This window comes from Heterodontus francisci, unplaced genomic scaffold (assembly GCF_036365525.1).
Source record: "Heterodontus francisci isolate sHetFra1 unplaced genomic scaffold, sHetFra1.hap1 HAP1_SCAFFOLD_88, whole genome shotgun sequence".
Classification (NCBI taxonomy): domain Eukaryota; kingdom Metazoa; phylum Chordata; class Chondrichthyes; order Heterodontiformes; family Heterodontidae; genus Heterodontus; species Heterodontus francisci.
Genome location: NW_027142063.1, coordinates 1,325,547 through 1,393,444, shown reverse-complemented (window position 1 = coordinate 1,393,444; position 67,898 = coordinate 1,325,547). Strand labels below are relative to the sequence as shown.

The window sequence follows — 67,898 nt, the reverse complement described above, 5'->3', positions numbered from 1 at the left end:
AAAGGAATACACGATTAAGAGGAAAATGCTGAGAGGTGTAGAGAAAGTGAGGTACCTTGGAGTAAATGTCCACAGATCCCTGAAGGTAGCAGGACAGGTCGATAAGGTGGTAAGAAGACAATATGGAATCCTTTCCTTTATTAGCTGAGGTATAGAATATAAGAGCAGGGAGGTTATGCTGGAACTGTATAAATCATTAGTCAGGCCACAACTTGAGTACTGTGTGCAGTTCTGATCACCTCATTACAGAAAGGATGTAATTGCACTAGAGAGGGTACAGAGGAGATTTACGAGGATGTTGCCGGGACTGGAAAAATGCAGCTTTGAGGAAAGATTGGATAGGCTGGGGCTATTCTCCTTGGCACAGAGAAGGCTGAGGGGAGATCTGACTGGCATGTACAAAATTTGTGGAGTCTGGATAGAATTGAAGTGAAGGGCCTGTTTACCTTAGCAAAGAGATCAGTGACTAGGGGAATAGATTCAAAGTGATTGGCAGAAAGATCACAGGGGAGATGAGGAAAATACTTTTTAGCCAGAGGGTGGTGGGGGTCTGGTGGAATTGATACTGTATTTTAGTTTGATATTGCATCACTTTTTAGAATCGTATGTAATGTTTATATCAATCTACACTGATGGAATTGATTCTGTCTCTTTCAATTTCACAGTGTGGGCGAGGTCTGAACTGGTATTTAATTTGTGTCTCAGCTTACAATATCTTTCAGCACCTTTGAAACATTCACTGCAATGAATGTTGGACTTGTATGTAACTTGTACCTCAGGGTACACCTTGGGGATGTTTAAACATCCTTTGTAATGAATGGGTGTGAGCTTTGGGTATGATATTTAATTTAAATCTCAGGGTACATCACTAGGTTAGATTCTGTGCCATTCAATCAGTAGCTTGTGCCAATTCTATCTGATATTTAATTGCTAGCTCAGTCTGCATTATATTTGACAGGCAGAGAGATCTGGGCGTACAGGTCCACAGGTCACTGAAAGTGGCAACGCAGGTGGATAAGGTAGTCAAGCACGCATATGGCATGCTTTCCTTCATCGGTCGGGGCATAGAGTATAAAAATAGGCAAGTCATGCTGCAGCTGTACAGAATTTTAGTTCGGCCACACTTAGAATATTGCATGCAATTCTGGTCGCGACACAACCAGAAGGACGTGCAGGCTTTGGAGAGGGTACAGAAGAGGTTTACCAGGATGTTGCCTGGTCTGGAGGGCATTAGCTATGAGGAGAGGTTGGATAAACTCGGATTGCTTTCACTGGAACGACGGAGGTGGAGGGCCGACATGATAGAGGTTGACAAAGTTATGAGCGGCATGGACAGAGTGGATAGTCAGAATATTTCTCCCTGGGTGGAAGAGTCAGTTACTAGGGGACATAGGTTTAAAGTGCGAGGGGCAAAGTTTAGAGGGATGTGCGAGGCAAGTTCTTTACACAGAGGGTGGTGAGTGCCTGGAACTTGCAGCCGGGGGAAGTGGTGGAAGCAGGTACGATCGCGACGATTAAGAGGCATCTTGACAAATACATGAATAGGATGGGAATAGAGGGATACGGACCCCGGAAGTGCAGAAAGTTTTAGTTTAGGCAGGCATCAAGATCGGCGCAGGCTTGGAGGGCCGAATGGCCTATTCCTGTGCTGTACTGTTCTTTGTTCTTTGTTAGATTGACACATTGCATTTCAATCTGCTAGTGGGTGTGATTTTGACGTGGGATTGAAGTATCTGACTGTCAGTGGGACTCAATCGGGGTGAAATGGAAAAAACTTCTTTCTCTCCTGCTTTGTTTGGTTGTTGGATTGAAAATGTGTCTCTGGAACTTGGGATCAATGTGCGCCTGACTATTTCTGCAGTCTGAGACCAGGGAACTGATGAACTATCTGTACTCTGAGTGATAATGTACCTACTGTGTGTGAGTGGAGCTGGCTGCACTGTTCCTTGTGCCTCGAGTACAGCAACCATCACATTCATCACAATATCTTCAAGTATTTGCCTGTATGAAGAAAAAAATACATCTGATAACTCAAGAACAGATGCGGTGCATCAAAGAGGTCAATTTAATTTCTCAATCAATAATCATTAAGAACATCCACAAATGAAAACCGGTGTCATTATCTGCCTCCACTGAAGTACTGAAGCTCCCAGCTCCTGCATCGCAAGTGTTCTGGGCAGATCCATCCAGACAAAACATTGCACTGGGATCGTCCCAACTGCTCTCTGCTCGACATATATTTCCAGCCATCCTGCTTCATATGCAAAAAAATTTTTTAAATGAAGCTCGATATGTATATCCCTCGATTCCTTTCTCCACATACAATTGTTCATTTGTTCCACCTCCCCTTCAGTGCATCGATACTATTCACCCCAACCTCTCCCTGTGATAACAAATTCCAGATTCGAAGCATTCACTGCGTAAATACATTTTTCATGAATTCCTCATTGGTTTTATGAATGACGATTTTATATTTGGGCTCTTGTTTCAGACGCCACCACAAGTGGAAGCATGTCTCCATGTATTCTAAAAAAGCCCTTCACTATTTCCTCACTTTTTTCATTTGTTTGTGGAATGTAGGCATTAGTGGCTATGCTAGCATTTATTGCCCAATCCAAATTGCCCTTGACAAAGTGGTGGTGAGCTGCCTTCTTGAGCCGCTGCAGTTCTTGAGATGTCGGAACACCAACAGTGCTGTTTGGAAGGGAGTTCCAGGATTTTTACCCAGCGACAATGAAGGAATGGCGATATAGTTCCAAGTCAGGATGTTGTGTGGCTTGGAGGGGAATTTGCAAGTGGTAGTGTTCCCTTGCAACTGCTGCCCTTGTCCTCCTCAGTAGTAGAAGTTCCAGGTTTGGAAGGTCCTGTCAAAGGAGCTATTGTGTGTTGCTGCAGTGCACCTTGTAGATGGTACGCACTGCTGCCACTGTGCATCAGTGGTGAATGGGGTGATTGTTGAAGGTGGTGCTTGGGGGCAATCAAGCAAGCTACTTGAGTGTTGTTGGAGCTGCACTCATCCAGGCAAGTGGAGAGTATTCCATCATACTCCTGACTTGTGTCTTGTGAATGGTGGATAGGTCTGGGGAGACAGGAGGTAAGTTACTCACCACAGAGTTCCTAGCCTCTGACCTGCTCTTGTAGCCACGGCATTTATGTGGCTGGTCCAGTTCAGTTTATGGTCAATGGTAAACCCCCCCCCCCCCACCAATGTTGATGGTGGGGGATTCAGTGATGGTAATGCCATTGAACATCAAGAGGAGATGATTAGATTCTCTCTTGTTTGAGATGGTCATTGCCTGGCACTTATCTGACGCGAATGTTACTTGCCACTTAGCAGCCCAAGCCTGGATGTTGTCCAGGTCTTGCTGCATCTGGGCACGGGCTGCTTCAGTAGCTGAAGAGTCATGAATGGTGCTGAACATTGCACAATCATCAGTGAACATCCCCACTTTCGGCCTTGTGATGGAGGGAAGGTCATTGATGAAGCAGCTGAAGATGGTTGGGCCTAGAACACGAGCCTAAGGAATTCCAGCTGTAATGTCCTGAGACTGAGATGATTGACCTGAACAACCACAGCCATCTTCCTTAGTGCGAGGTATGACTCCAACCAGCAGAGAGTTTTGCCATGATTCCCATTTACACTAGTTTTGCTCGGGCTCCTTGGTGCCATTAATGGTCAAAGGTTGCCTTGATGCCAAGGGCAGTCACTCTCACCTCACAATGCAATGTTTCTTTAACTCTAAAATAAAAGCAAAATTCTGCAGATTCTGGAAATATGAAATTTTAAAAAACAAAAATGCTCAAAATACTCAACAGTTCAGGCAGCGTATGTGGAGAGAGAAACAGAATTAACATTTCAGGTCTGTGTCCTTTCATCTTACAATATGTTTTATGTCCTGGTATGTAATGGTCAGGTTCATTCAGTTTGCAGTAATGGAATGAATACTGTGTCTTCCACTCTGACTATGAGTGAGATTTGTGGAGTGGTGTGTAACATGGAGCTCAGTCTGCAGTCTGGGTACATTATTGAGATTAATTCTGTATTTTACAATCAGGTACGGTTTGTCTGTTCCATCTGACATTGAATTTGTAGTTCAGGCTGCTGTCTTGTGAGAGTGACACAGTGCCTTGCAATCTGATAGTGGGTGTGATTTTGGACTGGGATTGATGTATCTACCTGTCAGTGGGACTGAGTTGTGGTGAAATGGAAACAAGTTCAATCTTTCCTGCTCTGTGTGACTGTTGCATTGACTGTTGGTCTCTGGAACTTGGGATCAGTGCCAGTCTGACTACTTCTGCTGGCGGTGATTGTGGAATTGATGTCTCTGCTCTCTGTGAGTGATACTGTACTTACTGTGTGTGAGGAGCTGGCTGCACTTCCTCTTGTGTCGAGGAATCACGACATTTATTCTGCTTCCATCAAGTATTTGCCTGTAGAAAGGAAATGTATTTATTATAATTCAGGAAGAGATGTGGTAGAAGATACAAAAGTGACCAAAACAATTTTTCAATTAATAATCATTATGAACAATCACAAAGGAAACCCAGCAATACAAACAGAGTCAGTGTCTGATTCCACTGCAGTCCTGCAGCCCCCAGCTACTGCATACCAGGGGCTTTGGCCATTTTACAACAATTAAATGACATCCAGAAACAATCCACTGGGCCATGAATGGGACTGACCGACGGAACAGGGACTTTTACACAGGTCAGATTTCCAGTTCCCGCTCCCATGGTCTAACCGTTCAAGCGAAACCAAACAGCCACTGCTTAAAATGTGTCCTTCACACTTCTCACCTGGTGCCTATAATAGATTCTCTTTGTGTAAATCCCCACATCCTGACTGTCCGCTTCTGTTTCCACACTTCACTGTCCAATAACAACAAACTGTGGGATGAGGCTGAATCGCTCTCTTTGCGCTGGCACGGACATGATGGGCCGAATGGCCTCATTCTGTGTCGGAAATTTTCCATGTTTCTGTTTGCAGAATTGTTGCAGAAATCTGCGCCTGCGCTCCCCTCCCCCAGCACTGCCTGTGAGCGGAAGGAGATGGTTTAAAACAGCCGCGAATGGAGAGATCCCAGTCCCGGTGGAAGGGAGCAAACAGCAGCCTCCTTCCAGCAGCACATCGCTTTGGGAGCGTGTCCGCAGATGGACTCAGAGATCAGCATCGAGTCCGGGGCAAGTTCAGGGGCAGGCGGGGGCTGTTTGTAAGAGGCGGAGTGGAGCGGGAACTGGTCCCGGAACATGGAGTGAGTGGGGGAAGGGAGAGGCCATTCTCGGGTTGTGTGTGGACAAAGGGATGGAGACAGAATGGGAAGAACCTGTTACTGCAGTGCAGTCAAACAATGATCATATTTGTATGGCTGGGCTTCCTTTGTGGGCGTTTATAATTATTATGAGAGATTAAACTCATTAAAATCCTGTATCTTCTACCTCACCAGTTTTTGAATTATAAACATTCTTTTGTTCAAACAGGCAAATAATTGAATGAACCAAAATAAATATGATGTTTCCTCCACCAAGTTACATGGAAGAGTGTCACCAGCTCCTTCTCACACACAGTCTGTACATTATCACTCACAGAGCACAGAGACACAGAGAGGTCATCAGTTCCACAGTCTCAGACAGCAGAAACAGATCCAGAGACACATTTTCAATCCATCAATCAAATGGAGCAGGAGAGACGCACGCTGTTTTCATGTCACCCCAACTCAGTACCACTGCCAGGTAGATACACAAATCCCAGTCCAAATTCTCACCCACTATCAAATTATCAGTGTGTCAATCTCACAATAGAGCAACCTCAGCTACAAATTAAATACACATAGAACTGACACATGGTTGCTGTTTCAAAGTTACAGAAATAATCTCAATGAAGTGCTCCGAGATTCAAGTTAAATACCAGCCTAATATTTACACGGGTTTTGACTTTATTATCAGTATTAATTCCCATAATGTGTCCAGACATATACATTAGATACAAATCTCAAGTGCATAATCAGATTTCAGAGGTACAAACTCAGATTCCACTTTAAAACTCATCCGGATTGTGAAACTAAAAGATACAATATAAATTTGATTAGTATAGTTTGAGCTATAAATTACGTACCAGTCCTAAAACCTCATATAGTGTCAGATGGAAGATACTGTACAATTCCAGACTGAGCTCATTTTACATGCAAGTCCAAGATTCTCACTCAGAGTTGGACTGAATGGCACTGATCAAATTGATGAGTACAGCCTGACTTACACTTGCACATCAATCCTGTATCAGATTGTAGGATACATTATATTTCACCATTGTGTTCACAGTGACAGATACTATTTAATACTAGGCAAAACCTCAAACAGGATTTATGTATCTACCTATCTGCTTAAAACCTCCCACATCAGTGGCCTGTTGCTGTGCTGAATTTTTATGTAGAATAAATCCAGACTTGCACCAATCCCAGTGACGGAAGGTTATTTAATGAATCTCACACTCTCACAGAGTACCAGACACTGACAGTTAGAGAGTGATTTTGAAACCCATGCTAGGTGCCAGATGCTGAAAGGTATAGGTTGATTACTGCACTCCCTGACAGTACCTCAGCCTGAGTCATCTAAAGCAACCTAACACACAAATAGTAGATTTGAGAGATTGAGAAAGAGTCCAAAACTCAGAGTAACAGACACTGATAGACACAATCTGAAAACTGCATGCACATGGATACAGTATTGGCTAACTCACAAGAAACAGAGTGGGGATAATTGGGGAATTTTCAAATTGGCAAACTGTAACTAATGGAGTGCCACAGAGATCAGTGCTGGTGCCTCAATCTTTATGGTCTTTATTAATAACTTGCATGAAGGGACCGAGTGTAAATCCAAATTTATGGATGGTACAACGATAGGGAGGAAAGCAAGTTGTGAGAAGGACACAAAGTGTCTGCAAAGAGATATAGCTAGGTTAAATCAGTGGGAAAAAGTTTGGCAGATGGAGTATAATATGGGAAAATGTAAGATTGTCTACTTTGGCAGGAAGAATAGAAAAACAGAATATTACTCACATACAGAGAGACTGCAGAATGCTACTGTACCAAGGAATCTGTGTGTCCAGGTACATGAATTACAAAAAAGTTAGCATGCAGCTATAGCAAGTAATTAGGAAGGCAACTGGAATGTTGGCATTTTTAGAGAGGGGAATGGAGTTTAAAAGTAGGGAAGATTTGCTGTAACTGTACAGGGCATTAATGACATCCCAACTAAAGTACTCCACACAGTTGTGGTCTCCTTACTTAAGGAGGGCTATACTTGCATTGGAATCAGTTCAGAGAAGGTTCACTCGGCTGATACTTGGGAAGTTGGATTGTCTTAGGAGAAACAGTTGAGCAGGTTGGGCCTATACTCACTGGAGTTTAGAAGATTGAGAGGAGATCTTATTGAAACCTATAAGATTCTCAGTGGGCTGGACAGGTAGATGCTGAGAGGATGTTTCTCCTTGTGGGGGAATGTAGAATTAGGGGCCACAGTTTCAAGATAAGTGGCCTCCCATTCAAGAAGGAGATGAGGAGGAATTTCTTCGCTCAGAGGGTTGTTCATCTTTGGAATTCTGTTCTCCAGAGGACTGTGGAGGCTGGGTCATTGAATATATTCAAGGCTGTGATAGACAGATTTTTGATCTACAAGGGAGTCAATGGTCATGGGCGCAGGCAGGAAAGTGGAGTTAAGGCCACAATCAGAACAACCCCGATCTTATTGAATGGCAGAGCAGGCTCGATGGGCCAAATGGCCATCTCCTGCTCCTATTTTGTATCTTTTTATCTTCTTACACACACACACACTCAACCAGTGTGTGGCAGTGGATCTAAAATTAATCCCACTTTCGTACAAAATGCCAGAGACTGAAAGGTACAGAATAAATCCCACAGATACGTACAGTATGACTGACAGGTACAGAATGAATCCCATGCTCACACACAGCACCAGGGATTGAAAGATACATGTGATTCCCACCCTCACAGAACAATATCAGACTGAGTTACAGAATGATTTCCACATTCACATCGAGCACCACTGACTGCGAATTAATTCATCCCACAATCACACACACTACCAGAGGCCGACAGATACAGAATGTATTGCACACTTTCACAAAGTACCAGTGAGTGACAGGTACAGAATGAATCCCTCATTCACAAACTGTACTAGAGAATGGCAGATCCAGTACCAATGACCAATTCAGAATGAACTCCAAATTTACACATGACACTAGAGATGGAGAGATACAAAATTAATTCCACATTCACACTGCGCGAGAGACTGATAGTTACAAAATGGATCCAGAACATGCAGACAGTGCCAGAGACTGACAGTTACAGAATGAAGTAAACACTCACATACAGTACCAGAAATGACAGAAATGGAATTGTTACCACACATATATGTGATACCAGAGATGGAGCATATAGAATGAATCACACACACACAACAAGAACAGAGATAGAGTTATACAGAATGAATCACACACACACACAACAAGAACAGAGATAGAGTTATACAGAATGAACCTCACGCTCATGTACAGGACAACAGATTAACAGGGAAACAATTACCCTCAAACACACATACATTACCAAGGGTCAGTTCAGAATGACTACAAAACTCAAATAATGTGTTCGAGGTTGAAAGATGCAGATGAATACAAAACTCACACACAAGATACTAATAGATACAGCCTGAAAACTGCACTCAAACACAGTACAAGGGACCGACAGATACTGAGTGAATCCCACACTCATATTCAATACCAGAGACTGACAGATGCAGAATGGATGTCACACTAAACTTCTTCTTCGGAACTCCCTTGGGAATGAGGATGACTTTCTTCCACTCCAGGGTGGTGGGTCCTTAGGTAACTGAATAGTCCAATTCTTGATCCACACACTCAGCCACAGGTGGGGCAGATGGTGCTTGGTGAAGTGGGTGAATGGGATTCTCCAATTTCCAAATACTCCTTCCACTGTTTGCATTTCGTTGCTTCCTGGGCATGTCGACGAATTTCAAACTGGCTGGCACCTTCGCGGATGCTTCTTCTCCATTTTGGGTGGTCTCAGGCAAGAGATGCCCATGTCACGTTTTTTCAGGATGTCTTGAAGGAAATTCTTGTAATGTTTCCTCTGCCCTCCTGGTAGCTTCTTGCCCTGATGGAGTTCAGAGTAGAAAGCTTGTTTTGCGACTCTGGCGTCAGGCATGGGGATGATTTGGCCCATCCAACATAACTGACTAGCCATGACCAGTGTCTGGATACTGGGGATGTTGGTCTGAGAGAGGACACTGATATTGCAGCGCCTGTCCTGCAACTGAATTTGCAGGATCTTGCGGAATCACCACCGGTGATATCTCTCCAGGACTTTGAGATGTCTGCTGTACAGTATCCATGTTTCTGACACATACAGGAGGGCAGGTAACACTGTAGCCATGTCAACCATGAGCTTGGTGTCTGATTTGAGTTCTTGGTCATCAAACATTCTTTTCCTCAGAAGACTGAAGGCTACGCTGACACACTAGACGTGATGCTGAGTGTCATTGTCGATATCTGCCCTTGGTGACAGGAGGTTCCCAAGGTATGAGCAGTGATCCACATTGCCCAGTGGTTCGCTGTGGATCTTGATAGTCGAGGGGCAGTGTCGGGGAGCAGGCTGGTAGAGGACCTTTGTCTTCTGGATGTTTTGCTTAAGGCCAATTATTTCATACACCTCCGTGAATGCATTGATCAGGGTTTGACGCTTGGCCTCTGAGTGTGCGCATACGCAGGCGTCGTCAGCATACTGCAGCTTGATGACAGAGGTTGGAGTGGCCTTACATCTGGACTGGAGGCAACATAGGTTAAATAGTTTCCCTCTCGTCCTGTAGAGTAGATCTACACATGCAAACTAAAGAACAGCTGATGGGCTGAAAGAACACTGGAACAACAAAAACTTGCTGACAGCCACGACATGTGTGGATTCTTCAGCACAGTCAAGACCATTCACGGCCCACGTACCCAAGGACCTACCCTACTGAGAGCAAAAGAATGGAGTGACACTGATCAAGGACAGATAGGCAGTCTGCACTCGTTGCAAGGAGCACTTTGAAGATCTCCTCAATCGTGACTCAGTCCTTGATGTGAGTGCCCTTGACCGCATTCCACAGCATGCTACCCACCGTGCTGTCAGCACAATTCCAGGCTGACAGAGATTGAAAAGGCCATCTGACAGCTAAAAAACAATAAGACCGCTGGCATAGATGGAATTCCCATCAAAATTCTAAAATCTGGCAGAGAAGCACTCTTGACACAAATACATGGTCTCATTTCCCTCATTTGGAAGGAGGAGAGCATGACAGGGGATCTCCGAGACACTGTAATAGTGATCATCTTTAAAGAAGGTGACAAGACTGACTGTGGTAACTACAGAGGGGTATCCCTGCTGTCCGCCACAGGGAAGGCCATCACAAGAGTCCTTCTCAACTGCCTCCTCCCCGTGGCTGAAGAGCTCCTCCTGGAATCACAATGTGGATTCTGTCCATCAAGAAGCACAATGGACATGATCTTCACAGCAAGACAACTCCAAGAAAATGTAGGGAGCAGCAACAACCTTTCTACCTGGTTTTCTCTGACCTGACAAAGGCCTTCGACTCTACCAACCAGGAGGGATTATGGAACGTCCTCAAATTTGGCTGCCCAGAGAAATTCATCATCATCCTCTGACGACTGCATGATGACATGCAAGCTGTAATCCTTCCCAACGGACCTACCATTGACCCAATCCCAATGCAAACTGGGGTCGAGCAAAGCTGTGTCATCGCACCAATGCTCTTTTCCATCATCCTTGCCGCAACACTCCACCTCATCTCCTCACACTCACAGTCCCAGAGTCTGATAGATACAGAATGGATGTCACACTCACAGTACCAGAGACTGACAGATACAGAATGGATATCACACTCACAGTCCTAGAGTCTGATAGATACAGAATGAATCCACACAGCACCGGAGACTTCTTTTCTTCTTCTTTGGCCTCCTTGTCTCGAGAGACAATGGGTAAGCGCCTGGAGCTTGTCAGTGGTTTGTGAAGCAGTGTCTGGAATGGCTATAAAGGCAAATTCTAGAGTGACAGACTCTTCCACAGGTGCTGCAGATAAAATTGGTTGTCGGGGCTGTTGCACAGTTGTCTCTCCCCTTGAGCTTCTGTCTTTTTTCCTGCCAACTGCTATGTTTCTTCGACTCACCATACTTTAGCTCCGCATTTATGGCTGTCCGCCATCTCTGGCGATCACTGGCAACTGACTCCCACGACCTGTGATCAATGTCACAGGACTTCATTTCGTGTTTGCAAACGACTTTAAAGCAGAGACATGGATGGTCGGTGGTTCTGATACCAGTGACGAGGTTCCTGTACAATGTGTCCTTGGGGATCCTGCCATCTTCCATGCGGCTCACATGGCCAATCCATCTCAAGCGCCGCTGGCTCCGTAGGGTGTATGTGCTGGGGATGTTGACCGCCTCAAGGACTTCTGTGTTGGAGATACGGTCCTGCCACCTGATGCCAAGGATTCTCCAGAGGCAGCAAAGATGGAATGTATTGAGACGTCACTCTTGGCTGAAATACGTTGTCCAGGCCTCGCTGCCGTAGAGCAAAGTACTGAGGACACAGGCTTGATATACTTGGACTTTTGTGTTCCGTGTCAGTGTGCCATTTCCCCACACTCACTTGGCCAGTCTGGACATAGCAGTGTTCTCGCACCTACACTGTTTGGGATCTTCTTCTCCCTGCTGCTCTCACATGCGTTCAAGTCTTCAGAAGAAGGAATTTTCCTCCACACAAGATCAGATGGCAGTTTGTTCAACCTTGCCCGTCTAAGAGCGAAGAGCAAAGTACAGAAAGTCTGCATCAGGGAACTCCTCTTTGCTGACGATGCTGCATTAACATCCCACACTGAAGAGTGTCTGCAGAGACTCATTGACAGCATTGCGGCTGCCTGCAACGAATTTGGCCGAACCATCAGCCTCATGAAAACGAACATCATGGGACAGGTCATTATAAATACTCCATCCATCAAAATGGGCGAACACGCTCTGGAAGTGGTTCAAGAGTTCACCTATCCAGGCTCAACTATTACCAGTAACCTGTCTCCCGATGCAGAAGTCAACAAGTGCATGGGAAAGGCTTCCACTGCAATGTCCAGACTGGCCAAAAGAGTGTGGGAAAATGGCGCATTGACACGGAACCAGAGACTGAGAGCGACCAAATTACATAAAACACTCAAACACAGTAGCAGAGAGTAAAAGAAACGGAATTAATTGCACACTCACATGCAATAGCAAAGACACAACGACACAGAATCAGTCAAAAAATGTCCTCCCAACAACAGCCAGGGCATTTCCAGGGAGCTCTGCACAGGGAGCGGCTGTTTGACAAGAAACTGGGATTGGAGAGAGTCTTTGTGAAATATACTTCCTGATTGCAGTAAGGGTGTTTGTGATTGGTTGCAAATATCTATTCTGATTGGATGGCGGAAGACACCAATTAGAGAATTACAAAATAAAACCGTTTTGACATCATTGCCAATCACCTAATCACAATCTTAACTTTCCCCCATCCCTCATTAGCATAGAGCTGTGGGATTGTCTATTTAATCCGCACTCGGAAGGGGTTTGGTTTATTTCTATGTCTGAAATTGAATCAGAAGATGGTTGAGGAGAAGAAGAAAGCAGCTGCTAAGAAGGGCGCCAAGAAAACTGTGAGTAAACCGTCAGCAAAGGGCGGCAAGAAGCGCAGAAAGTCGAGGAAGGAGAGTTACTCCATCTACATCTACAAAGTGATGAAGCAGGTTCACCCCGACACCGGCATCTCCTCCAAGGCCATGAGCATCATGAACTCGTTTGTGAACGATATTTTCGGGCGCATCGCGGGTGAGGCTTCCCGCCTGGCCCATTACAACAAGCGCAGCACCATCAGCTCCCGGGAGATCCAGACCGCCGTGCGCCTGCTGCTGCCCGGGGAGCTGGCCAAGCACGCCGTGTCGGAAGGGACAAAGGCGGTGACCAAGTACACCAGCTCCAAGTAAAACTGCACAATGGACTGAAAAACATCCCAAACACAACGGCTCTTTTAAGAGCCACCCACAATGTCTCTGAAAAAGCGACAACATCATCTCGATGGTATCAATTTGTTTTTTTTTTATACGAAGAGTCTGAAACCTTCTAATTGCCTTTGTGATATCTGTTTTAACCCCATGGATTCTGGGTGATTCACTTTCACTGTTGAGATCTTTGTGTCTCTACTTAATAATGCCGTGTAAATTAATTACTGATCACTGACCTCAAGTGCGCGTTCATTTTCGCTGTTGTACTATTTCGTCAATAAGCTGACAGATCAGTTCTCAGTCACTTGTTTCTCTTGTTCAAGCTCGGCCTCAATAATTAATAAGTACATTTTCTAGAAACCCCGCTGTTGTAGGAAACCTCAGTCTCACATTTCAACTCCTGACAGTAAAACACTTTCTCTCCGCTTTTGTCTCCCACAAATAGGTTCAATCTAGAATCAGTGATGCGGTATCTTGACAAAGATTGACCTGAAATGTGTCCGCTTCCAGAATGCTGTGAAAGAGACTTTCTGCCGCCGCTTACAGACTGTTTCAAAAAGGACGGAGAATAGTCCGAGATCAAAGCGCACATGGGCTCAGTGATCAGTAATTAATTTAAGCGGCATTATTAAGTAGAGACACAAAGATCTCAGACAGTGAAACTGAATCACCCAGAATCCATGGTGCTAAAAGAGATCAGAAAGGCAATTAGAAAGTTCCAGACTCTTCGTATAAAAAAACAAAACAAATCAAAACCCGAGAGATGAAGTTGTAGCTTTTTCAGAGAGATTGTGGGTGGCTCTTAAAAGAGCCGTTGTGTTTGGGATGTTTTTCAGTCCATTGTGCAGTTTTACTTGGAGCTGGTGTACTTGGTCACCGCCTTTGTCCCTTCCGACACGGCGTGCTTGGCCAGCTCCCCGGGCAGCAGCAGGCGCACGGCAGTCTGGATCTCCCGGGAGCTGATGGTTCTGCGCTTGTTGGAATGGGCCAGGCGGGAAGCCTCACCCGCGATGCGCCCGAAAATATCGTTCACAAACGAGTTCATGATGCTCATGGCCTTGGAGGAGATGCCGGTGTCGGGGTGAACCTGCTTCATCACTTTATAGATGTAGATGGAGTAACTCTCCTTCCTCGACTTTCTCCGCTTCTTGCCGCCCTTTGCTGACGGTTTACTCACAGTTTTCTTGGCGCCCTTCTTAGCAGCTGCTTTCTTCTTCTCCTCAACCATCTTCAGATTCAATTTCAGACACAGAAATAAACCAAACCCCTTCCGAGTGCGGATTAAATAGACAATCCCACACCTCTATGCTAATGAGGGATGGGGGAAAGTAAAAATTGTGATTGGGAGTGATGTCACAACGGTTTAATATTGTAATACTATAATTGGTGTCCTTCACCATCCAATCACATTCAAACTTTGCAACCAATCACAAACATTCGTACTGCAATCGGGAAGTATGTTTCACAAAGACTCTCTCCAGCTGCAGTTTACATTGAAAGAGCCGCTCCCTGTGAATGTTCTGCATGTTGTTCAGAGGACGCTTATTGATGATTCTGTGTCGTTACTATTGCATGTGAGTCTGCAATTAATTCCATTTCTTTTATTCTCTGCTCCTGTGTTTGAGAGTGTTCTGTCTTTCAGCAGTTCTTGGTCTCTGGTGCTGTATGGATTTATTCCGTATTTATTTATTTCGAGATACAGCACTGAAGCAGGCCCTTCGGGCCACCGAGTCTGTGCCGACCAACAACCACCTATTTATACTAACCCGCAGTCATCCCAAGCGACACACGGGCAATTTACAATGACCAATTTACCTATCAACCTGCAAGTCTTTGGCAGTAGGAGGAAGCCGGAGCACCCGGCGAAAACCCACGCGGTCACAGGGAGAACTTGCAAACTCCGCACAGGCAGTACCCAGAATCGAACCCGGGTCCCTGGAGCTGTGAGGCTGCAGTGCTAACCACTGCACCACTGCATCTGTCAGACTCTGGTACTGTGTTTGAGTATGACATCCATTCTGTATCTGTCAGTCTCTGTTGCTGTGTTTGAGTGTGAGGAGTTGAGGCGGAGTGTTGCGGCGAGGAAGATGGAAAAGAGCGTTGGTGCGATGACACAGACTTAGTTGACCCCAGTTTGCATTGGGATTGGGTCAGTGGTAGGTCCGTTGGGAAGGATTACAGCTTGCATGTCATCATGCAGTCGTTGGAGGTTGGTGACGAATTTTTCCGGCAGCCAAATTTGAGGAGGACGTTCCAGAATCCCTCCTGGTTGGGAGAGTCGAAGGCCTTTGTCAGGTCAGAGAAGACCAGGTTGAAAGGTTGCTGCTGCTCCCTACATTTTCTTGGCGTTGTCTTGCTGTGAAGATCATGTCCACTGTGTCTCTTGATGGACAGCATCCACATTGTGATTCCAGTAGGAGATCTTCAGCCACGGGAAAGAGACAGTTGAGAAGGACTCTTGTGATGACCTTCCCTGTAGTGAACTGCTGGGATACCCCTCTGTCATTACCACAGTCGGTCTTGTCACCATTTTTGGTGATGATCACAATGACAGCATCTCAGAGATCCCTGGCGTGCTCTCGTCCTTCCAGCTGAGGGAAATGAGACCATGTATTTGTGTTAAGTGTTCTACTCTGTCGTATTTTAGATTTTCAGAGGGAATTCCATCGATGCCGGTGGCCTTTATTTTTTTTTACCTGTTAGATTGCCTTTTCAATTTCTGTTGGGCTGGGATTGTGCTGACGTCATGGTGGGTAACATGCTGTGGAATGTGGCACTTGCATCAAGGACTGAGTTGCGATTGAGAAGATCTTCAAAGTGCTACTTCCAACGAGTGCTGACTGCCTCTCTGACCTTGATCAGTGTCACTCCATTCTTTACTCTCAGTAGGGTAGGTCCTTGGTAATTTGGGCCATAAATGGTCTTGACGGTGCTGAAGAATCAACACATGTCATGGCTGTCAGCAAGTTGCTGTATTTCCTGCACTCTTTCAGCCCATCAGCTGTTCTTTAGTTCGTGTAAGCAGATCTACTCTACAGGACGAGTGGGAAACTATTGAAACTACATTGCCTGCAGTCCTGAAGCAAGGCCACTCCAACATCTGTCATCGGGCTGCAGTGTGCTGACAATGCTTGCATATGCGTACACTCAGAGGCCAAGCTTCAAACCCTCATCGATTGCATTCATGGAGGCGTATGAAAGAATTGGCTTGAAGCAAAACATCCGGAAAGCTAAGGTCCTCTGCCAGCCTGCTCCCCGACACTGCCCCCAACTATTAAGATCCACGGCGAATCACTGGACAATGTGGATCACTGCTCATACCTTGGGAACCTCCTGTCACCAAGGGCAGATATCGACAATGACACTCAGGATCGCTTCCAGAAGGCCATGTGGCCCATAAATCCTGCTCTGCCATTCAATAAGATCATGCCTGTTCTGATTGAGGCCTTAATTCCACTTTCCTGCCTGTGCCCATTGACCAATGACTCCCTTGTACATCAAAAAATCTGTCTATCACAGCCTTGAATATATTCAATGACCCAGCCTCCACAGTCCTCTGGAGAACAGAATTCCAAAAATGAGCAACCCTCTGACAGAAGAAATTCCTCCTCATCTCTTTCTTGAATGGGAGACCATTTATCTTGAAACTGTGGCCCATAATTCTACATTCCCCCACAAGGAGAAACATCTTCCCAGCATCTACCTGTCCAGCCCACTGAGAATCTTATAGGTTTCAATGAGATCTCCTCTCAATCTTCTAAACTCCAGTGAGTAGAGGCCCAATCTGCTCAACTTTTTCTCACAAGTCAACCCTTCATCCCAGGAATCAGCCTAGTGAACATTCTTTGAACTGATTCCAATACAAGTATATCCCTCCTTAAGTAAGGAGACCAAAACTGTATGAAGTACTTTAGTTGGGATGCCACTAATGCCCTGTACAGTTACAGCAAAACTTCCCTACTTTTATACTCCATTCCCCTTGCTAGAAATTCCAACATTCCATTTGCATTCCTAATTACTTGCTGTACCTTCATGCTAACTTTTCTGTAATTCATGTACCTGGCACCCAGATCCCTCAGTACAGCAGCATTCTGCAGTCTGTCTCTACGTAAGTAATATTCTGTTTTTCTATTCTTCCTGCCAAAGTAGACAATCTCACATTTTCCTATATTATACTCCATCTGCCAAAGTTTTGCCCACTGACTTAACCTATCTATATCTCTTTGCAGACACTTTATGTCCTCCTCACAGCTTTCTTTCCTACCTATCTTTGTACCATCCATAAATTTGGCAACAGTACACTCGGTCCCTTCATGCAATTATTATAATAGATCATAAATAGTTGAGGCACCAGCACTGATCCCTGTGACAATCCATTAGTTACAGTTTGCCAATCTGAAAATGCCCCATTTGTCCCCACTCTCTGTTTCCTGTGAGTTAGCCAATCCTATATCCATGTGTGTGTAGTAGTCAGTTTGTATCCATCAGTGTCTGGTACTCGATGTGAGTTTTGGACTCTTTCTTACTCTCTCACTGCTATTTTTTGTGTGGTTGGTTGCTTTAGATGACTCAGGGTGAAGTACTGTGAGTGAGTGCAGTAATCAACCTCTATCTTTCAGCATCTGGCACTGAGCATGTGTTTCAGCATCACTCTCTATCTGTCAGTATCTGGTACTCTGTGTGAGTGTGGGATTCATTATATAATCTTCCGTCCCTGGGACTGATGGCAAGTCTGGATTTATTCTCCATAAAATGTCAGCACAGCAACAGGCCACTGATGTGGTAGGTTTTAAGCAGACAATATATTTGAGGTTTTGCTTAGTATTAAATATCTGTCACTGTGAACACAATAGTGAAAGATAATGTATCCTACAATCTGATGCAGGATTGGTGTGCAAGTGTAACTCAGGCTGTACTGATCAATTTGATCAGTGCCATTCAGTCTGAGTGAGTATCTTGGACTTGCATGTAAAATGAGCTCAGTCTGGAATTTTACAGTATCTTCCATCTGCCACTGTACGAGGTTTCAGGACTGCTATGTAATTTAGAGCTCAGACTATACTGATCAAATTTATAATGTATCTTTTAGTTTCACAATCCGGATGAGTTTTAAACTGGCATCTGAGTTTGGATCTCAGGTTATACGATATTTCAGAATCTCTCAATCTGATTATGGACTTGAGTCTAATGTATATGTCTGGAAACATGATGGGAATTAATACTGATAATAAACTCATAACCTGTGTAAATATTGGGCTGGTATTTAACTTGAATCTCAGAGTACATTATTGAGGTTAATTCTATAACTTTGAAACAGGAACAACGTGTCAGTTCTCTGTGTGTTTAATTTGTAGCTGAGGTTGCACTTTTGTGGGATTGACACACTGATATTTTGATAGTGGGTGAGAATTTGGACTGGGATTTATGTATCTACCTGTCAGTGGTAATGAGTTGGGGTGACATGGAAACAACGTCTGTCTTTCCTGCTCTATTTGATTGATGGATTGAAAATGTGTCTCTGGAACTAGTTCTGCTGTCTGAGACTGTGGAACTGATGACCTGTCTGTGTCTCTGCGCTTTGTGAGTTATAATGTACGTATTGTGTGTGAGAAGGAGCTGGTGACACTCTTCCTTGTAACTTGGGTGGAGGAAATAGCCCATTTACTCTGGTTCATTCAATCATTTCCCTGTTTGAACAAAAGTATGTTTGTAACTAAAAAACAGGTGAGATCAAAGATAGAGAGTTTTAATGAATTTAATCTCTCAAATAATAATCATTATGGATACCCAAAAGAACCACCGCGACACAAATATTGTCAGTGTTTCACTCCACTACAATAAGTTTCTTCCCATTCTGTCTCCATCCCCTTGTCCACACACAACCGGAGAATGGCCTCTCCACTCACTCCATGTTCCGAGACCAGTTCCAGATCCACTCCGCCTGCCCCTGAACTTGCCCCGGACTCGATGCTGATCTCTGAGTCTTTCTGCGGACATGCTCCCAAAGCGATGTGCTGCTGGAAGGAGGCTGCTGTTTGCTCCCTTCCCCCAGGACCGGGATCTCTCCATTCGCGGCTGTTTTAAACCATTTTCTTCCGCTCACAGGCAGTGCTGGGGGAGGGGAGCGCAGGCCCAGATTTCTGCAGCACTTCAGCCAGAAACGTGGAAAACTTCCGGCACAGAATGAGTCCATTCGGCCCATCATGTCCGCGCCAGCGGAATGAGAGGGATACAGCCTGTTCCCACAGTTTATTGTTATTGGACAGTGAAGTGTGGAAACAGAAGCGGACAGTCAGGATGTGGGGAGTTACACAAAGAGAATCTATTATCGGCACCAGGTGAGAAGTGTGAAGGACACATTTTAAACAGCGGCTGTTTGGTTTCATTTGAACTGTTAGACCATGGGAGCGGGAACAGGAAATCTGACCTGTGTAAAAGTCCCTGCTCCGTTGGTAAGTCCCATTCATGGCCCAGTGGATTGTTTCTGGATGTTATTTAATTGTTGTAAAATGGCCAAAGCAGTAGCTGGGGGCTGCAGGACTGCAGTGGTATCAGACACTGACTCTGTTTGTATTGCTCGGTTTCCTTTGTGATTGTTCACAATGATTATTCATTGAAAAATTGTTTTGGTCTCTCTTGTAACTTCCACCACATCTCTTCCTGAATTATAATAAATACTTTTTCTTTCTACAGGCAATACTTGAGGAAGCTGAATAAATGTAGTGATTCCTCGACACAAGGGGAAGTGCAGCCAGCTCCTCACACACAGTAAGTGCAGTATCACTCACAGAGAGCAGAGACATCAATTCCACAATCACCGACAGCAGAAGTAGTCAGAACATAAAAACACACAAAATAGGAGCAGGAGTAGATCATATGGCCCGTGGAGCCTGCTCCGCCATTCAGTACCATCATGGATGATCTTAGGATTCAATTCCACTTTCCCGCCTGCTCGCCTTATCCCCTGATTCTCTGAGAGATCAAAAATCTGTCTATCGCAGCTTTACATGTATTCAATGATGGAGCATCCACAATCCTCTGGAGTAGAAAATTCCAAAGTTTCACAACCCTTTGAGTGAAGTAATTTCTCCTCATCTCAGTCCTAAATGATCAGCCCCTTATCGTGGGACTGTGTCCCCATGTTTTAGATTCTCTGACCAGCAGAAACAATCTCTCAGTGTCTCCCCTATCCAGCCCCTTCGGAATTATGTATGTTTCAATGAGATCACCTCTCATTCTTCTAAAGTCCAGAGTATAGGCCCAATTTACTCAGCCTCTCATCATAGGACAATCCCCTCATCCCAGGGACTAATTTAGTGAACATTTGCTGCACCGCCTCCAATGCACATATTTTTTTTTATATTTCCAAAATATACTTTATTCATAAACATCTGTAAAAATTACATTGCCAGACAGTTTCCAAACAGCACCAAAAAATACAAACATTGCAAGGGAGATCAGTTTCCTTCAATACTGTCATGAGTTTCTTCCCAACCCTTCTGTTTCACAATTGTCATGTCAATTACAGTTTTACATTTACAGCAATTGAGAATATTAATGATACAGTTCGAGGGGTTTCCCATGGATCCCAGCCCCTCAGTCCAGCTTGGTGGGGGAACCTTACACTGTGGTCTTTCCCCATTGAGCCTTTGCTGTGGCTGCCCCAAGCTTTAGTGCGTCCCTCAGCACGTAGTCCTGGACCTTGGAATGTGCCAGTCTGCAACATTCGGTGGTGGACAACTCTTTGCGCTGGAAGACCAGCAAGTTTCGGGCAGACCAAAGGGCGTCTTTCACCGAATTGATCGTCCTCCAGCAGCAGTTGATGTTTGTCTCGGTGTGCGTCCCTGGGAACATCCCGGAGAGCACAGACTCCTGTGTTACAGAGCTGCTTGGGATGAACCTTGACAAAAACCACTGCATCTCTTTCCACACCTGCTTTGCAAAGGCACATTCCAGGAGGAGGTGGGCGACTGTCTCTTCCCCACCACAGCCAACGCGGGGGCATTGTGCGGAGGGGGCGAGACTTCGGGTGTGCATGAAGGAACTGACGGGGAGGGCCCTTCTCACCACCAGCCAAGCTACGTCTTGGTGCTTGTTTGAAAGTTCTGGTATATCCTTTCTTAAGTGTGCAGACTCAAACTTCACACTGTATTCCAGATGTGGTCTCACCGAAATCCTGTACAATTGTAACTCACTTCTTTATTGCTGTGTTCTAATCCCCTCGCAATAAAGGCCAACACGCCATTTGCCTTCCTAATTGCTTGTTGTACCTGCATGCTAACTTTCTGTAATCCTTGGAAAAGTACACTCAAGTCTCTTTGAACACCAACAGTTAGAAGTTTCACACCTTTTATCAAATATTCTACTTTTCTATTCTTATGACCAAAGTGAAGAACTTCACACTTCCCTACATTATACTCCATCTACCATCTTCTTGCCCACTCACTGAACTTGTCTATATCTCTTTGCAGCCTCTCTATGTCCTCCCACAGCTTCCCTTTCCACCTACCTTTGTATCATCAGCAAACTTAGATACATTACTCTCTGTCTCTTCATTTTAGTCATTAATTTAGATTGTAAATAGCTGAGACCCCAGCACTTATCCTTGCGACACTCCATTGTTCACTTCCTGCCAATCTGTTTATACCCACTCTTTGCTTCCTGTCCATTAACCAATCCTCTATCCATGCTAATATATTACCCACAATTCCATGAGTCCCTTATCTTCTCTATTAACCTTTTATGTAGCACCTTATTGAATGCCTTTTGGAAATCCAGGAATACGACTAGTTTCCCTTTACCCTGCTAGTTACATCCTCAAAAAACTCTCATAAATTTGTCAATCAAGATTTCCCTTCAGGAAAATCATGTTGACTTGTTTGAATGCTTTTCTCAGTGCATTGTTCAGACTTCCTGCATTTTCCCAAGGACTGATATTAGGCTAACTGACCTGTAGTTCACAGTTTTCTCTCTCCCTCCTTTCCTGAAAAGCAGTTTAACATCTGCCAACTTCCAATCTGATGGAAATTTTCTGACCCCCTCCCACACCCACTGCAATATTACAGGGAACGGGGGTGGGGAGAAACAGCCAGCCTGCCCCTGGCCAATCAAGGCCCTTAATTGGCCAATTAACAGCCACTTATGGGCCTCCTCTCTCTGCTGCAGGTATTTTATCCTCGGTTGGGTTGGGGGCGGGGAGGCAGTGTGGCAAAGGCACCAAGAACCCTGCCTGATAAAACCAGGCGTCTTTCTTGCGAGCTGCGGGGGGGTCCTCCTGATTAGGCACCCTGTTCCCCATGGAGGGCCACCCTCAAAACTCCAACCGCCCCGATTGGGCACCTCCGGACCCTGTACCTGACCCCCCCATTGCCTCAGACTTAAAGGTAACATTACATATTCTATCAGAACAGACTGAATGACAGATAACATAGCACTCCACAAAACTATAGTGTTAGAGTGACAGATATTGTCTCAGTTATTTATTGCAGCCTGAGCTACACATTATATGCCAATCTAAAATCACATACAGTTTCAGACTGAGATACAGTATTTATTCCATAAATGCAAACCGAACTATATGTTCCACAGGAGTTGATACTATTGAACAAGCCTGGGCTCTTTTCTCTGAGTGGTCACCTAATAGAAGCATTGAATAATATGAAGGGTTTTGTGAGGGTAGAGGTAGAGATGTTTCCCACTTGTGGTGGAGTCCGAAGCTTTCGATATGAAATAGTCAATAATGAATTAAATAAATAACTCAGGGGAAACTTCTTTACCCTGCTTTGACAGCACTTGAGCTGCTGAACATTGTTACATTTAACGTCAAGCTAAATGATTAAATGAGGCAGAAACAATTTGAGAGATTTGCTGATAGGATTAGATGAAGTAGGGTTGGAGTAACCTCATTGGAACTACCAGCACTTGGGCAGAAAAGCCTGTCACTGTGCTGTAAATACTATGTAATTCTGTGTCGAGTGAATCCAGAATGACAAACTAACCCAGAGATTAATGGCTACTGAATGCATCCCACACACAGGCAGTACCAGAGACTGACAGATACTGAACAAAACCCACACTCACAGGCAGTACCAGAGACTGACAGATGCTGAACAAAACTCACACTCACAGGCAGTACCAGAGACTGACAGATACTGAAAATAACCTACACTCACAGACAGTACCAGAGACTGACAGATACTGAACAAAACCCACACTCACAGGCAGTACCAGAGACTGACAGATACTGAACAAAACCCACACTCACAGGAAGTACCAGAGACTGACAGACACTGAACAAAATCCACACTCACAGGCAGTACCAGAGACTGACAGATACTGAACATAACCTACACTCACAGGCAGTGCCAGAGACTGACAGACATTGAACATAACCTACACTCACAGGCAGTACCAGAGACTGACAGATACTGAACAAAACCCACACTCACAGGAAGTACCAGAGACTGACAGATACTGAACAAAACCCACACTCACAGGGAGTACCAGAGAATGACAGATACTGAACATAACCTACACTCACAGGCAGTGCCAGAGACTGACAGACATTGAACATAACCTACACTCACAGGCAGTACCAGAAACTGAAAATATTGAACAAAAAGTACACACGCGGACAGTACCTGAGACTGACAGATATTGAACAAAACACACACTCACAGGCAGTACCAGAGACTGACAGATGTTATGTTCATCCCAAATGCACAACAGAAACAATAACTGAGAGATCCAACAGAAATCCAACACTTACATATAATATCAGTGACCTAAAGGTACAGAATTAATCGCACTCTTAAATATAGTGCTTGTGACTGGGATACAGAATGAGTCTATACTGACACATAGTACCAGGGAATGGCAGATACAGAATGAATCACACAGTCACATACAGCAACAGGGACATTTTGGCACAGTATGAATCTGACAGTCGTGTACAGAAACAGAGGCTGACAGATATCAAATGAAACCCACACACACATACAGTGACACTGAGAGCTATAACATATATGCCACATTCATATATAGTACCAGAGATTGACAGATACAGAATGAATTCCACACACACAAACAGTTCCAGAGCCTTATACATTCAGAGTGAATATCACACTTTGTACCAGAGACTGACCAATGCAGCATGAATCCCACACTCCCACTCAGTAATAGAGACTGACAGCCACAAATACAGAATGATTCTCATTCTCATGTACAGGACAACAGACTGATTTGCCACAATGGTGTCTCTAATCTTTGGGCAAACTCAGTGTAATAACAACTCATCTCCATTCCCAGTATTTCTAAATCCCACCTGTCCTACATAATCTGAACAATTATTGCATGTCGTGTTGACTGTCTGACCTGTAAACTGCACTATATCACAGATTGCTGACATTTGCTAGCTGAAAGGGAGAACTGCAACATAGAAGCAGAAATTGGCACAGTCTGTCAGGGTTAATAAGCAGGTAATGTGAGGTAATAAACTTTGTAATAAACTCATATTGCTTCACATGTTTATACTGAAAATAAAAGTAATCGATTCTTAATAAAAATGTTTACTACATTGATCTGATATTTGTAAATGTGCCCTGTTATATATTACACTACATTGAGCAGTATTTCTGTCTGATTTTTCAGGATACTATTTGCATTACTTCAAATAAAGAAAACATAACGACATAAAGAACTGAGCACAATGCTGAAAGTTTCACAGCAAACAGTCAAAAGGGAAAGAGATAACATATAGAAAGAAAAAAAGCTAAAATACTGAAAACACTCAGCCAGTCCGGAAACAACTGTGGAGAAGAGAAGCTCGGGTTAATGGTCCAGTTCTGTGACCCTTCTATAGACCTGAAACATTGCTCCTCCCTTCCTCTCTCCACAGATACTGCTGGAACTGCTGAGTGTTTCCAGAATCTTCTGTTATTCAGATTTCTAGCGGCTGCACTATTTCTCTTTTTGAAGAATAAAACAATCCCTGGGAGGGAATGAAAGTTTACATAAGAAATAAGAGCAGGAGTGGCCACTCTGCCCATCGAAATAGTTCCACCATTCAATAAGATAACAGCTGATCTCCTACCTCAACTCCATTTTACCACACTGGCACAGCCCCCTTGATTCCCTTAGTATACAAAAACCTATCGATCTCTCTTGATTTTACACAATGATTGAGGATCCAGAGCTCTCTGGAATAGAGAATTCCAAAGATTCTTAACCCTTTGACTGAAAAAAAAATCTCCTCTTCTCTGTCAAATATGACCAAGCCCTTTATACTGAGACTGTAACCCTTCATTCTAGATTGCCCAGCTAGAGGAAACATCCTCCCAGCATTTTCCATGTCAAGCCACTGAGCATTTTATCTGCCAGTGAGATTACCTCTCACTCTTCTGAATTCTGGGGAATAGAGGCCTAGTATATTCAATCTCTTCTCATAGGACAATCCCCTCATCCTAGGAAGCAGCCTAGTGGCACGTCTCTGTACTTCCTCTAAGGAAAGTATATCCTTCCTTCGATAAGGGGATCAAAACTGCACAGCACTCCAAGCGTGATCTCACGCTGTATAATTGCAATAAATACTCATACTCTAATCTCTTTGCAGTAAAGACAAACATATCATTTGCTTTCCTAATTGGTTGAGTACCTGGACGTTAACTTTCTGTGATTCCTGGACAAGGACACTCGGGTCCCTCTGAATGTAAACATTTCCCAGTCTCTCACTAATTTCAAAAATGTTCTGTTTTGCTGTTTTCCTGCCAAAGTGTGTAACCTTACACTTCTCCCCATTATATTCCATCTCTCACATTCTTGCCCACATACTTAGTCTGTCTGAATCCCTTTTTTCCCCCTTTGCATCCTCCTCACAGTTTACTTTGCCACCTCACTTTATATCATCGGCAAACATGGATAACATTACATTCGGTCACCTCATCTAAGTCATTGATACAGAATGTAAATAACTGAGTCCCGAGCACCAATCCTTGCAGTATCCAACTACTTACAGCTTTCCTGCCGAAAATGACTCGGTTATTTCTCCTCTCTGTTTTTGTCTGTTAACTACTACTCAATCTATACTAATATATTATCCCCAAATTGCATGGGACCTACATTGGTGTAATAACCACTTGTTTGATAACTTATTGAATGCTTTTTGAAAATCCAAACAGACTACATCCACTGGTTCCCCTTATCTACCCTGGCTGTTACAACATCAACATATTCTAATAATTTATCATTGACAATTTCCTTTTAATAAATCCATGTTGACTCTGCCCAACCATATTCTGATATTCCACATCACCATTTACCATGTCTGTAATAATAGATTGTAGCATATTCCCCATTGCTGATGTCAGGCAAACTGGCCTCTAGTTCCTTGCTTTCTCTCTCCTTCCTTTCTTGAATAGTGTGGATATGTTTGTTACCCTCTAATCCACAGCTTCCAGAATCCAGGAATTGTTTCTTCTAAGGAACGGGAATAGCTGTGGGAAAATGAATCTGAGTAATTCTATTCTGAGTCCACTGTATGATTCAGGTCAAATAATAATTATCAATAAAAAGGAGTAAAATCAGAGTTCAATTTAACTTTAATTTGAAGGAAATTAGCGTTGGAAATATGTTTATTCAAATTATACACTTCTTGCTTTGGGAAACAAAATTCCTTCGAGACAGCACCCAACTCAGTTCCTGTCTTTCAGTTTCTCATCTGAGGAATTTAAGGAACGCCAAACTGTAATGGCTGGGAATCAAACCCGGGCACAGCTGCTTGGAAGGTCATTGACCTGAAACATTAACTCTGTTCTCTCTCCACAGATGCTGCCTGACCTGCTGAATATTTCCAGCATTTTCTGTTTTTATTCCAGCTGTTTGGAAGGCAGCTATGCTCACTGCTCTAACAGCATCGCTCACATGGAGCAATACATTGAGTCTTTCTGTGGACTTTGGGACTGGGCCGCTGTCTTTTGGTCTCTGATGCTATAATCACAGCCAATAAAATACTTAGCTCAGTTCCAGGTGTTTAAAACTGGTGAACTGAAAGGTGACATGATGTTTCAGGATGTGTCAGGATGTTTCTGAACAGCAATAATCTCAATTTTTGCAACACAGAAAGAGTTCATTTGAACAATTGTGCTGCTCTTTGAAAGATCTATCCAATCAGTCCCACCTCCCTGTCATTTTCACATTGCCCTGTAATTTCCCCATCAAGTAATGATCCAATTCCCTCAGGAAAGTTGTTATTGAATCTGTTTTCACCTCCCTTTTCAAGCAGTACATTTCTGATCATCAGAACGCGTGTTAAAATATCACCTGATCTTCCCCTGATTCTTTTAACAATTCTGTGTCCATTGGTTACAGACCCTTCTGCCAGTGGGAACAGTTCCTCTTCAACCCATTAGGATGTAGAACACAACTATTAAATATTACATTAACATCTCTGCACCAAGAAGAACGACCCAAGCTTTGCTATCCTTTCACGCATCTCTTGAACCATTCTAGTCAATCTCCTCTGCACTCTCTCTCAGGCCTTGATACCCCTGCTAAAATGTGGAACCTAGAATTAGACACAATGCTCCAGCTGAGGCCGATAACCAGTGAGATTTATAAAGGTTCAGCATAAACTCCTTGTTTGTGACCCGTATTGCCATTTCTGGTTTCTAACCCAGTGTCGGCTCTGAGCTGTTGAAACTGCCTGAATAAATATTTCCGCCCAACAAAGCGCTCAACTTAGAGGCCGGAATGTGAGAAGCTGCTGAGAATAAGAGACCCTCGCAGCCAGGCGTCATTTCCCGGTGGATTTTTCAATGGAAACTGGGGCTGGAGAGAGTCTTTGGGAAATGTCATTCCTGAATGCAGTGAGGGAGTTTGTGATTGGTTGCAGATATAAAACTATTCTGACATCACTGCCAATCACCCAATCACAATCTTTACTTTCTCCCATCCCTTATTAGCATAGAGCTGTGGGATTGTCTATTTCATCCGCACTCGGAAGGGGTTTGGTTTATTTCTGTATCTGAAACTGAAAATGGTAAGGTCCCCCCACCAAGCTGATCTGAGGGGCTGGACCCCTGGGAAACCCCTCGAACTGTATCGGGAAAATTTTCATTTGCTGTAAATGTAAAAATGTAATTGGCATGACAAATGTGAAATGGAAGGGTTGTGAAGCAACTCATGATTGTATTGAAGGAAACTGATCTCCCTTGCAATGTTTGTATTTTTTGGTGCTGTTTGAAACTGTTTGGCAATGTATTTTTAACAGATTTTTATGAATAAAGTATATTTTGCAAATAAAATAAAGAGAAGAAAGCAGCTCCTAAGAAAGGCCCCAAGAAAACCTTAAATAAACCGTCAACAAAGGGCGGCAAGAAGCTGAGGAAGGAGAGTTACTACATCTACATCTGCAAAGTGATGAAGCAGGTTCATCCCGACACCGGCATCTCCTCCAAGGCCATGAGCATCATGAACTCGTTTGTGAACGATATTTTCGGGCGCATCGCGAGTGAGGCTTCCCGCCTGGCCTATTACAACAAGCGCAGCACCATCAGCTCCGGGTGATCCAGACCGCCGTGCGCCTGCTGCTGCCCGGGGAGCTGGCCACGCACGCTGTGTCGGAAGGGACAAAGGCGGTGACCAAGTACACCAGCTCCAAGTAAAACTGCACAATGGACTGAATAACATCCCAAACACAACGGCTCTTTTAAGATCCACCAACAATCTCTGAAAAAGCTGCATCCGACATCTCTATGAAATCACTTTAAGACAATGTATAATATAATAACGATCCCACTGCTGTGTTTGTATCTCCTGTTATTAACCGAACACGAACCCATAATCTGATCACCCGCCTTCACTTTTTTTGCTTAAAGCTGCTCTTATTCTGGTTTTTCACAGCCCCTGAATGACCGCATTAACAGCTGATTTCAGCGGTAAGGATTAGACCTTAATCCCTTCACTGATTAATCATTTTATTAACAGCAACTCTCCGCAGTGTAACAGCCTGGGATGGGATGATTACAGAGCAAGTTAAGGGCCGTTTGAGGACTTGATCCGGCTTCCTCTTTTCAGAGAAGGACACTGGGCTCTGATTGAAAACTAAACTGAGTATTTCACTTCAGGCCAATGCAGTCCCCACCCGGGACAGTTTGAAAGCGATTGTAGAATGAGTCACAATTTAAATAACATTTTACAAGTTGAATAAAACAAAATCAAGAGATGGGACTTTAAATCTTTGACTAAGGATGACATTTATTTTAATCCGCTCCTTTCCGGCAATGAAATTGGCGGGCTTTTTGAAATTGACAAATTCTCTGCTTCTGATGTCGTGGCGGGTAAATCCCGCCCTCTTCTGTTGGTCAGTGACCTGACTGGTGAAGAATATAGGCAAATGGAATTAAGTACTGACCATTGAGGAGAGTTCTCAGTCTTTAAGTGAAGTAAATGCTGCGGAAATTATCCATTTGTGAAAGTATTTGTGAGATTGTGGAAATGTCTGGAGGAAATACCGGCGCCAAAGCTCGGGCCAAGGCCAAGTCTCGCTCCTCCCGGGCTGGACTGCAGTTCCCGGTGGGCCGTGTTCACAGGCTCCTGAGAAAAGGCAACTATGCTGAGCATGTGGGTGCTGGAGCCCCGGTCGATCTGGCTGCTGTGCTCGAGTATCTGACCGCTGAAATCCTCGAGCTGGCCGGTAACGCGGCCGGGACAACAAGAAGACCCGTATCATCCCCAGACACCTGCAGCTGGCTGTCCGCAACGAGGAGGAGCTCAACAAGCCTCTGGGAGGGGTGACCATCGCTCAGGGCGGGGTGCTACCCAGGGAAACCAGCGCTCAGAGCTCCCAGAAAAAGTAAAGCAGACAAAATGTCATCTAATCAGCCAAAGACTCTTTTCAGAGCCACCCACTGTCTCTGTGAAAGGGCTGATTACTGTCTGATTCCAGCATGTCAGTAACAGAACAGAATAGGAACTATTTAAAATGTTTATGAGCAACTATTTCAGTGGCTTCTCACTGTCCCCCTGATCCCTGTGTGAAGGGGAATTACCAAGAGTCTAATTTATTCCTTTCCACACCGAGTTTGAGTTATTGGTCCCTTAAGGATTGCTGAATGGAGTCTTTTACCGCCGGTTCCAGATAAGAAGTGGGGGAAAAATGACAGGTTAAAGCAGTGCGTAAAATAGCGCCAGGAATTTGTGGCGATAATAGCGGAATAAAGAAAGGTTTTTGAAGGTTGGTGGAAAATATTTGACGAACAACTTTAAATAGATTTTCCAGTAATTCGCTTTTTGCCGACACTGAAATTGGCGCCTTTTTCGAATTCAAACGTTGTGCCAATTTCGACAATTTAAGCCAATGATTTGCTGCCATCTCCCTAATGCGAGGCTCTGCGATTGGTTAAGAAATGCGAATGGGAAGAGGGTGACCAATCAGAAGTGAGCGCGGGCTCAAATTGCGGGAATTCCAGGTCCCTGAATGATTGAGCTGAAACTGATCAGTTTCACAAACCCTGTCAGTTTCACTGCAGGAAACACCGTCTCGGGGGAAATAACATCACAAGTGGGTCTGGTTCCAGTGACCGATTCAACGGCTGCTGCAAAACTCCCGGATTCCCTCATTGCAGCGAAATCATTTTGAAATTCTATGAAAACAATGAGTGATTCTGGAGGAGTGATGTGGCTTTTCACTGAGGGCATGTGTCGACTGGGGAAATAACTAACTGTCGAGTCTCGGGCACTGTTTACACAGCCCGTTTAGAAAATCAAATCCACTGCACATCCTTGCTGCAACTGAAATGTCAATTTCGGGGATTCCAGTTTTATACCCGAACACAGCACAGATTTATTCCAGTCAGTTCTGAACAGCCTATCCCATCTCCCGTTTCCAGCTCACTGCTCTCTCTGTGAGACGGTGGGTGGCTCTTCGAAGAGCCTTTGTTGTGTGTTTGCTGGAAAGGGTCGAGTTGTGCGGCCCTGCCGTTTCAGAGCGAACACCACATCCATGGCAGTGACCGTCTTGCGCTTGGCGTGCTCAGTGTAGGTGACCGCATCCCTGATCACATTCTCCAGGAAAACGTTCAACACCCCGCGAGTCTCCTCATAGATCAAACCCGAGATCCGCTGCGAGCCAGGCGGCGGATTGCTGGTTTGGTGATGCCCTGCATATTATCAGGAAGCACTTTGCGGAGCCGCTTTGCTCCGCCTTTGTCTAGTCCTTTCCCTCCTTTACCTCTGCCAGACTTTCTTTTATTAACTTCCAAAATATACTTTATTCATAAAAATCTGTAAAAAAAATACATTACAAAACAGTTCCAAAAAGCACCAAGTCAAACAATACAGAGAGTGGAAAGGAGATCAGTTTCCTTCAATACAGGAGTGAGTTGCCTCACAACCCTTCCATCTCATTTCTCATGCCATGTACATTTTACAGCAACCAAAAATTTCTGGCTGCAGTTCGAGGGGTTTCCCATGGATCCAGCCCCTCAGTTCACTATGGTGGGGGGACCTTACACTGTGGTCTTTCCCCATTGAGCCTTTGCTGCAGCTGCCCCAAGCTTTAGTGCGTCCCTCAGCACGTAGTCCTGGACCTTGGAATGTGCCAGTCTGCAACATTCGGTGGTGGACAACTCTTTGCGCTGGAAGACCAGCAAGTTTCAGGCATAGCAAAGAGCATCTTTCAACGAATTGATAGTCTTCCAGCAGCAGTTGATGTTTATCTCGGTGTGTGTCCCTGGGAACAGCCCGTAGAGCACAGACCCCTGTACTACAGAGCTGCTTGGGATGAACCTCGACAAAAACCATTGCATCTCTTTCCACACCTGCTTTGCAAAGACACATTCCAGAAAGAGGTGGGCAACCGTCTCTTCCCCATCACAGCCACCTCGAGGGCATTGTGCAGAGGGGGTGAGACTTCGGGCGTGCAGGAAGGATCGGACGAGGAGGACTCTTCTCACCATCAGCCAAGCTACATCTTGGTGCTTGTTTGAAAATTCTGGTGATGGGGCATTCCGCCAAATGACTTTGGAAGTCTTCTCGGGGAACCATCCGACAGGATCCACCATCTTCTTTTCCCGTAGGGCCTTGAGAACATTCCGTGCAGACCAGTGCCTGATGGATTGGTGGTCAAAGGTGTTTTTCCACAGAAACTTTTCCATGAAGGATAGGTGTTACAGCACAGTCCAACTGGATGGAGCGTTCCACGGCAATATGACCAGGCCCATCCTTCGCAACACTGGGGACAGATAGAACCCCAGCACGGAGTGACACTTGGAGTTTGCGTACTGGAGGTCTACACACAGCTTGATACAGCCACACACAAAGGTAGCCATCAGGATGAGGGCGATGTTGGGTACATTTTTCCCACCTTTCTCCAGAGGTTTGAACATTGTGTCCCTCGGGACCTGGTCCATTTTGGATCCCCAGATGAAGCGTAAAATGGCTCAGGTGATCACCACAGTGCAGGAGTGCAGTATGGGCCAGACCTGCACCACGTACAGTAACCTGACACAATGAAGAGAGATCGCTGCTCCCACATGTTCAGCTTATGTTGTACCCTGGCTACTCATTCCTCCCAGGTTTTGTTGCACGCCCCGGCCCTTCCAAATCATACCCCAGCACCTTCAGGTTGTCTGACCTAATGGTGAAGGGGACAAAGGATCGGTCAGCTGAGTTCCCACAGAACATGGCCTCGCTCTTGCTGTGTTTAACATTGGCTCCCGAGGCCAGTTCGAGCTGGTCACAGATGCTCATCAGTCTGCGCACAGGCAGCGGGTTCAAGCAGAAAACGGCAACGTCATTCATGTACAGGGAGGTTTTAACCTGAGTGCCTCCACTGCCTGGGATTGTTACCCTTCTGATACTCGCATTCTTCTTAATAGACTCAGAAAAGGGTTCAATGCAGCAAACAAAGAAGACAGGGGAGAGAGGACAGCCCTGCCTGACTCCAGATTGGATTGAGAAACTTTCTGATTCCCACCCATTGATTGAGACTGCGCTACTGATGTTTGTGTAGAGCAGTTTGATCCAATTGCAGATTCCCTCCCCAAACCCCATTTTGGAAAGTACGTCCATCATGTAGGGTGCGATATCCTGTCAAAAGCCTTCTCCTGGTCCAGGCTGATGAGGCAGGTGTCCACCCTCCTGTCCCGTACATAGGTGATCGTATCCCTGAGTAGCGCAAGACTATCAGAGATCTTCCTGCCTGGTATAGTACAGGTCTGATCAGGGTCAATCACCAACTCCAGAGCAGACTTGAATCGACTGGCAATGACTTTTGACAGAATCTTGGAGTCGATGTTAAGCAGTGAGATGAGCCGCCAATTTCTGATTTCTGCCCCCTCCCCCTTCCGCTTGTAGATGAGGGTGATGATGCCTTTTCTCATGGACCATACTCTGGTATACTGCCAGACTTTTTTTTTTAATTTCCAAAATATACTTTATTCATAAAAATCTGTAAAAATTACATTCCCAAACAGTTTAAAACAGCATCAAGTCAAAAAATACAAACAGTGCAAAGGTGATCAGTTTCCTTCTATACAATCACGAGTTGCCTCACAACTCTTCCATTTCATTGTCATGCAATATACATTTCTACATTTACAGCACACAAAATTTTCCCGAGACGGTTCGAGGGGTTTCCCATGGATCCAGCCCCTCAGTCCAGCTTGGTGGGGGAACCTTACACAGTGGTCTTTCCCCATTGAGCCTTTGCTGCGGCTGCCCCAAGCTTAAGTGCGTCCCTGACCACGTTGTCCTGGACCTTGGAATGTGCCAGTCTGCAACATTCGGTGGTGAACAACTCTTTGCGCTGGAAGACCAGCAAGTTTCGGGCAGACTAAAGGGCGTCTTTCAGCGATTTGATAGTCCTCCAGCAGCAGTTGATGTTTGTCTGGGTGTGCGTCCCTGGGAACAGCCAGTGGAGCACAGACTCCTGTGTTATCGAGCTGCTTGGGATGAACCTCGACAAAAAACACTGCATCCCTTTCCACACCTGCTTTGCAAAGACACATTCCAGGAGGAGGTGGGCGACCGTCTCTTCCCCACCAGAGCCACCATGATAATTCTTGCCTCAAATCAGTGCACAATAAAAGAGACTGATTCCGTCAGCTTCCTTTTTTTTACAGGCCGCCTGGACCTGGCTGAGAAAGGCAGAGTGAGAGCAGGGAGGGGAGGAGACAAGAGTGAAGATTAAACAGAGAGCGAGAATGAAGGAGACACCCAGAGTGACAGACAGAGAGAGAACGGCCCCTCATCTTTCAGCTCCACTTCCAGTTTCCTCCGGGTTGCCAATTTCAAACCCTTTATTAACAGTAGAACCGAAACCCAGCTCTCCACGCAAACCCTTCCAGACTCGACCTTCATAGTCAAGGCTTTCCAGAAAGCCAGAGTTTTTAAATATGGTCCCGCTACAATTAACACTCAGTAATATTCCCACCTAAACATAGTCCATTCTATACCAAGAAACCTCCTCAGTAACATCACCATTTCCACACACATCCGCTTTCAGCAGTTTACAGCACCTTACTGCAGCTGTTTGGGGAATCTCCTGTGTTAAGATTGGAGTTGGAAAGCGGCCTTTACCCGGCAGTGTTATCGTCTCACACTGAATCTGCCAGACATCCTGTTCTCTTATTGCGAGAGAAAAAGCACGGATTTAGGAAATGTTCATTTGAAATGATCTCTGTTAAGAACGAGCCCGGCCGTGGGACAGGTATTCCAGTGCAAAGAGCTGTCCATGACCGAGTGTTGCAGACTGGCACATTGCAACATCCAAGACTATGTGCTGTGGGACGGCATTAAAGTTTGGGGAAGCCACCATGGAGTCTCAATAGAAAGGGGACAGTCTAAGGCCCTAGTGCAGCGAGAGGCTGGAACGTGTGTAAATCCCCTCGGGCTGTTTGCACCAGAGAATGTTTGATGTGTAATGTAAATACTGTAAATATAACCTGTGCAGGCAGGGATAGTGAGATACCTCATGTACTTTATTGAAAGAAACTGATCTGTATTGTACCTTATGTAATATTAAATTTGAACTGCTTTGCAATGTAATTGCACAAATTTTATGAATAAATTACATTTTGTGCAAAAGAAAGCAGCTTTCCTGTCAACACACACCTTGTCTCAGGGCACAACTTTCCTGTGATCTTGTCATACCCAACTTCGCTCCATATCTTCTGACACACACACTTTACAGTCTGTCACTTCCAAAAACAAGCATTCTAAAATCAAAAGACCTTTTGTTTATTTCTCCTTTCTTTTCATTTCTCCTCTATTCTTCTCAATCACTCCCTTCAACAGTCCTATTCAGATCAAGGTGGAATGTGAATAGTGTCACAACTCACCTCTGACACTATTATTACCCTTCTCTTCTCTTGTCTTATTCAATTTGAATGTTTTATTCACCAGTCTGTTGCTGTTTTACACTCTTGCCATACCATCTGGTATTGCATCCATCTGAATTCTGTGCTTTCATGGCCTTACATATCTTTTCCTCTTCCGGATGATTTGTTTGCTTCAGTTCCATTCAACCAGGCTGGACCACAGGGAAGCTTAGAACAAAGAACAAAGAACAGTACAGCACAGGAACAGGCCATTTGGCCCTCCAAGCCTGCGCCGATCTTGATGCCTGCCTAAACTAACACCTTCTGCACTTCCGGGGCCCATATCCCTCTATTCCCTTCCTATTTATGCATTTGTCAAGATGTCTCTTAAACGTCGCTATCGTATCTGCTTCTCACACCTCCCCTGGCAGCAAGTTCCAGGCACTCACCACCCTCAGTGTAAAAAACCTGCCTCGCACATCCCCTCTAAACTTTGCCCCTCGCACCTTAAACCTATGTCCCCTAGTAACTGACTCTTCCACCCTGGCAAAAAGCTTCTGACTATCCACTCTGTCCATGCCGCTCATAACTTTGTAAACCTCTATCATGTCGCCCCTTCACCTCCGTCGTTCCAGTGAAAACAATCCGAGTTTTTCAAACCTCTCCTCATAGCTAATGCCCTCCAGACCAGGCAACATCCTGGTAAACCTCCTCTGTACCCTCTCCAAAGCCTCCATGTCCTTCTGGTAGTGTGGCGCCCAGAATTGCACGCAATATTCTAAGTGTGGCCTAACTAAGGTTCTGTACAGCTGCAACATGACTTGCCAATTTTTATACTCTATGCCCCGACCGATGAAGGCAAGCATGCCGTATGCCTTCTTGACTACCTTATCCACCTGTGTTGCCACTTTCAGTGACCTTTGCCTTGGATGGGTCCACGTTGATCCATTACATTCAGAATCACCTCCTTGAAATAACTCCATCGTACAACTACAGTAACCACACAGAATCTGCTTCAAACACTCCTCCACATTTTATCTGTTCTGACGGTCAACACCTCCAGCTCTTTTGTTTAAGTGGAACCCATCAGGTTTGTATAGGCTCCTTCTATTCTGAAAGCTGTAGCACTGGTTCAGGGAATTCAGCCCTGTTTCTCTACTCTAAAGGCTCAGCCATGCTTGATCTGCGTGGTATTTTGCTTTTATTGCAACGTTACAAGACCTCCAATCCTCTGGAAAAGGATGGTCAGGCCTTCCACTATTTCTTCCCTGGCTTCTTTCAACAGCCTGGGGTACATTTCATCTGGTCCTGGTGATTTATCCACATTCAAGGATGCTCATTCCATTAAGACTTCCTCTCTCCTTAAGTTATCACGTCCAAGACTTCACACTCCTCCTCCTTCATAACAATATCTGCATTACCCTCTCATTTGAGAAGACAGTAATGTATTCATTAAGGATATTGGCAACATCTTCCACCCCGATGCAAAGGTTACATTTTTGATCTTTTCTGTGCCCTGCTGTTTGCTTAGTTGCCTCTCACTCGAATGTTTTGATGCAACATCTTTGGGTCCATTGTTATTTTGCCTGTCCATGTTCTTTCCTGCTCTCTCTTTGCTCTTTCCCGCTGCTCCCAAACGCCTCCAGTTCAGTCAAAACACAACTTGTCAGAAGTGGGATTCGAACCCACGCCTCCAATGGAGACTGCGACCTAAACGCAGCGCCTTAGACCGCTCGGCCATTCTGACTGCCGGTGATGTACTCTCAATGCTAAGGAAATTATTCATTCTTTGTGAAAGTATTTGTGAGATTGTGGAAATGTCTGGAAGAGGAAAGACCAGCGGGAAAGCTCGGGCCAAGGCCAAGTCTCACTCCTCCCGGGCTGGACTGCAGTTCCCGGTGGGCCGTGTTCATAGGCTCCTGAGAAAGGGTAACTATGATGAGCGTGTGGGTGCAGGAGCCCCGGTCTATCTGGCTGCTGTGCTCGAGTATCTGACCGCTGAAATCCTCGAGCTGGCCGGTAACGCGGCCCGGGACAACAAGAAGACCCGCATCATCCCCAGACACCTGCAGCTGGCCGTCCAGAACGACGAAGAGCTCTACAAGCTGCTGGGAGGGGTGACCATCGGTCAGGGCGGGGTGCTGCCTCATATCCAGGCCGTGCTGCTGCCCAAGAAAACCAGCACTCAACAGCTCCCAGAAAAAGTAAAGCGGCCAAAATGTCATCTAATAACCCAAAGGCTCTTTTCAGAGCCACCCACAGTCTCTGTGAAAGGACTAGTTACTGTCAGGAGGGAGTCAGCGATGGAGTTATTGTAACAGTGGATTGACCTGTTTCACATCTGTCCAGGTGTGTTTTCAGTTCCCTCTCTGGATTTCGCTCTGTTTCTCTGCTCACACATCTCCCCCTCCAGTTAAGTGAAGAAGTGAACTACAGGGTGTAGAATCAACAATTTAATAAATCCCGCTGCCTTCGATTTGATAAATCCCGAGACCATCCCGGTACATTAACGGGAACTGGTTCGGAGCTGATGAATTAATTTAATAATGGAAGTGTCCGGGTTAATTCTCTGTTTTTCATTTGGACAGTTTGAATTGTGTTTTTTTTTTTCTCTCTGGTGATCTGAGCGCCGCTTCTCAATGAGAATCTGCTCCCAGAACAGAGTAAATGCAGGAAGAAAGAGGCCATTCTAGGGCTGTGTGTTTCTCTCCTAACCTGATCTGTTTCGACCGCACTGTTCCCAGAGGACGGAATCAGTGAGAGTTGTACACACACAGGAGCTGAGTCCACTGCAGCGCTTTAATATGTACCTTCTCCCCGGCCCTCCCTATTCTCCGGACACAAAGTTGTTTGTTCCCCCGGCGACGGGATAGAGTCGGGGATCCTCTCCCCGCAGTGTCAGTGGCTGCAGCCCCGGGGAACTGGCGGTTTCAGTCAGAGTGACCGAGCTACCTTCCAGGACTCTCCCCCTGAATTGACTACACCGAACACATCTCCAGTTAGAGTGAGGGCCGGACATCCTTCTGTTTTATTACAGAGAGTGGGGAAAGGGCTGGGTGGAGGGGAGTCACCAGGGATCCTGGATTTACTCCAAATCATTTCCATGTGGAATCTGCAGGCGGGGCCGGGACAGGGATCATTTGATCAGGGGATCAGCTCTTTCCTGAGAGATGTGGGTGGCTCTGAGAAGAGCCTTTGTGTTCAGATGTTTACAAGTTTCCCGCGCTCTTTCACTTCTTTCCAGACCCTGCTTTCTGAGCCTTCGCTGCTTTCGGCTTGACCTTGCTCTTCCATGTCTGCACTTTCTTCAGCGCCTTTCCGCCCGCCGCACTCTTGCCTTTTTTGACCTTCTTCGCAGGAGACTTTTTCTGAAGCGCTGCTTTCTTCACCGCCTTATTTGGCGTTGCCGCCGCCTTGCTGCTCGTTTTCTTGGCTGTTACTTTCTTTGTTGTCACTTTCTTGGCTGCTGGTTTCTTCACCAATGATTTCTTGTCTGCTGGTTTCTTCACTAAAGATTTCTTGGCTGCTGATTTCTTCACTAAAGATTTATTGTCTACTGGTGTCTTCACTAAAGATTTTTTAGCTGCTGGTTTCTTCACTAAAGATTTCTTAGCTGCTGGTTTCTTCACTAAAGATTTCTTGTCTGCTGGTTTCTTCATGAAAGATTTCTTGTCTGCTGGTTTCTTCATGAAAGATTTCTTGGCTGCTGATTTCTTCACTAAAGATTTCTTGTCTGCTGGTTTCTTCACTAAAGATTTCTTATCTACTGGTTTCTTCATGAAATATTTCTTGTCTGCTAGTTTCTTCATGAATGATTTCTTGTCTGCTGGTTTCTTCACTAAAGATTTCTTATCTGCTGGTTTCTTCACTAAAGATTTCTTGTCTGCTGGTTTCTTCATGAAAGATTTCTTGTCTGCGAGTTTCTTCATGAATGATTTCTTGTCTGCTGGTGTCTTCGCTAAAGATTTCTTGGTTGCTGGTTTCTTCACTAAAGATTTCTTGTCTGCTGGTTTCTTCACTAAAGATTTCTTGTCTGCTGGTTTCTTCACCTTCTTTCCCACTTTTCCCTGGGTTTTCCTTCTTGCTGATTTTGAAGGAGCCGGAGGCTCCCTGTCCCTTGCTCTGCACCAGGGAGCCTTTGTTCACATTCCTCTTGATACTTTGCTTGATCTGGGTCCTGAGCTTCTCCACATCGACACCGCTGCTACCCAGAGCCTTCTTTATGGCGGCCAGGGACATCCCCTTGCGATCGCTGAAAGCCGGCACAATCTTGAGGATCTGTTCGCCCAATGGGGGACCGGCTGGCTTGTTCCGGGGAGCCGCCTTCTTCTTCTTGGGAGTCTTGACTTGGGCGGCGGCGGCGGCTGGAGGAGCCGTTTGGGCGGCTGCACTATCGGTCATGTCCGGGACTCTGCACAAATTCTCTCCGTCAATGTGAACTGGGTCAGAAATGAAGCCGGTGATGGCGGCACAGAGCAACTTAAAGGCAGAGAGAGGACGGGGCGGAGACAAGCTGCTGTCAACTCTCGGCTCCTGCTGTCTCTCTGTGTTTCTCTCTCCTCACAAACTCTCCAATTCCATTGAAATTCAGACACTCCAGACTTCCAGACTAGATCTTTCCTGTCTCTCACTCCAGTATGTTTGCTGTTGAAAAGCTTTCACTCGGATTGAGGACTCCATTTTCCATTTAACCTGGTTTTATTGCTGCACTGACCGCCCTCTCTCACCCCTCGCTGACATGTTCTCTACTTTTCAACTGAAATCTTGAAATTAAAAAAAATGATCCCGAATTCCCACTTTGGGGCTGAGCAGGGAGCAGGGCGGTTCTTTGACTGGAAAAGCATTTGATTTTACACAAGAATGACTCTGAAATCCGGCGATGAGAGCGGACCCACAAACACAATGGCTTCAGACTAACCCGCCCTCCCCTTTAATACAATCTCTCTTCCACAATATTCACATCTGCATATTCACAGGACAAACTGTTCCCTGAATGTAGAGTTCCCAGGACAGGTTTTCCTCTCCGCTCGGTCTGTGCTGCGGATTCTCGGGGGTGAGTTGTATTTTCTCAGCTCAGTCAGTGTTAAACAGTCTGGGGCCGGCGCTCCGAATATTGTCTGTTAACCAGAGTCCGCTACAAGAGCCAATCACAGTTGTGACTTTTTTTATTCGTTCATGGGATTTGGGTGTGAGTCCAGAACCAGGGGTCATAATCTAAGGATACGGGGTAAACCTTTCAGGTTGTCCTTTCTCTCTCTGCCACTCTCTCTCTGCCGACACCCACCCCCGGTCTCCTCTCTCCCTCTTACTCTCCTCTCTCTCTCTCCCTCTCTCTGACAGTTGCAGAGAGCGAGAACTCTCAGCTTTATGGTTAGTCTTTGTTAAAAAATCGCAGCCGTCAGTTTCACAGCTGACAGGTGCTTTGAGCAGAGACAGCACTTCCGAAACTCGGACAAGCACGGGTTTTTCTGGAGGGCTTTTCAATGAAATCAGAACTGCCGGAAAGCTCCGAACTTGTCCGAGGTTCTGAAACGTTGTCTCTGCTCTCAGGACCCGTCAGCTGTGAAACTGACGGCTGCGATTTGATTGAAAGTCAGACTGGTCTGGAAGAAGAAGCCAATGGGAAATTTCTCATCCCTGAAATTATCAGTCACGGACCGAACTGTTTTAACGTGGACACTGGTGTCCATGTACAGACATGTTGCCAACCCCTGTTCTTCACACAGACTTACCAATCACACACTGATCAACGCCATCAAATAATTTGACTTTTTTATTGAAGACTGACAATACTATATACAATTTACAGGAGAGTATTACAGGCACATCTTACCGGGGATCATCCCATCTCCTACTCTGTCACATACTGTATGACATCACTTCCTGAAGTGATGATGCACACACGAGTTACCAATTCCTTGAAACAAAGAGTAGGCATAAATGGGCCATTTTCTCATTGGCAGGATGTGACTGGTGGAGTGCCACAAGGATCAGTGCTTGGGGTTCAATTATTTACTATCTATATTAATGACATGGAGGAGGGGGCAGAGTGTAATATGTCCAAATTTGCTGATGATTCAAAAATAGGTAGGGCATGTTGTCATGAAGACATAAGGAATCTGCAAGGGGATATAGATAGGTTGAGTGAGTGGGCAAAAACTTGGCAGATGGAGTTTAATGTAGGAAAGTGTGAGGTCATACACTTTGGTAGGAAGAATCAAAATGCAGACTATTATTTAAATAGAGAGAGACTCCAAAAAAGAGGGATCTGGGTGTTCTTGTGATTGAAACACAAAAAGTTCGCATGCAGGTGCAGCAAGTAATTAAGAGGGCACATGGAATTTTGGCCTTTATTGCTAGGGGGCTGGAGTTTAAAAATAGGGAAGTCTTGTTAAAGCTGTACAGGGTGTTGGTGAGGCCACACCTGGAGTGCTGTGTACAGTTTTGGTCCCCGTATTTAAGAAAGGATATATTGGCATTGGATACAGTCAAAAGAGATTCACTCGGCTGATTCCTGGGAGAAAGGGGTTGACTTATCAAGAATGGCTAACAAGTTAGGCCTTTATAAATTAAAGTTTAGAAGAATAAGGGTGATCTAATTGAAATGTATAAGATTCTGAGGGGGCTTGACAGGGTAGATCTTTCCAATAGTGGGGGAATCTCAAAGTAGGTGACATAGTTCCAGTATAAGGGGACAGTCATTTAAAACTGAGATGCAAAGGAATTTCCTCTCTCAGAGGGTAGGGAATGTCTGGAATTCTCTACCCCAGAGAGTTGTGGAGGCTAAATCACTGAAAGCATTTAAAGAGGAGGTAGATAGATTTTTGAAATATTGGGGAGTTGAGGGCTATGAGGAGCTGGCACGAAAGAGGAGTTGAGGTCTGGGGCAAATCAGCCCTGATCTTATTAAATGGTGGGGCAGGCTTTGGGGGCTGAATGGCCTACCCCTGCTCCTATTTCTTATGTTCTTATAAGGGGGCTACAAAGAGATGTAGATCGGTTAAGTGAGTGGGCAACAACCTGGCAAATGGAGTATAATGTGGGAAAGTGTGAACTTGTCCACTTTGGCAGGAAGAATAAAAAAGAAGTATATTATCGAAATGGTGAGAGACTGCAGAGCCCTGAGATGCAGAGGGATCTGGGTGTCCTGGTGCATGAATCGCCCAAGGTTAGTATGCAGGTACAGCACGTAATTAGGAAAGCTAATAGAATGCTCGCGTTTATCGCGAGGGGAATTGAATACAAAAGTAGGGAGGTTATGCTTCAGCTATACAGGGCATTGGTCAGACTACATCTGGAGTACTGTCTACAGAACTGGTCTCCTTATTTAAGGAAGGATGTGAATGCATTGGAGGCCGTTCAGAGAAGGTTTACTGGACAAATACCTGGAATGGTGGGCTGTCTTACAAGGAAAAATTGGACAGGCTTGGCTTGTATCCGCCAGAGTTTAGAAGAGTAAGAGGCAACTTGATTGAAACACATAAGATCCTGAGGGTCTTGACAGGGTGGATGTACAAAGGATGTTTCCCCTTCTGGGAGAATCTAAAATTAGGGGTCACTGTTTAAAAATATGGGGTCGCCCATTTCAGACAGAGGTGAGGAGAATTTTTTTCTCTTAGAGGGTTGTGAGTCTTTGCAGTTCTCTTCCTCAAAACACGGTGGAAGCAGAGTCTTTGAATATTTTTAAGGCATATGTAGATAGATTCTTGATAAGCAAGGGGGTGGTCAGGGGTAGCTGGAAATGTGGGTCATCAGTTCAGCTATGAAATTATTGAATGGTGGAGCAGGCTTTAAGGGCCGAGTGGCCTACTCCTGCTCCTAATTCATATGTTCGTATGCTTGTATGTTTGTACAAAGCCCAAGATGCCATATATTTTACTACTGCTCTCTCAATATGCCCTGCTCCCTGCAAAGATCGATGCACCTGCATCCCCAGGTCCCTCTGTCCCTGAACACTCTTTAGAACTGTGCCATTAAGTATACATTGCCTCTCCCTATTCCTTCTGTCAAAATGCATCACCTCACACTTAACAGTATTAAATTCCATCCGTCACCTCTCTGCTCATTCTGCTAGCCTATCTATTTCCTATTGCAGGCGGTTCATATCATCCTCACTGTTTGCCTCACCTTCAAGTTTGGTATTGTCAGCAAATTTTGAGATTCTACTCCGTATTCCAAGATCCACATATTTTATACATAGCAAGAAAAGCAGTGATCCCAGCACTGACCCTCGGGGAACACCACTGTCTACCATCCCCCAGTCTGAAAAGAAACCATTTACTACAACTTGCATGTTTCTGCCCTTAATCCAATTTTTTAACCAATTGGACACTGACCCTCCTATTCCATGAGCCTCAATTTTGTTAACCAGCCTTTTATGTGATACCTTATCAAATGCTTTCGTAAAATCCATAGAAACAACATCCACTGCATTTCCTTCATCAAACTTCCCTGCTCCTTCATCAAAAAATTCAATTAGATTAGTGAAGCGTGATCTGCATTTTACAAATCCATGTTGGATATCCTTAATTAACTCAAACCTCTCTAAAAGTCCATTGATATTTTCCCTGATTATCATTTCTGAAACCTTACCCAGCATTGATATTAAATTAACTGGCAAGGAGTTGCTTGGACTGTCCTTACACACTTTCTTGAATAAGGGTGGCATTTGCCACTCTCCAATCCCTTTATCCAGGGAAGATTGGAAGATTATGGCAAGCCCTTCCTGGAGGAGTCTGGACATGCAAGGACTCAACTACCAGCAAGCGTATAAAGCAAGACCCAGGCTCAGGGCCTTCAGATACCTGGAGGGGGGTCGGAGAGGCAGCGGATCCTGTGAGGAACCACAGTTCAGGAAAGATGAGAAGGTCATTGTGAGGGTACAGAGGAGATTAAGTTCAAGGTTTACCAGCTGAGAAGCAAGAGCAGAGACAAGGAACGGTGCTGGGGCAAATAATAGGAAGCTGTGATCGGTTGGAAGGCAGGAGTGATTAAATGACAGAAGAGATGATGGTGCAAGGCATAAGTCAGGGAAACAACAAGAAACATTTTGTAAGCACAGATACCAGGAGTGGGGTTTGAACACACACAACATACAACTATTAAATTTCAAGTCCAGCACCTTACCCACTCGGCCATCCTGGTTCATTAACCCATTGCTGAAAATGAAATTTAATGTGATCCGGGTGACATCTGGCCTTTTACAATATACAATAGGGCGGCACAGTGGCGCAGTGGTTAGCACCGCAGCCTCAAAGCTCCAGCGACCTGGGTTCAATTCTGGGCACTGCCTGTGTGGAGTTTGCAAGTTCTCCCTGTGTCTGCGTGTGTTTCCTCCGGGTGCTCCGGTTTCCTCCCACAAGCCAAAGACTTGCAGGTTGATAGGTAAATTGGCCATTAGCAATTGCCCCGAGTATAGGTAGGTGGAAGGGAAATATAGGAACAGGTGGGGATGTGGTAGGAATATGGAATTAGTGTAGGATTAGTATAAATGGGTGGTTGATGGTCGGCACAGACTCTGTGGGCCGAAGGGCCTGTTTCAGTGCTGTATCTGTAAACTAAAAAAACTAAACTAAAGTAAACAATTATGACTCCTCTCCCATGCTAAATTGGACCCTTCATTACTTACGAACCTCAATCGGATCATCCCTCAGTCTAGGTTTCTCTAAGGTGTAGGGTCCCAACTCTTTTAGTCTAACTTGATAACCAAGATGTCTTATACTGGGAATTCGTCGAATGTCTCTCCTCTGTACCCTTTCCAAAGCCTCAATATCACCCATCATGTGAGGAGACCAAGACTGGATACAATATTCCAAGTGAGTCCTGACCAAGGTTTCATAAAAGGACAAATTCGGGACATCTCAGATACTGAAGGAGTCCGTGTCCAGGAGCAGCAAGACCTGGACAACATTCAGGCTTGGGCTGCTAAGTGGCAAGTAACATTCACATCACATAAGTAACAGGCAATGACCATCTCCAACAAGAGAGAATGTCACCATTTCCCTTTGATGTTCAACAGCATTACCATCGCTGAATCCCCCCACCATCAACATCCTGGGGGTAACCATTGACACAAGCTTAACTGGACCATTCATATAAATACTGTGGCTACAAGGGTAAAACAGATAGTGAGAATTCTGCAATGAATAATTCAGCTCTCCGCACGAGGTGAAATGCTCATTCGGAGAGCTGGAGAAATGGACTGGTCAGGTGTGCAGAAAAGTGGCAAATGGAATTCAACTTGGAGAAGTGCAAGATGATGCATTTGGTGAGGTCAAACACGGCAAAGGAATACACAATTAATGGGAGAATACTGAGAGGTCTGGAGGAAGTGAGGGACCTTGAAGTGAATGTCCACAGATCCCTGAAAGTAGCAGGACAGGTTGATAAGTTGGTTAAGAAGGCTGATGGAATCCTTTCCTTTATTAGCCGAGGTATAGAATATAAGAGCAGGGAGGTTATGCTGGAACTGTATCAATCATTAGTTAGGCCACAACTTCAGTTCTGTGTGCAGTTCTGGTCACCTCATTACAGAAAGGATGTAATTGCACCAGAGAGGTTACAGAGGAGATTTACGAGGATGTTGCCAGGACTGGAAAAATGCAGCTCTGAGGAAAGATTGGATCGGCTGGGGTTGAATAGAGGAGGCTGAGGGGAGATTTGATTGAAATGTATAAAATTGTGAGGGGTCTGGAGAGAGTGGATGGGAAGGGTCTATTTACCTTAGCAGGGAGGTCAATGACTAAGGGGCATAGATTTAAAGTGATTCGTTGAACGATTAGAGGGGAGATGAAGAAACGTTGTTTCACCCAGAGGGTGCGAGGGGTCTGAAACTCACTGCCTATAAGGGTAGTTGAGGCAGAAACCCTCAACTCATTTAAGAGGAGTCCGGATGTGCACCTCAAGTGCCTGAACCTGCAGGGCTACGGTCCAAATGCTGGACAATGGGATTCCGCTGGGTGGCCCGATTTTTGGCCTTCATGTGCTGTAAACTTTCTATGTTCAATGATTCTATGCAGACACGATGGGCCGAATAGCCCCCTTCTGCACTGTAACAATTCTATGATTTTTGACTCTCCAAAACTTGTCCACCATCTACAAGGCACAAGCCAGGATGAGTGCAGCTCCAACAATACTCTGGAAACTCGACACTGTTCAGGACAAAGCAGCTGCCTTGATTGTCACCCCATTCACCACCTTAAACATTCACTCCCTTCACTACTGACGCACAGTGGCAGTAGTGTGTACCATCTACCAGATGCACTGCTGCAACTCACCAAGGCTCCTTCAAAAACACCTTCCAAACCGAAGACCTCCACCACCTTGAAGGACAAGGGCTGCAGATGCATGGAAACACCACCATCTGCAAGTTCCCCTTCAAGTCACACACCATCTGATCTGCAACAATATCGCTGTTCATTCACTGATGTTGGGTCAAAATCCTGGATCTCCCTTCCTAACAGCACTGAGGGTGTACCTACACCACATGGAGTGCAGCAATTCAAGAAGGCAGCTCACCGCCATCTTGTCAAGGACAATTAGGGATGGGTAACAAATTCTGGACTTGCCAGTGTCGCTCACATCCCATGAAAGAATATGCCTCATTTTATATGCAATTGTCCTCTGAATGCAGCCCAACCCTCTATTTGCTCCAGCTATCACTTCACAGCATTGCTGCTGTACCTTTAGAGATCTGTGCACTAGAACATCCAGATCTCTGCTCAAAATTATTTTATTTCTCCACCTGCTTTAATGTTTTTCCCTGAAGGGTGTATGAATGTTGTGCATTCGCCCTGTCCACATGAATAACACTGCACTTACCCAAATTAAACATCATTTACCAGTCATGAACCCAATCTCCCAACACATTAAGATCAGCCTGAAGCAGTCGAGCATCGTCTACAGTCTGAACACTAGCACAGATCTTCAAATCATCTGTAAATTTACAGATGGTGCCCCCTACACCTACATCCAGATCATTAATAAAAATAATAAAGAGCAACAGTCCCAACACCGATCCCTGTGGGACACCATTGGGAACTGGTCTCCAAACAGATCCAGATCCATCTGTAACTATTTTCTGCCTACATCGTGCCAGTCAGTTCCCAATCCAGATCAATATATTACCACTGATACCAGGGACTTTCATCTTGTAGAGAAGCCTCTTGTGTGGAGCCTTATCAAAATCTTTTGGATGAGATCAGCTGATCAAACTCAGGCTGAGGATTAGGCCTAGGCCCGTCCTGCTCTGTGTGTGGGTCACAGGACGACACAAGGTGAGATCAGCTCACTGAGCACAGGTCCTTCCTGCTCTATATGGAGCTCAGTACCTCACCAAATGAGAATAACTAACACACCACAGGCCATGGAGCCTCGGCCAATCCTCCCCTGATTGTGGTTCAGTGCCAACCAGGTCAGATCAGCTAATTCAGCACAGGCCGGAGATGGAAGCTGGATCTTTCCTGTTCTGGCGGCTCCGTCCCATACCAGGAGTGACAAAGTAAAATACCACAGGCCGGGGGTGGAGCCTGTGATTTCCCTGTTCTGTGTGAGGCTCTGTACAACACCGTGTGAGAAGAAGTATCATTCCTCAGGCTGAGGAAGGAGCCTGGGCCCATTCTGTTCTGTGTGGCTCCTACCACATTGGGTGGGTTCAGTGAACTCAACACAGGCCATGAATACAACCAGGCCCTTTCCTGCTCCATGTGGCTCAGTATCACACCAGGTGACATCAGCTGACACAGCACAGGCTGGGCTGGGGCTGGGGCCTGGGCCCGTCCTGCTCTGTGGGCTCAGTAACACAACCCGTAAGATGAACTTTTTTCAAAAGACTACAGTGTATTTAACTCTTGTGTCCAACACTGTGAGGCAGCTTTCTGTGCTTATAAAGAGTGTAATTTATTGACTGGTCTCTTGGATCAAACAGGGTAACAGACAGAGGTCTGTGTGCAGATGGTTTGGGAGTGAGCTCTGATTCCTAACCCTTTCTGGACTGTGAGGAATAAAGAATGAATGAGAGAGAGAGAATGTGGGAGAAGGGATGATGGAAGAATTTTTCCATGAACCTGAATAAAAGTGTCTCAAACACAAGATATCAAGAGCAGAACATTAACATAATCTGAGTTCCACGATCTGGTCGGGTCCCATTCCCCTGAAGTGAGGAATGAACGGGTGGGGAAATTCCACCTGGAGTTATATTTGTCTCCAATGAAGATGAGTTCACAGTGAGGATGGAATAGCTCAGTTGGGAGAACAGTAGATTGAAGAACCAGGATACAATCCCTGGTTTCATCAGTTTTAATTTTGTGTCCCCTTCATTTTAAGCAGAGAGAATCAGAGGGGAGATTTTCCACTCTTGACCCCATGGGCTGAATTTTAAACCAACGGTGCGGCTCTCGGCAGAGGCACCGGAAGCGGGTGTCGTCACCACACGAGTGATATGTGGCCGACCGACTCCGATCACGGAGCAGCCAACCAATTAATGAAGGTGAGGCGTGGGGCCTATGTAAACAAGGACCAGAGGCAAGGAACGAGGTGTCGATGGCACCGACATCTGACACAACGGCAGATGCTGGCACCATATTTAATGGGTTGCCAGCCCTGCATTCACTGCTGCCTGGTTTAAAGGAGTGTCTTCCTGAGAGCCCTCTGCTGTCCCAGGACCCGTTCTGTTGCCTCCGCAGTCCCAGTACCCGTTCTGCTGCTTCTGATGCCCCAGGACCTGTTCTGCTGCCTCTGATGCCCCTGGACCCGTTCTGCTGCCTCTGCTGCCCCAGGACCCGTTCTGCTGCTTCTGATGTCCCAGGACCCGTTCTGCTGCCTCTGATGCCCCAGGACCCGTTCTGCTGCCTCTGCTGCCTGATGGGTAAGGAGCTCAATGCGAGCCTGCAGTGACCATGGTTCCACGGTTTAGCGAAGCCTCCCTGCAGGTTCTCCTCCAGGTGGCAAGAGAAAGGTGGAAGATCCTCTTCCCCAGGGATGGGAGGTGGAGACCTGCCCACCTGACCAAGCAAAGCTGGCTGGAGATAGTCGGTGAGGTCAGCAGACGTGGGTTCACCCCCAGGACATGGATCCAGTGCAGGAAGTGGGTCAATGACCTGATCCAGGCTGCTCAGGTGAGAACTCAAAACACTTTGGACCCTTTGGACATTGCATGTGGCAGAGTGAGAGGGAGTGTTTGGTGGAAAGGGAGTGACCACCCAGTCATGTGTATTGGGGAAGGGCAGCAGGACATGCTGCCTGAGGCTTGGCTGCATCTTGGCGCGAGGCACACGTCAGTCATTGTATAACCTCACACAGTCCCTCAAGAGGGGCCGCATGCAGGAGGCATGTGTGTGTCCACATCATGGACTGCTGGAATATCACCATCAGAGATGTTGGGCTTGTCCCCGCTGGGAGACTAACTTTGTTCATCACAGTGGCTGCAGGAGAAGACATCCCACAATCGGAAAGAGTGTGTCAAGACTGGCGGTGGATGCCTTATCTCCATGTCCTCATCCCGATGGAGGAGGAGGCCATGGAACAGGCAGGGCAGCAAAACAGCTGCTCCATAGCTGATGGAGAGACAGGGACACCTACCCAAGAGAGTGAGTGAACATCTCCTGGGGCACAAGGGAGCATCCGCTGCAAAGGAGCCACACTGCACATCTGTTCACCAGTGCATCAATGGAGCTGCACAGTAGGGGTGGTTGGGCAGACCCTAACCCTTCAATGTCCCTGTTTTCTCATGAAGGCCCAGATGAATGACAAAAGCAAAGAGCTGGAGAGGCTGGGAGACAGCCGGACACGTCTGAGGAAGAGGAGGGAGCCTCAGATGGTGCACCATCACATCATTCCCCTGCACCCTCCACAAGAACAGAAACGCTCACGCAAACTGATGAGCACATCACAGACAGGCCCGGGCAGCTGACGGAGGCTGTGACAGCCGAGGCCACTGACCGTTGGCGGTCTGTGGGAGGCCAGGCCCATACTGAGACCCAGGCTGATGACATGCCTCTGGTGTCACCAGCAACACGGGAAATACTGCAACTGCAGCGTGAGGTCAGGTAACATCTGGCAGAGTTTCCAGAGGCTATGTGTACCCAAACAAGGACGATGGAGGAGTCCATCCAGGCCTTGGGTGCTGCACTGTCTCTGATGGGGGTGTGTCTGGCTTCCTCCATTGAGAGATTGGTGACTCTCATGGAGGGCCAGATCCAGCAGACCAATCAGTGGCTGCCGGAGATGTGCGCAGACCTGCACTCCATCACTTTGTCCATGAGCTCCATCCAGCGGTGACAAGGTGAGAGGGGGGACGAGGCACCTGAATTCTCCACCAGATCCACATCCCTCTCAGGTCAGCAGGGAGGTACAAGTGTGTCTCATAAGGGGGAGGAGCAGCTGGCTGTTACATCTGGGATCTCCTCTCAGGGTGCTCCTGGTATGGACAGTAGCTCGAAAGTCCCTCTGCCAGTGACACCAGTGATGCCAGTGCCTCCATCATCCTCGATGACAGAGGGGGTCCCTGTACCTGTGCAGGAGGCCCTCAGTTTGCGGGGCCGTCCAGGCCTCAGGCAGCCAGAGGACGGCCACCAATGTCATCCCAAACCATGGGGCAGCAAGGTCGGTAGCCTGTCTTCGCCTCAGCTGACAGAGCAGGGGGAGCACCACGTAGGAGCACCCGGAAAAGATTTAAGAAGAGCACCTAGATTCACTGAGGGATTCACGGGTGAATGTACATTCCAGATGGATAGGGTTGCGTTTGGTGTCACACGGAAGAAAGAAATGATGTTCTCTCACTATGTCTCCTTCCTATTGTTGATGCCCTTTGGGACTTCATTTAAACCCTTCCTCCCAAGAGGCTGGAAGTGAGGGACCAAGCCCCGAGCTCACAAAGCTTCGGCCTTGTCACTGTGCGATGTGTACCTGGGCGCTGTAGTGTAGAAGGAAAGAGGTGACAACAGGGCTGCTTGAAGCTCAGGCTTTATTGCTGTGGTTCCAGAAGGTGGTAAGGCTCAAAGGAAACGTGAATGTATAAGGGTGCCTCGTGTCTCCCTTGTGTGTATCTCAAGGTGGCTTTCCTGCTGTTCCTGAGGTCCTTCATCTGGCACTGCTTGAGCAGCATCCTCCTCCACATCCTCATCATCAGAGGAGACATCACACTCCATGATATCCTCACTTGTCAACACTTCTCCCCTCTGTCGTGCCAGGTTGTGCAGTTCACAGCAAACCACCGCGATTTACGAGACCCTCGCCGGGACATACTGAAGGACTCCACTGGAACAATCCAGGCGCTTCAATCTCATCTTCAGGAGACCAATGGCCTCCTTGATGGTCGCTCGGGTTGACCCGCAGCAGGTGTTGTACCTCTCCTCTGCATCCTTGTGTGGGTTCCTCACAGGCATCAGTACTCATGTCCTCACTGGGTTGCCCTTGTCTCCAAGGATCCATCTCAGAAAGCGCATGGGGCCACGGAAAAGTTCTGGCACTTGCGACTGCCTTGGTATGCAGGCGTTGTGGCTGCTTCCCGGGATTTGTGCACACACCTGTAGGATCCATTTGTGATGGTCACAGACCAGTTACACACTGAACAAATGGAAGCCCTTCCTGTTGAAGGCTGCTGGCTGGTCTGCAGGAGCCATGATGGTCACATGGGTGCATTCGATGACACCCTGCACCTGGTGGAATCCAGCGATGGCCCCGAATCCTATATCCCTCTTAGCCTGACTGTTTGGATCGATGTGCACAAAGTCACCGGTCCTCCTGAAGAGGACATTGGTGACCTCCTTGATGCACTGATTCACCACAGATTGTGAGATTCCTGACATATCTCCAGTGGATTCCCGCAATGATCTGGTTGACCAGAAGTTCAGTGGCACGGTGACCTTCAGTGATACCGGCATTAGGTGCCCACCAAGTCCCATGGGGCACAGCTGCATCATGGCCGAGAGGTCAGTGACAACCTCCGTGGAGAGGTGCATTCTGTGGAGACACTGTCACTCGGACATCTGCAGGTAGTTGAACCTGGCTGACGTGTTCCTCTGCCTCCTTCTCCAGCCTCCTGTTCGAGGCTGGCACTCCTATGGGCCCCCAAGCTGCTGTGGTGTCCCTGCTGGTGCCTGCGCTTCCTCTTTACTCCTCCTCAATGGGAGCCTCGAATCCAGGGTGAATGAGGCCCATGATAGGTTGCCCCTCCCTTAGTGCAAGGCCTTCACAGTAAACAACATCCAGCCACATTTACCTCACTTGTCACCCTCATTGAGGTGGCACTGCCCCAATGGCACCCTGGTGGGGCTCCCCCTTCAGAGCTGGCACATTGGCCCCCACTCCTGACAGTGTTTCCCGATGCCCTTTCCCCCTCCACCCTTGCTGCCAAGTGACGCTGCCTCACCCGATAGCTTCCCAGTGAAGACAACACTCAGCTCCCACCTCCCAGTCACCTCCTTTAACCAGGCGAGGCTCTGAAGCCCCGTGGTTCCCGTGTGCTATTCGTTCAATTGGATCCAGTGAATAAAATTGCTGATAATTGGCCTCATAAATACTTTAAATGCCTTCTTGCCGTGTGGATGTGCGAAGTCTGCCCTCCATGTCAGCCGCCGACAGAAAAATCCGGTCCGACGTCTTCCATCCCTATTTTATACATCCCCCCTCCCCCTCCCCAGCCTCCATTCCCGTCTCCAACGGTCCCATAAAATTCTGGCCCATGTCTCTAAGACTAATGGGAGTGAAACTACATCTGCTCCTTTGACTGAACAGGGAGAGCTGCTCTCTCTGTGCTTAAAGTGAATGAATCTGATCTTTACCTTGTCTGACTGGAACGTTCACTGTCTGGAAATGTCTGTTTGAAAATGTTTTCCTGTTATATTAATGGAGCAGAGGAGCAGATGTGAGGTGCTGTTCAACAGAGAGGTTTGGAAGTGGGTGAAGGGGTGGAGTGACGGTGTGAGTGAGAGGCGCAGTGAGTTGGCCATTCTCAAGAGAGTGTCAGGAATGAAGGTCAGCGGAACAGACCAGGCAGGAAACACAGAAAGAGCGAGGAGAAGCTGGTGTGAAAAACAGAGATTAAACAACAGGCTTGTTCAGTTGGTTTGGGTCTGGTGTTTAGAATACCCGGAATCTGGGTTCACTTCCCTTCCAACTCAGGCAATTGTACCAACATTATGTTCATAAAACCATAGAATGATACCCAAAGAAGGAGACCATTTGGTCCATTGTGTCAGTGCTGTCTCTTTGGTTGTGCTATCCAATTAGCCCTGCTGCTCAGCTTTTTCCTGTAATCTGTGCATTTTTCCTTCCAGTATTTACCCCTATCACTTTTCAAAGTTACGACTGAATCTGCTTTCAAGTCCTGATCAGACAGTGCATTCCAGATCACAACACATCACCGTATAAAAAATCATTCCTCATTTCGCCTCTGGTTCTTTTCTCAATCACCTGATAAATACATCCTCTGGTTACTGACCCTTTACCATTGGAAACAATTTCTCCTTTTTAGGCTGATTTTACAGGCATTCTCCAGCTCTGAATTCCTCGGCAGAGAGTTCAAGGAGTGTTTGAAATGAGATTCAACAGCAGTATGAGAAAGTCTCTCCTTGATTCAGGACTCTCACCTCTCTGCAGCATCTCGCTGCTGAAGATTGAACTTTGTCTCATTTCATTCTCAGCTCAGGGTCAGTGTGAATCAGTGAGACTTCTGGCTGTCTCCCACTTCACAATCCATCAGTGCTGAGAAATCAATGGGGATTATTACTCACATGTTACTATGTTTTATAAATACTTGAATGTATTTCACACTGTGTCTAACAGTGTGAATCTCCCCTGGTATATCAGCTCACCAACACTTCAACAGAACATTCACATAATGTGAGCTCTGACATCTGTTCAGATCCCATTCCCAAGACCTGGAAAGTGGGATTGGGCTGGATCGCTCTTTTTCAGCTGGCACAGACACGATTGCTAAATGGTCTCATTCTGTGCCATAAATTTTCTACATTTTCTATGTTCTGTGAAGTGAGGTGTGATTAGGAGGGGCAATTCCACCAGGGTTATATTTTCTACCAAAACAATGACACAAGGGATACTTCACTTTTTTATTCATTCATTCATGCGATGTGGGCATCGCTGGCTCGGCCAGCATTTATTGCCCATGAGAAGGTGGTGGTGAGCTGCCTTCTTTAACCATTGCAGTCCATGTGGGGTAGGTACACCCACAGTGCTGTGAGAAAGGGAGTTCCAGGATTTTGACCCAGCGACAGTGAAGGAACGGCGATATAGTTCCAAGCCAGGATGGTGTGTGGCTTGGAGGGGAACTTGCATGTGCTGGTATCCCCTGCATTTGCTGCCCTTGCCCTTCTGGGTGGTAAAGGTCACTGGTTTGGAAGGTGCTGTCTCAGGAGTCGTGGTGCATTGCTGCAGTGCATCTTGTACACACTGCTGCCATTGTGTGCCGATGGTGGAGGGAGTGAATGTTTGTAGATGGGGTGCCAATCAAGCGGGCTGCTTTGTCCTGGCGGTGTTGAGATTCTTGAGTTGGAATTGCACCCATCCAGGCAAGTGGAGAGTATTCCATCGCACTCTTGACTTGTGCCTTGTGGATGGTGGACAGGCTTTGGGGAGTCAAGATTCATGGATGAGTTAGAGGAATATATCACACTTTGGGGCTTTTGTAAGAGGATTTATTGATAAACCTGGTATTTGAGAGGAAGCTGCTTCATGGTTTACAGAGCAAGTTCAGCCCCTGGGGTGGAGCCAACAGCTGCACTGTAATTACTCACCTCAGGATTCCAAGCCTCTGACCTGCTCTTGTAGTCACGTTATTTGTATGGCTACCCATGGTAACCTCCATGAAGTTGATAGCGGGGGATTCAGTGATTGCAATGCTATTGAATGTCAAGGGGAGATGGTTAGATTCTCTCTTGTTGCAGATGGTCATTGCCTGGCACTTGTGTGGTGCAAATGTTACTTGCCACTTATCATCCCAAGCCTGTGAGACTGAAATATCTCAGTTGGGAGAGTGTTAGACTGAAGATCCCTGGTTCAATCTGGGGTTTTGGCAGTTTTCCTTTATTCTGCATCACCCTTTGGTTTTGACTCTTGAGCTGCACAATTTACACTGAAATTATTTACCCAACTCTGAAGGTTGGATTGGAATAGAGAGATATCAAAGATGGGAAATATTTACATTGTCTGCTGTAGCTTATTCTCTATCTCCTTGTGTCCTTTTCCCCAGTTTTTGACTCTCTTGAGGCCGGGTGAACATTTGATTTGCTGCATTTGTCCCAAACTGAAGCCTTTTCCACATCTCTCGGTGGTCAGACTCACTCTGTCTGTTTTTGCTGCTCGTGACCATTAACGAGAACAGGCCACGAGTTCAATGTTTATCAGCAAACGGAAGATAATTGGAAAGAATTCTGTGTTACTCCAGACCAGTGACAAAGATGCAATGGATGTTATTCAAAATAAATTCCCTTTGACATTTTATGTAAACTTGTTTGCATCTAAAAGTTGGATTTTACGTGTTCCAAAAATGTGTCAAATTAATGACTGACCATGTGACAGCGCACATGGGGATCAAATCCACAGCCTTGTTGTTATCAACACTGTGTCCTAACCAACTGAACTAAGCGGCCTATAGACAGAGCCAGGTATGGGTTTGAGCCGCACGGTGGGCGGTTTGTGTTTTATTTCTCACACTGGGTGACAGAGCGATTGTACAAACAATGGACACATCACATCCCTGAAACATTGTTCTGATATAAAACAGTGTGAAATAAGAACTGAGCATGGAAATGGAACCAGAAATCAGGACTTTAATCTATTAAAGTTGATCTTAAATTTCAACCATTCACTGAACATTCCAATGGATCGAACTCTCTTCTGATATAAAATCCAGGAACTTGAGCTGCTGTAAAACACAACTGAGCATGACGTGATTTGAACACACAACCTTCTGATCTGAACTCAGACGCACTACCTTTGTGCCACAAGCTCACAGATAAAGCAGAATGTTCCATTCCTGACAGATTTACTTCTTGTTTAGATTCAGTGATTGAAATTAATTCAATCCTCATCTGACCTCCACTTTGTGAAGGCCTGCGACTCGACATGAACCCGACCGGACCGATGACCTGTGTCGGGTTCGGGTCATGTCGGGTCGCTCTTCCGGGTCTGGCTTTTGGGCTCGGGTCGGGTCGGGCCAGGTTCAGGTCAGGCTGGGTCCAGGTTGGACACACACAGGAAGTATTACATTTAACTCTGCTGGGAAGTTGAGTTTAATAAGAGTCAAAAGTTGAAAAGCCAACCAAAGCTGGGAGTCCGGGACATTAAGGAGGGAAACTCTGAGTCTGCGCAGTGAGCAAGTGAGCATCTCGATGATGTCATTGCGCTCATGCTGCAGCTTCCTGGAGATTCGGAATCGGGAGGTAGGTAAAGTGAACATTCCGGTGGTCGGGTAAGGCACGGGTCGGTTCAGGCGCGGGAATAAATGGAGATACTCGGGCCGGGTCGCGCTTGATCCAATGTGGTTCTGTCGGGTTCGGGTCGGGTATTTTTCCTGACCTGAGCAGGCCTTGACCGCTCTGTCAGTTCAGTGCCTTATTTAAACTATTACTTGGAGTTCTGTTTTCCAGGGTCTCGGCTGTTTAAGTGTTTCCCAGACCCACTACTCTGATTAATCAGACATTTTGCTGCTAACTGCTGCTGCTACAATTGAAATGTAAAAAAGAATTTCCAGTGACCTGCAACCAATAGACAAATACATTTCAGAAAGTTAAAGCTCATTCACCAATCCGCAAATGTGTCTTTCTGCTTATATTTATAAACAACTCCTTCTCTCCACTATGAGAACTATACAATCACTCCAGTTATTTGAAAGTTAGTATAAGATGTTCCAGTTCATCAATTTTAAAACTGCAGCAAGTATTTTCCAGAAAACCTCTCTGTTGGAACCTCAGTCCCATTTAGATTGAAAGTGGACAATTAATGTATTCACTTGTTCATTGTCTGACTTCGAATAAATCTCATTAACTTTCAATGAGGTGGCAGTATTTCTGTGCTCCCATTTTACACAGTCTGTCCTGTTCATGCACCATGTTTTTATTCACATCTCCCATTCTCCACAGGATACAGATTACAAGCATCATCAATCTCGCTGTTGAAAAGCATTGGAAGAATCTGGTCACACAGGTATTGAAACATTCATTATCTTCCATTTTACAATTTGGTTGCTTTAAACACAATACGATGTGCAATCATCTGAAAAGAGATTCTCTTCAAAATCCAATACAAATTGAATTACAAACCTGACAGACAAACACAGGAGAACAAATGACTTGTGAACACAAACCTCATGGTGCTCATTTTCAGATTTATTGCAGTCATCTTACAAAACAAGTGAAAGAATATTACAGTGAAATGATTTGGAAAGTAGGTGTGACTTTTGTTGGTGCCTTTCTTTGCTCTGTTGGTGAAACTTTCTTGCACCTGACTCCTGTTCATGTCTCTGTTTCCTCTATTGAATGAGGAATGAAGTATTTGATCAGAAATCAACTGGATTGTGTACCTTTGAGAGGGGATTTCTGCACCATCAGGGCTGGAAACAGGAGTGAGTGAAAGGCAATGTGTGGAGTTTGATTTTGTACAGAGGGAGAGCAAATCTAACAGGACTGTGAGATATTGGCCTGGATTTTACAGCCCCAATAGCGGTGAACTCTGAGACTTTCACTGCCATTGAGGGTCTGAACAGCACTGCAACTGCTGGTACATGCACACACTAAAACCAGCATCTGGAAGTTGTGGTGGTGAGAAATGTGCTTAAAAGGAGCCTCTGATCATAATCGCACCAGCCCACTCTTTAAAGTGACAGGGACCTGTAGTTCAGCAATTTGGGCTCATTGCCGACAATGTACCCTGATTTTTTACCTGGGTTGGATTAAAGCCGGTACCAACAGGCTTTGGGCCTGCTCGGGAAGGACATTTCTGTTGACACAACAGTTCCACTATTCCAGGAAGACACCAGCAGCAGCAGGGGTCAACTTTCAGAGGGAGTTCAGACATTGTAAATGTTGTATTTTGTTTCTTAATTGTATGTAACTTTTTAGCATGGCCTTATCAGAGTTCTTAAATTTACATCTGACTTTTTATTAACAAGATTGAAGTGCTTTTAAAAGATCTCTAAATATATATGGCATTTTATCAAGATTTACCTGGCTTCTTTGTAAAGACTCGAGTAAGATTGAAGTAACTTTTAAAAACTACATCTTATCCTTTAAAATCCTGCTGACATGTAGATGACATTGGAAGATGGCTTCAGAATAACTTAGACTATCTTTCTAACAGGTACAGCAACAGCTTAAGTCCTACTTTCTCTTTTGTGTGTGCCATTTTCCCACACTCACTTGGCCAGTCTGGACATAGCAGTGGAAGTCTTTCCCATGCGCTTGTTGATTTCTGCATCGAGAGACAGGTTACTGGTGATAGTTGAGCCTAGGTAGGTGAACTCCTGAACCACTTCCAGAGTGTGGTTGCTGATATTGATGGATGGAGCATTTCTGACATCCTGTCCCATGATGTTCGTTTTCTTGAGGCTGATGGTTAGGCCACATTCGTTGCAGGCAGTCGCAAACCTGTCGATGAGACTCTGCAGACACTCTTCAATGTGAGATGTTAATGCAGCATTGTCAGCAAAGAGGAGTTCCCTGATGAGGACTTTCCGTACTTTGGTCTTCGCTCTTAGACAGGCAAGGTTGAACAACCTGCCACCTGATCATGTGTGGAGGAAAATTCCTTCTTCTGAAGACTTGAATGCATATGAGAGCAGCAGGGAAAAGATGATCCCAAACAGTGTGGGTGCGAACAGTTCCGGATCCAAAACGTTAACTCTGCTTCTCGTTCCAAAGATGCTGCCAGACCTGCTGAGTGGTTCCAGCATTTCTTGTTTTTATTACATTGGTTTAAATTGTCGACCTGGCAGAAAGTTTGAATTCGCAAAAGGCGCCAACTTCAGTGTCGGAAAGAAGCGATTACTGGAAAATCTATTTAAAGTTGTTCGTAAAATATTTTCCACCAACCTTTAAAAACCTTTGTTTATTCCGCTATTTTCGCCACAAATTCCTGGCGCTATTTTACGCACAGTTTTAACCTGTCATTTTTTTCCCACTTCTTATCTGTAACTGGCGGTAAAAGACTCCATTCAGCAATCCTTAAGGGACCAATAACTCAAACTTGGTGTGGAAAGGAATAAATTAGACTTTTGGTAATTCCCCTTCACACAGGGATCAGGGGGACAGTGAGAAGCCACTGAAATAGTTGCTTAAACATTTTAAATAGATCTTATTCTGTCCTGTTACTGACATGCTGGAATTAGACAGTAATCAGCCCTTTCACAGAGACTGTGGGTGGCTCTGAAAAGAGCCTTTGGGTTATTAGATGACATTTTGGCCGCTTTCCTTTTTCTGGAAGCTCTGAGCGCTGGTTTTCTTGGGCAGCTGCACGTCCTAGATATTAGGCAGCACCCCGCCCTGTGCGATGATCACTCCTCCCAGCAGCTTGTTGAGCTCCTCGTCGTTGCGGACGGCCAGCTGCAGGTGTCTGGGGATGATGCGGGTCTTCTTGTTGTCCCGGGCCGCGTTACCACCCAGCTCGAGGATTTCAGCGGTCAGATACTCGAGCACAGCATCCAGATAGACCGGGGCTCCCGCACCCACACGCTCAGCATAGTTGCCTTTTCTCAGGAGCCTGTGAACACGGCCCACCGGGAACTGCAGTCCAGCCTGGGAGGAGCGAGACTTGGCCTTGGACCGAGCTTTTCCGCTGGTCTTTCCTCTTCCAGACATTTCCACAATCTCACAAATACTTTCACAAAGAATGGATAACTACCTCAGCATTAAGCATCCACATGGGGTAGACAGGATGGTCAAGCAGTCTGAAATGGTGCATTCAGATCACAACTCTCTCTGGAGGGGTGGGTTTAAATCCCACTTCTGACAAGTTGTGCTTTGACATGACTACAGGCATTTGGGAGCAGTGGTGAAAAACACAGAGCATGAAAGAATTTTGACAAGCAAAATCAAAACGAATTCAAAGATATTTCTTCAATACATGGGAGTAAGAGGCAACAGAGGAAAAAGTAGGGCCCATCAAAGAACTAAAAAGTAACCTATGTGTCAGGGTTGAAGATGTTGGTATGTTTGTTAATGAATACTTTACTGTCTTCACAAATGAGGGGGTGATGCAGACATTATAATTAAGGAGAAGGAGTGTGAAGCATTGGACATGATAAACTGAGGGGGAGAAGAAGTATAAATGGGATGGGCATCCTTGAAAGTGGATAAATCATCAGGGCCGTATGAAATGTACCCCAGGCTGTTAAAAGAAGCCAGTGAGGAAATAGTGGAAGGTCTGACCATCAGTTTCCAATCCCTCACTGGATACAGGTGTGATGTCAGAGGATTGGAGGTCTCTGCAATAAAAGCAAAATTCTGCAGGTGCTGGAAATCTGAAATAAAAACTATTAGTGCTGGAAATACACAGCAGGTCTGGCAGCATCTGTGGAGAGAGAAGCAAAGTTAACATATCTGTTCTGATGAAAAATCACTGACCTGAAATGTTAACTTTGCTTCTCTCTCCACAGATGCTGCCAGATCTGCTGTGTATTTGCAGTACATTTTGTTTTTATTGCTAACATTGCACCGTTGTTGAAAAAGGAAGCAAGAGATAGACCGAATAATTAAAGACAAGTCAGCCTAACCTCAATAGTGGGTGAATTATTGGAATTAATTCTGAGAGACAGTTTAAACTGTCACTTAGAAAGGCACAGATTAATCAAGTATCATCAGCATGGATTTGTTCAGGGAAGCTCCTGTCTGACTATCTTGAGTAAATTTTTTGAAGAAGTAACAATGAGGATTGTGAGGATAGTGCAGTTGATGTGGTCTACATGGATTTTAGCAAGGCTTTTGACAAGGTCCCACATGGCAAACTGGTTAAAAAAAATAAAAGCACATGGGATCCAGGGGAATGTAGCAAACTGGACATAAAATAGACTCGGTGGCAGGAAAAAAAAAATGAATTGGGTACGGGTGTTTGTGCAACTGGAGGACTGTTTCAAGTGGTGTTCCACAGGGCTCAGAACTAGGTTCCCTGCTTTTTGTGGTATATATTAATGATTTGGACATGAATGTAGAGGGCATAATCAAGACGATTGCAGATGACATGAAAATTGTCCGTGTTGCTGATAGCGAGGAGGATAGCTGTACACTGCAGGAAGATATCAATAGACTGGTCAGGTGGGGAGAATAGTGGCAAATGGAATTCAAATTGGACAAGGGTGAAGTGATGCATTTGGGAGGTCAAAAAGGCAAAGGAATACACAATTAATGGGAGAACACTGAACGGTGCAGAGGAAGTGAGGGACGTTGGAGCGAATGTCCACAGATACCTGAAGGTAGCAGGACAGGTCAATAGGGTGGTTCAGCAGGTATATGGAATCCTTTTCTTTATTAGCTGAGGTATAGAATATAAGGGTGACCTGGGTGTCCATGTCAATAAGTCACTGACAGCTAACATGCAGGTGCAGCACTCAATTAGGAAAGCTAATAGTATGTTAGCCTTTATCACAAGACGATTTGAGTACAGGAGTAGTGAATTCTTGCTTCAATTGTACAGAAACTTGGTTAGACCGCACTTGGAATACAGTTTTGGTCTCCTTACCTTAGGAAGGATATTATTTCCGTGGAGGGAGTTCAACGAAGGTTCATCAGACTTCTTCCAGGGATGGTGGGACTGTTGTATGAAGAAAGGTTGGAGAAACTGGGGCTGTATTCTCTAGAGTTTATGAAGAATGGGAGGTGATCTCATTGAAACCTACAAAATACTTAAACGACAGTCAGGGTAGATGCAGCTAAGATCCCTGGTTGGGGAGCCGAGAACCAAGGGAAGGAATTTCAAAATAAGGGAGTAGCCGCTTAGGACAGAGATGAGGAGAAATTTCTTTACTCAGAGGTTTGTGAATCTTTGGAATTCTCTACCCCAGAGGGCTGTGGAAGCTCAGTCATTGAGTATGTTTAAAGCAGAGATTGACAGATTTCTAAATACAAATGACATAAGGGAATATGAGGAAAGTGTGGGGAAAAGGGCATTGAAGTGGACGATCAGCCATGATCATATTGAATGGTGGGGCAGGCTCGATGGGCTGAATGGCCGACTCCTGCTCCTATGTTCCTATGTTCCTAACTCCACATGATCAGCGAGGCACAGCCTCAGGCCGACTTGGTGGGTGGTGCAAACAGATATTACTGCTTCTGATCTTCACCAGAACAGAGAGTGAGATGTAACATTGAACATCAATCAGACTGTGAGAGAATACAACAGAATAAAACACATGGAGAGACACTGTGGAATAACAAATAGATTTGATTGGAATGTTGAATTCTGATTGGAATGGATAAAACAGCAGATTAAATTGGGATTCTCATTGATCTGGGACAGAAAAGAGAAACTGATGGAAAGAAGGGAAGAAGAAAGAAAAGAAACGATGGAACTGTTCACTTTTTTCAGTTTTTTCACTCACCCATCAAAGCTGGATAAAAAAAGTTGCAAATAACAGAGAATTTCACCAGAAAGGGAGATTAAGTGCTGTCGAAACCTTGGATCGAAGGATGCCCCAACAGATCACCTGATTAACTGTCTCCTCACTGGGGGATTTCAAGCAGTGAGTAATATTATTCTCTACGTTTGTTAAATGAACCCAGAACTGTCACTTGGAGTTAATATCTGTGTTCCGACTCCTGAATTATAAAATTGTGACTTTATCAATATTTTCTGGACACATTTCCAGCTGAAAGAACTAAGAACTCTTTTTTAATTTACACAATACTGTATACACACTCATCAAGCCTCCTAAGCTAGCATCCTTGGTGCTGCTCTCTCTTCTCCCAAATCTCATCTCATTTGACTGTTACATCATCACTCTGACAGTGGGAGGGGTTGATCCCACTGTCTTCAGCATTAACCCTTTACACCCTTATCCTACACTGTCAGTCAGAAAAAAATGGTGAGAGGGTACTTCCTTCATTTATCGAAAAACCAGCTGCTCCCAGTTGAAAATCAACTCAAACCCATCAGCGAGAGAGAGAGACTATCAGAGAACTTCCTGCATCCAGTCCTGACCCTGTCACACTCAGCAGCTGCTCGCCCAGACCCCACTCTCCTCAACACTGAACATTGTTACCGAGACACTTCAAATACTGTTGGGAAAAGGCAGGAAAGGTCAAAGTTCACAGCTGTTTTGAATAGAACAAAGTTTAATATCTTCTCACCGTTTCTCGGTAACCACATGAGACAATGGTTTTCTTATTTGGATCCTTTGATTTTTCTTGTTCCTGACTGAGAAATATTCCAAACCTCAGATCAACCCTCCCACTTGTGTCGTGTCCCAGTCTCAGTTACAAGCAACACATAATGACACACACACTTTGAAACATACAACACGGTCACACTTTCCTTCAGTGAGATTAAGGTCGAGCTTTTTTTCCAGGTCGAATGCAACTGTGAACAAATTTGTATCAAAGAAGTTGCCTTTGAAATATCAGCACTGAATTTCTGTACGAGGAGGAAGAGCCATTCCAAACTCACATCCTTCACAAAGGCTGTTATCTCCTGTGAATGAAATTCATCATGTAATTTGAATTCTAAGTTAAAGTTCACAAGACACAGACATAAATGTTGATGCAGAAACTTCTCAAGCATATTGCAAATATGAAATAATGCTCCGCTGGGAATCGAACCCAGGATCTCCTGTTTACAAGACAGGCATTTTAACCAACTAAGCTACAGAGACAGATCGCTAGTACTGCTGCAATTGAAATCTGAGGTGGTTACTATTTATTCTCATCCCACTTCTCCACAGGTCACAACAAAAATTTTAACTTTTCCCACTTACTGATACAGTCAATCATATGCTCTATTTTTCCCAGAATAGGAGACACTTAATGAACAACAAAATTATCAGTTTCTTATAGAACAAATTTTAACTAATCATGAAGTAAAGCATAAACACACAGGTGGAAATTTTAAAAGTTCCCTTTTTACCTTAACCAACATTTAAAGTCCCTTTCTTACCTCAGCTGAACACACGCACACACACATACTGAAAAAAAAGGGATTTTTCTATACAATTCAGGGCTCTGTTAAAGACAAAAAAAAAACACTTGGACTGATTACTTGCTCATTTCTGAAGAAAACAGCAGATGAGATATGTTGTTCCAAAATTGACATGCCGTCTAATTTCCGAGTACATGTACACAGGTCACTAGTTTCTTTTAGAAGAGTTTATTTAGAGGCGGGGTTGAGAATTAATTTTAGCAGGCTTTCTTCAAAGACAGAATATGAGACGAATTGACACAGTGAACTTCTCAGAGTCTTTTCAAGATTTGCTGCAAAACAAGGTGGGTTGTGGTCTTCTCTCATTCCTTGACACTTCTTCTGGCTAACTTTATCAGCTGCTCACTCCAGAAGGTAAAACACAATGACTGCTCCAAACAAAAGCTTGCGATTTTTCTGCCCTCTTTGGTGCGCGCTGCTGCTGCCGGGCTTGTCCAATCAAGAGGCACGACTGACTTCTCTGTCCACATTTCCCCGTTACCAGGGCTTCTGTTCTCCATTTAGCTTGAGTTGTGACAACTTGTCAACATAGTTGTCAAATTAATACTTTCAGTGCCCTCTTGAAAAAGAACTGGTCTTACATTTATTCAGTTTGATTATAATTTCCTCAACAAAATAAAATTCACAAAAAAAAAATTCAAAGTCCCTTCCATAACATCATGTACTTTCCCTGAGCTACAGGTTGTTGCAAGTCTCTCTGGCTGTGTTTTTTTCTGTTGATTTTGCACTCAGGTTCTTTCTGAATCCATGCGTTTGCAGTTCTTTGTGCGTGAGAGACATGGAGATATGCTTCAAGATTTCCCAACAAATTATTCATATCTCTGTCTTTCTCCGAACTTTGTACAAACACATTAATGTGGGAATCACACACACCAGGCCGTCAAACCTCTCCGCTAAACATTGAAAGGTGACAGTGTTTATTGTGACGGGGTTCCATTTATTCAGACACATCTGGTATAAAGGTAATAGTGATCATGATGTGATTCACACATGTAATGTATTTGTATATTATGTTCATGAGGTAATGATGTAAATAAACAATTCCTTGCACTTCCCACACTTGGTGTACATTTTCTCTGCTGATGCCCCCTGAATATATCAGAGAAAATGGTGATGAGGATGAGATAAAAGTCCGAAAATATTGGCAGCAAACAGCAGCAGGGACGGCAGTGAACAAGATCAGCCAGCTCCTGGTGAGCTACCTGCTCGGATGGTGGAGATTTTGGGTGGATTGTGTGAAGCCTGGGCCACAGACTGTCTCCTCAGTTGAATGAGATGCCGCAGGGTCTTAGTGTGCATCCGATTCAAAGTGATATTTTGGGAAAATATGGCTACACCCATGGGATACATGGCTCGGAACATATGAGAGGGCTCGAGAACCATTCAGTTCATATATTGAAAGAATTGAAATGTTTTTCAGAGCTAATAACTAATTGAAATGTGAAGATGAAAATATGGAGGTCAAGACTCAGAATAAAGCAATTCTTGAGTGCAAGAAAGCAATTTTGCTAATGGAAATTAGCCTGGAAGTGTATGACCAGCTAACAAAGCTTCCTGCTCCCATCAAGGCAAAAGATGTGCCATTCAAAACAATCATCACCAAGTTAGAGGAACATTTCAACCCGAAGCCACTGGAGATCACGGCAAGCTAGAAAATTGGAACCAGAAAGCAGAAAAGTAGTGAAACAGTTGGTGAGTACATTGTGACACTGAAGAATTTATCACTACATTGCAACTTTGGCACATTCTTAGACGGTACATTATGAGACAGATTTGTGCTTATATTGGTGAATGAGAAAAGATACTAAACACACAAAATCCGACATTTGAGCTAGCGTGTCAGATTGCTCTTTCCCTGGAAATAGCATCAAAGAATGCTCGGGAATTTCATCCTGTGCCAGTGATAGTAACACACTTCAGGGGAGCTTAAAAGAAAAAATGGAAAATGGGCTTTCAAATGGCAGATAAAAATTACACAGAGAATTGTGAAGTCATACAATTTGGGAGGAAGAATAAGGAGAGGCCATATAAATGAAATGTTACAATTCTAAAGTGGGTGCAAGAACAAAGAGACAATGTACACCAATCTTAGAAGGTTTGAAAAGGTTGCTAAGAGAAAACAGGACACTTGGCTTTCTTAATAGAGGCATAGAGTAAAAGCAAATAAGTTATGATAAACCTTTATAAAATACTGGGTCTGAATGGCCTACTCCTGTACCTCCACAGAAAGCTTCCATTCCAGGTTTACACACACTTCTCAGGATCACTCTCCATAGATCCCACCACTCCATGCAAGGACATCTCCCTCACGATCAGATCACAGGTCCTTAGTCCTACCACATCCGGTCATGAATGATGGTGGACAGATGAGATGAGGAGGCTCCAAAAACATCCCCATCCTCAATGATGCTGGAGCCAAAGCTGAAGCATTTTTAACAATCTTCTGTCAGAAATTGCTCAGTGGATGATTCATCCCGGCCTCCTGAGGTCCCCAGCATCACAGTTTCCAGTCTTCAGCCAATTCGATTCACTCCACATGATAGCAAGAAACAGATGAAGGCACTCGATACAGCAAAGACTATGGGCCCTAACAACATTCCGGCTCTAGTACTGAAGACTTGTGCTCCAGAACTAGCTGCACTCTCAGCCAAGCTGTTCCAGTAGAGCGACAACACAGGCATCTACTTGACAATGTGGAAAATTGCCCAAGTGTGTCCTCTCCATAAAAAAAATCAGGACAAATGCAATCTGACCAATTACCGCCCCATCAGTCTACTATCAATCATCAGCAAAGTGATGGAAGATGTCATCAACAGTGCTATCAAGCACCACACACTTGGCAATAATCTGCTCATTGATGCTCAGTTTAGGTTCTGCCACGGTCTCTCGGCTCCAAGCAAATACTAGCAGGTAGAGTATAATATGGGAAAATGTGAGGTTATCCACTTTGGTAGGAAGAATGGAAAAGCAAAATATTACTTAAATTGCAAGAGACTACAGAATGCTACGGTGCAGAAGGATCTGGGTGTCCTTGTACATGAATCACTAAAAGTTGGCATGCAGGTAGAGCAAATAATTAGGAAGGCAAATGGAATGTTACCTTTTATTTCAAGGGGAATGGAGGACAAAAGTAGAGAAGTCTTGCTGCAAATGTACAGGGGTGTTGGTGAAAACACACCAAGAGTACCGTGTACAGTATTGGTTTCCTTATTTAAGGAGGGATATCCTTGCAGTGGAGGCAGTTCAGAGAAGGTTCACTGGATTGATTCCTGTGATGAAGGGGTTGTTTTATGAGGAGAGTTGAGCAGGTTGGACCTGTACTCATTGGAACTGAGA

At 45.3% G+C, this 67,898-nt stretch overlaps 2 protein-coding genes and 2 non-coding genes across 4 annotated transcripts; 1 reads left to right on the top strand and 3 right to left on the bottom strand.

The window, feature by feature from the left end:
• Positions 1-37,090: 37,090 nt before the first annotated feature.
• Positions 37,091-37,173, bottom strand: trnal-uag (transfer RNA leucine (anticodon UAG)). The gene has a single exon. It is a non-coding gene; the product is annotated as a tRNA-Leu (tRNA).
• Positions 37,174-37,243: 70 nt separating this feature from the next.
• LOC137366430 (histone H2A-like) lies at positions 37,244-37,600 on the top strand (the record flags this gene model as incomplete). The annotated part of the gene is made up of 1 exon (XM_068028283.1): positions 37,244-37,600. A coding segment is annotated over exon 1 (357 nt), but the record flags the coding sequence as incomplete, so codon positions are not given.
• Positions 37,601-59,896: 22,296 nt separating this feature from the next.
• On the bottom strand, positions 59,897-60,235 carry LOC137366438 (histone H2A-like). The gene has a single exon (XM_068028292.1). It carries the CDS (start codon positions 60,233-60,235, stop codon positions 59,897-59,899), a length of 339 nt encoding a protein of 112 aa, XP_067884393.1.
• Positions 60,236-64,165: 3,930 nt separating this feature from the next.
• Positions 64,166-64,240, bottom strand: trnat-ugu (transfer RNA threonine (anticodon UGU)). Its single transcript has one exon. It is a non-coding gene; the product is annotated as a tRNA-Thr (tRNA).
• Between the last annotated feature and the right edge of the window lie 3,658 nt (positions 64,241-67,898).

What these genes read in the sequence shown, in the direction of transcription:
- LOC137366438 (XM_068028292.1), bottom strand. Translation starts at nt 60,235, where the DNA reads ATGTCTGGAAGAGGAAAGACCAGCGGAAAAGCTCGGTCCAAGGCCAAG.